The sequence below is a fragment of the Periplaneta americana genome, chromosome 4 (genome assembly GCF_040183065.1).
Source record: "Periplaneta americana isolate PAMFEO1 chromosome 4, P.americana_PAMFEO1_priV1, whole genome shotgun sequence".
Classification (NCBI taxonomy): Eukaryota; Metazoa; Arthropoda; class Insecta; order Blattodea; family Blattidae; genus Periplaneta; species Periplaneta americana.
In genome coordinates, this window is record NC_091120.1 from 20,677,676 (window position 1) to 20,749,764 (window position 72,089).

The window sequence follows — 72,089 nt, forward strand, 5'->3', positions numbered from 1 at the left end:
AATTGTTATTTTATTAAATCAAGATTTCTTCACGCATTAATGATTTAACACATATTTGTTTCTCAATTTTAAAAGGCAGCTACACAGAATTTTCCCTCTCTAATAAGAACTAGATTTGCGTAAGTTCTAATTACTAATACATTAGGTTTTTTTCACGCTCTAATAATCTAACATATTTCTTCCTCAATTTAAATGCTAACTGCACATAATTGCTGAATCATATTTAGGCTATCTATTTATAATTTTTTGGAAAAGGCCCCATCACAGAATTTCCGTCTCTATTAGGCTATGAACTTCATTTACGTAAGTTCTAATAAAATTGTTATTTTATTAATTGAAGATTTCTTCACGCATTAATGATTTCACAAGTATTTGTTTCTCAGTTTTAAAAGGAAGCTGCACAGAATTTTCCCTCTCTAATACGAACTAGATTTGCGTAACTTCTAATTACTAATACATTATCTTTCTTTTTTCACGCTCTAATAATCTAACATATTTGTTCCTCAATTTAAATACTAACTGCATATAATTGCTGAATCATATTTTTTGGGATATTTATTTATAATTTTTAAAAGGCCCCATCACAGAATTTCCGTCTCTATTAGGCTGTTAACTTCATTTACGTAAGTTCTAATAAAATTGTTATTTTATTAAATTCAAGATTTCTTCACGCATTAACGATTTAACACGTATTTGTTCTCAATTTTAAAAGGCAGCTGCACAGAATTTTCCCTCTCTATTACGAACTAGATTTATGTAAGTTCTAATTACTAATACATTAAGTTTTTTCACGCTCTAATAATCTAACATACTTGTTCCTCAATTTAAATGCTAACTGCACATAAGTTAATTGCTTAATCGTATTTAGGCTATTTATTTATAATTTTTTGGAAAAGGCCCCATCACAGAATTTCCGTCTCTATTAGACAATGAACTTCATTTACGTAAGTTCTAATAAAATTGTTATTTTATTAAATCAAGAATTATTCACGCATTAATGATTTAACACATATTTGTTTCTCAATTTTAAAAGGAAGTTGCACAGAATTTTCCCTCTCCAATACGAACTACATTTGCATAAGTTCTAATTATTAATACATTATCTTTCTTTTTTCGCGCTCTAATAATCTAACATACTTGTTCCTGAATTTAGTCTATTTATTTATAATTTTTAAAAGACCCCATCACAGAATTTCCGACTCTATTAGCCTATGAATTTGATTTACGTAAGTTCTGATAAAATTGTTATTTTATTAACTCAAGATTTCTTCACGCATTAATGATTTAACAAGAATTTGTTTCTCAGTTTTAAAAGGCAGCTGCACAGAATTTTTCCTCTCTAATATGGACTAGATTTGCGTAACTTCTAATTACTAATACATTATTTTTCCTTTTTTCACTCTCTAATAATCTAACATATTTGTTCCTCAATTTAAATGCTAACTGCACATAATTGCTGAATCATATTTAGGCTATTTATTTTTAATTTTTAAAAGGCCCCATCACAGAATTTCCATCTCTATTAGGCTATTAATTTTATTTACGTAAGTTCTATTAAAATTGTTATTTTACTAAATCAAGATTTCTTCACGCATTAATGATTTAACACACATTAATTTTGTTTCTCAATTTTAAAAGGCAACCACACAGAATTTTCTCTCTCTAATACGAACTACATTCGCATAATTTCTAATTAGATCTACTATTACATTTTTTTTCACGCACTAATAATTTAACGTAATTGTTTCTTAATTTAAATGCTAACTGCACATAATTTGCCTCTCTAATATGAAACTAATTTACGGTACACAAGTTCTATTGCTATTATATTTATCAATATTTTTTCACGCATTGATGATTTCACACATATCTGTTTCTCAATTTTCAATGGTAGCTGCACAGAATTTCCCTCCCTATCATGAACTTCATTAACGCAACTTCTAAACGCTATTCCATTTGTCAACATTTTTTCACTATTAATGCTTTAATACATAATTATTTGTTTTTCAATTTTAAAAGATCCCTCCACAGAAATTTCTTATCTGATATATGAACTTAATATAATTTAAGTTCTAATCGATACTTTCTTTCTCAAAAATATGTCATCCAGTAATTATTTAACACATTTGTTTCTCAATTTTAGAAGGTCCCTGAATACCTAATAGAATTTCTCTCTTTGATATGAAATTTACCCTATTTATGTAAGTTGTAGGCCATTCGCTATTGTAACTTAGCTTATTTATCAGATTTTTTCACGCATTAATGATTTAACACTTTTATTTCTCAATTTCAAAAAGCCCCTGCGCAGAATTTCTGTCTCTAACACGAACTTCATTCGTAGGCCTAAGTTCTAATCGTTAATTACTTTAGTCTATTTACCAAGTTTTTTTCAAACACATAATCGTTTCTCAATTTTAAAATGTCCCTGGACAGAATTTCCCACTCTTGCATGAAATTCATTTACACGAGTTCTAATAGCTATTTTAGCCTTAGACCCCTATTTATCAAGATTTTTCTACGCAATAATATAATGTACCTCACTTGTTTCTCAATTTAAAATGTCCCTACGCACAATCTCTCTCTAATAAGAGCTTTATTTATAGAAGTTATATTCGTCACTTTATTTATCAATAATTTTTCACGCATTAACGGTTTAACACATACCCGTGTTTGTTTCTCTATTTTAAAAGATCCTTGCAGAGAATTCCACTTTCTAATAGCCTAGGAACTTCATTTAAGTTCTAATGGATAGGCCTACTTTATCAGGATTTTTCACGCATTAATGATTTAACACATAATATTTGCTTCTCAATTTTAAAATGTCCTTTCAGAAAATTTCCCTCTCAAATATGAACATTTACTTAAGTTTTAATCGCTATTTTATCTATGAAAGATTTTTTAACGCATAAATGATTTAATACATATTTCTTCCTTAATTTTAAAAGGTCTCCACACAGATTTTCCCTCTCTAGTATGAACTACATTCAAGTTATAATCGATACTTTAGGCTATATATCAAGATTTTTCACGCATAAATTATTTAACACGTAGATAATTTCTTCCTTAATTTTGAAAGATGCCTGCACAGAATTTCTCTCTTCAATATGAATTTCATTTAAGTTCTAATCGAAACTGTATTTATTAAGATTTTTTCCAGCATAAATGATTTAACACATATTTCTTCTTCAATTTTAAAAGATTCCTGCACAGAATTTCTCTCTCTAATATGAACTACATTCAAATTCTAATCGATAAGCTTACTTTGTTTATCAAGATTTTTTGACGCATAAATGATTTAACGTATATTTCTTCCTTAATTTTAAATAGGTTCCTGCACAGAATTTCTCCCTCTAATATGAATTTCATTTAAATTCTAACAGATATTTTATTTATCAAGATTTTTTCACGCATAAGTGATTTAACACGTAGGCCTAAGCTATTTCTTCCTTAATTTTAAAATGTGTCTGCGCAGACATTTCCTCCAACATGAACTTCATTTAGCCTACGTAAGTTCTAACCGCTATAGTCTATTACTTATCACGGTTTTTTCAAGCATTAATGATTTAAGCTTAACACACATTTCTTTTTCAGTTGTAAAAGTCGGTGCGCAGAATTTCCTCTTCCTAATATGAACTTGACATGGGCCTGCTTAAGTTCAAATCGGTATTATCAAAATTCTGTTTGAAAGATATAGTTTTAGCTCCGTATTTTTCATAACTGAATTTATATCAACAATCGTTTTATGCAGGATGTATTACTACGTAGGCCTATGATCTAATTTAGTAGGGCCTAACATTAAGTAGTCCTTTTCTGATATTTGTACAATATGAACACTTAGGGCCTACCGGAAATATAACTTAGGTCTATGACTTATTTCACAGTTGGTATTTAGTTCTTATAAATTTTAAGTATTAACTTACTTAGTCATTTGTAATTGAATATTAATTTAATAATTATTTATTTTAAGCCTCCATTTCCTTATTGTATTTTTATAAACATTCCTCTTATGTATTTAATTTCCTTCACTTTTTTTTAATTAAATGATACGAAAGAAAATATTAGATAGTCCATTTGTGGACCTAATCCCTAGACCTATCACACGTTTCGTACAACGCAATACCAAGGCACACTCGGTTTTTATTGTTATTTCAACGCCTCTGGTTTGAATTTACCTGCACTCTGAATCTAATTAATACGGTGGCTTCAATTCACTATTTCATTTAAACCTCAGTAGTCATTTAGAGCCTATTGATGTTTTCTATGTTTTCCATAGTCAAATACGTTTCTCTATATTTACATTATTTTCTTTTCATAATTTCTTAATTTCTCATAGGCTACATTCCTTAATTTCTCTGATTACATAGTCTATAACCATGTAATGACTCCTCTTGATTTCCTCTTGTGATTTGCGCGTAGTAGGCCTAACTTACTTAGTCTAACAATATTATTTTCAACCAATCGTATGACACGCTTGTATCTTCCTTTATTTTCCGTAAAGTATCTTTCTTAAATGTCCACACCTGTGGAGCAACGGTCAGCGCGTCTGGCCGTGAAACCAAGTGGCCCGGGTTCGACTCCATGTAGGGGCGTTACCTGGTTGAGGTTTTTTTCCGGGGTTTTCCCTCAACCCAATACGAGCAAATGCTGGGTAACTTTCGGTGCTGGACCCCGGACTCATTTCACCGGCATTATCACCTTCATTTCATTCAAACGCTAAATAACCTAGATGTTGATGCAGGGTCGTAAAATAACCCAATAAAACAAATCTTTCTTAATCCTAATTTTTCTTCTACTTTTTTTTCTTCTTGTAAGTAATAATTTTATTTTACAAAAATTACGAACAAAATAAATAGGCTACTGGTACTAAAAACTTGCAAATAACTTCGCTAAACATAGGCTAAGTAGCCTACTGTAAGACCTATTATAAGAAAACTACCTTATAGACCTATGGAGATTCAAAATAGGTTGCATTTACTGCATATGAAAATAGGATGTAGTTAATTTAAGCGATAAAAACAACAACATTATTTCGAACATAAGTCTAGGCCTATCTACACCATATTAGGTGTACTTTTTATATCTACATTTTATCAGTAATTGTTTTATATAGAAGCTCTCTCAGAAATGGTTTGCAATGCTTATCATTCTTTTGCGTTACCTCAATCCTTTTTGTAATTACCACATAGTAGTCCTTCTTTGCTAACTTGGACTATATTGATTCCAGATAAGTTAGGCCCTAATATTTGTCTACTCGTAAGTACATTCGGTTCAATGTTAAATCTATTAGAGCAACCTCTGTGAATATAAATACGATTTCGATTTCGTAATATTTTACCCTTAGTTCTACTTCTTAATAAGATACACTCATATCCAAAATTCTTAATATGGCCTAGGCCTAGACCTACTGTACCTATAATTCTAATTATTTACACTTCGAAAATTTCAAGCGCAAGTCTCTAACAGTAGCAACAACCAAATTTCTTAGCTTCAAAATCGGTAATAGGCTTATTGGAAAAATTATATTCCAGAAAATACCCCCAAACTAAATCCAGCGTGTTTTGGTATTAGATCTATGCAAGAGATAGTAAATAACAACAGATAACTTAAAAACAATATAAGCTTAGGCCTACTTTGCATACTTAAGCTCGATAATGAGGTTTGGAATAATATTCTGGGGAAATTCTATAGATCTTAGTAACAGTAGCCTATAAGCTATTCCTACTACAAAAAAGTAGCATAATTAGAATAATAGTAGGTGCCAAATCTAGGGAATCGTGTAGGACCATTTTCAAAGAACCACAAATAATGAAGTCACTAAATGTTTTCATTAATAAACTTCCTCCTATGTAAGCGTAATCGTGAAAACTTTGTAACTAAGTCAACAGTTCGTAGTATAACCCTCTTCAAAAAATTACTTTCTTGCTCCATCGGCAAGTCTATCGTGCTATCAAAAAGCAGTGAGTTATATGGCAGTAAAAATTTTTAATAGCCTCCCTGTGGATATAAAAAATCAAACTCAAAACATAAGACTATTTAGGGCCAAATTAAAGAATTAATTTATCATGTCTTCTATTCTGTAGGTGAATTTATAACATTCAACAACGCTGCATAAATATTAGGTTTTTGTAATAACGCCTTCTGCTGTAGGCTACTAGTATAGGCCTACTATTGTAAAATCCTTTTGTATATAGCCTAGCCTATTTCAGCTAGACTCTGACTATGAATTAAAACTTAATAGCCTATTACTATTGAGATTTTTTTTATATGTTTCATATCCTAGCTGTGAAGCGATGTACGAATACCGTGGAAAGTAAATAAACACAATACATTACAATACAATACAATGTTTAAAAAGGCGAATAGATTATTATATATAGGCCTAGAATAATTACCTTCACTTCTCAAACTAGGTTCTTTTTTAATTTCCTGTCCATCCTTCAGATACTAGGCTATAATAGGCTATATTAAAATGTTAACATAATTTGATATTGTACATTTAATTTAGCCTATTCCAAAACAAAGTAACCTATAACCTATTTTTAAATAATTGTAGACATATTATTTATCACATACGCAAGGTTCTTAAGAAGTTGTATATGTGCAGACTATGTATTCACACTGCAGATGGATGCGGTAAATACCCGGTGGCAGTAGTAAGTACACTCAATGACAATTAATAAATTAATAATAATAATAATACTAAAAATAATAAATAAAAATAAAATAATATTATGATAATATTAACAAGGACCATCCTAAATTAAATGAAGCACGATCACTTAAAATAACATTTAAAGTACTCGTACATCTAATTTGTATCTTAACCCTAAGTTCTAACTAAAACCCACGACTATGATATGTTCGTTCATGCATAAGTATCTTTTAGCACTACACTCATTTCGCTGTCAACTCACTCACTGCACTGGAACTACGACACATTTCACTGATTCTATACTGATTTCACAAACACTTCAAAATATTTCACTGTTCAAATACTTTGCTCTACCACTATAAACTATAAGGGCCTTATTCATAGACATTTTTAGCGCGGGCTTTCGGTGGATTATCAGCGTTTTTCGTATTCATAAACCAGTGTTAGCGATAGGATATGATTTGAATTCTGTAGCTACTAGTAACCAGTGGATAGCCGGGACTAGCTTAGTACGCTCGTAGCGCGTGCTGCGAAATGTCTATGAATAGCACCCTTAAACTTCACTGACACAAACACACTTCACTGATACAACACACTTCTTCACTGACAGACTACAACACTTCAAATAAAAAAAACGTCAATTACATCCTTTAAATAGTGTGCATAATATACCCTACAACCGTAAATTAGTAAAGTCCTTAAGCCTATTTTTAAATACTTTTTGGTTATTGGTGAAGCCTTCAGTAAGTCTGCAGGTAAAGCATTCCAGTCCCTGATAGTACGATTCAGAAAAGAAAATTTCCAGTGTCCGTCCTCTGTCTTCTTTCCCTCAATTTATATGAGTGGTCGTTCCTTGAAGAGTAATTTGGCAATTACAACCTATTTTCTATTTCTCTCCAGGCAGGCTCACCTCTGTAAGTTTTGAACAGTGCGCATAATCGAATTCGCGTTCTCCTGTCCATGAGTGTGTCCCATTTTAATGTTGAATTATTACGACAACGTGAATTATTACAACTATAACAAGATTTCTCATCCTAATTTGTTCCTCAGGTTGCTCAATTGCAATTACCGGTGGTCGTTAAGAAATTAACTCTTAATTTAACTGACAATAAGTGAAGCATTATAGGGAATAACGCCATGTTAATGTTTGGGCATTTTTCAAGGAGAGGTCATGCTGTTTTGATCAGATATAAACTCACAATTCTAAAGTCAAACGTGTTTATCAAACGTACAAAGTAGTGATTTGTCAGAAATTCAAGAATAAAAGGAACTAGGCCTACACGTATAATAATGCCATGTAGGCCTACATAAATATAACAAAAAATAACACAAATCAACTTTAAAGGACAAGTTTTATTCAAACACAATATTTTCTCAATTCTAGTGTCTTTCTGAAAGCTTCAGAAGAATTTTCAATGGAAATTTAAATACTATTGGTCACAAATTAGGAACACTTCAGCATTGAAAGAAATCGAATATTTTTTAATAGAACAAGATTACTGACGTTCGGACGAACATTTACACATCGGATTTATAAATAAAAACATCCGCCCTTCAATAAGAGCGACCACAAGGATCCAGAAAACAAATACATATATCAAAGTTTACAATGAAAATACATAAAATAAATTTCAAAAGAAAATTAAAGTGAATCATATTCTTGAAATATAGATGAAATTGTAAAAATTTGAATTGAGTTCTTTAGAATTTCTCTAAGGATTTTCTCTCTTTGATTTTGAAAGGTTAGGTGGAAGTTCACGAAGAAGTTCGTTAACGATAACGAAACGGGTCCCTAAATCCATATAAAATGTTTTCTTCCTCTTTTCGTAGCCTGTTCTGGTTACGAGATTATATACAATTGGTCTTTGGAGTGTTTAGCACATCTTTTTTGTGGTAGTTTATTTTGTAGTTTGTAGTTTCACATTCGCTCTGAGAATCTTGTTATAGTATTCTCTGTAGACTCCTATAGGTGTATTTACCGATGGTACCACGAACTCCAAAAAGAAGTCCGTATACTGACCAACGATTAGCCATGATGTTATACTGTTTGCTAAAAGAAGGAATGCAAGGTTCATTGATTATTCTCTTTTCATCATCAGTAAGGTTTGGTTGTTGTGCATCTCTTTCAAACCTGATAGTCGCGTCTGGTATTGTTCCTGTGTTCCTTTTTCTATCAATGACAACAATATCTGCTCGTCTTGTTGAATCATCTTCCGAGATGCAATGTACTTCTTCATGGACTTCTAATCCTTGTTGTCTTAGGATGTCCTAACCCTGTAACGGCGATTGTTCCGCAGTAACTCAGTCTTTCGGCAGAAACCCAAAACATGACCTAGTGTTTCAGTCTCATCACAACCTTACTTCGGAACACTTTGGACACAAAAATTTTCCCTTTGATTGGAACTGCAAGCATTTCTTCGGGACACGCTATTGGCCTACGTAGATTCTTCTTCTCATGAACTTCTGACATCTATAGTAATCAGATAATATGATTTTTCTCAGCACTCGATAACATAAAGAAACAGAAAATTAGGTTACATAAATTTAAGAAACCAGCCCAGTCAAAACATGGCGTTAATACCCCTGATGATTTGTTCGAATCTTGGGTAAAATTACAATTTCCATCAAGAAGTTATCCAAATCTCATGAATATGTTAACGAAGTGCATAAAGTTTACTGTGAATCAATGTAAAGGTTCATTTACAATGAAAATTAAACATAACGTAAGCGTTAACTTAAGAATATACATAAACGTTAGGGTAAAATCAAGAAGTCACACCATCATTCACGATGGGAACATAAACATAACAGCAAACATACTTGGTAACCATGGAAACATAACAACGACGCCATTTCCTCATATTCTGTCGTATACTTAGGCGCTCCACGATTGTGTTCTGTTTGCAAATCACGTAAGCATAACCATAACAGTTTGGAGTTTGTAAACCTCCATGTTAACGTCTTACGGTAATGTTTATGTCAATGCTTAGGGCCTATGTGAATCATTGTGCATGATAGCATTTGGTAACCTGGACGCAAACTTCTGTGTTTATGTTACGGTTATGTTTAATTTTCATTGTGAATGGGCCTTTAGAAACATTGTTAATTATATAGTCACAATATAACTTTACTTATCTTTGAAAATTTGAAGAATCGTTCCAACAACGGTACTGCACACAACACATGCACGTGTTAACTGAAGAATGGTTGCTAAGGAACGAGATTTTGCTATTCTGACTACAAAAGTGTTCTTTAGGTATAGCACAGTCTACTATATACAGTCACGAAGCTTGTGTTTTGAGGGTGCTAGAAACAATAGACTGTGACGGTACTATTTTGCATTGCCTGTAATGAGGCGATATTAGCGATCCTAGTGATGAGCAACTATCTAATGTTTGTATATTTACTACGTATTGAGCTTCGGGACTGTATATACTAGACTGTGGGTATAGTGTGTACCATCGGTCGAGTTTCTTGAAAACTACATGAAATATCAGTAACTTAGTAGGCGATATTACCTCGACTGGCGATATTCCCCCTTTCCACCTTATTTGGATAAGTTAAGTGAACTCAAGAACAACACAGCGCCTTAGAATATTATGTAACATGTTATAACAAAATCTTACCATATAGATCTATAGATATTTTTTTATAATTTTGTAAAAGTCCGTGTCCGGAGTTTGTCTTTTCTATGGATTTAATTAAAACCCTTAATACTGTCTGATATTTCGTACGCCGTGTTCACTTTAGGGCAATATTTCCTATTTATTCTTATAACATTTAATTATACATCGTACAAGGAACTGTATAACTTCAGTTACTGTTCTCTATGCATCGGTACATCATCTTGGTCGCTGAAAGGCAAGTTGCCTACGGTGGACATCAAAACCTATACTCGCATTAACAAAACTAAAAAGATTTTGTAAGGTTTTTTTTTTTTTTTTTAATTAACGTGCAGCGTTGTAATGCTCTTATTTATAATCTGTCTATAGCAAAGATCTAATTTAATGGTAATATTAATATTTTAAGCAAAGCTAAACCTAAATTAAACTTATTTATGAAAAAACATACCGTACATTGTTATGTTAGAGAAAATATATCTATTTTAAACTGTGCCTTGCAGGCGTCCCAAACTCAGAAGTGGGTTACACTTAAGCCTCTGCCAGGAGAGAATACCAGAAATTAAATTAATTTCATCTAACTCATGATTAGGGGCACGAATAGGATTAGAAATTAATTTATTATCATTTATTCCTCTAATATCAACTAATAAAAATGTATACACAACGGAAGCATCAACAAAGTACTTTATTGTACAAGCTCTAGCATCATCAACTCTACTATTCCTAATTATTAGAAAATCAATAATTGAAGAATTATATACAATTTTTTATAATTATTTAACAGTGAAACACAAGCTGTTGGCATTTAAAAAAAGATAAATATTTATTTTCAAATTATTTTACACGCAGAATATGTTCGTTACGCATAACCCGAAAGTATCCCTACTCAAAATATTTAAAAAATAAATATGCAACTAGAGAGGTCATTGCAAATAATTTATTATTATTATTATTATTATTATTATTATTATTATTATTATTATTAGTCTATTATTATTATTAGGAGAAATCCACAAAAGATTAGGGAAAACACGAGAATTTTACTGGAGGCAAGTAAAGAGATAGGTTTGGAAGTAAATCCCGAAAAGACAAAGTATATGATTATGTCTCGTGACCAGAATATTGTACGAAATGGAAATATACAAATTGGACATTTACCTTTTGAAGAGGTGGAGAAGTTCAAAAATATATCTTGGAGCAACAGTAATAAATGTAAATGATACTCGGGAGGAAATTAAACACAGAATAAATATGGGAAATGCCTATTATTATTCGGTTGAGAAGCTTTTATCATCCAGTCTCTTCTCAAAAAAAATTAAAGTTAGAATTTATAAAACAGTTATATTACCGATTGTTCTTTATGGTTGTGAAACTTGGACTCTCACTTTGAGAGAGGAACATAGGTTAAGGGTGTTTGAGAATAAGGTGCTTAGGAAAATATTTGGGGCTAAGAGGGATGAAGTTACAGGAGAATGGAGAAAGTTACACACCACAGAACTGCACGCATTGTATTCTTCATCTGACATAATTAGGAACATTAAATCCAGACGTTTGAGACGGGTAGGACATGTAGCACGTATGGACGAATCCAGAAATGCATATAGTGTGTTAGCTGGGAGGCCGGAGGGAAAAAAAAACCTTTAGGGAGGCCGAGACGTAGATGGGAAGATAATATTAAAATGGGTTTGAGGGAGGTGGGATATGATGATAGAGAATGGATTAATCTTGCTCAGGATAGGGACCAATGGCGGGCTTATGTGAGGGCGGCAATGAACCTCCGGGTTCCTTAAAAGCCAGTAAGTATTATTATTATTATTATTATTATTATTATTATTATTATTACTACTATTGCATTGGGGACCTTGGAGTTCTACTTGATTCCAAATTAAAATTTCATAATCATGTTCAACAGAGGCTATATGTAATCATTCCATAAGAATCGTAGGACTTACAAGTCTATAACTTTTTCTTTTTCTACTCCTGCTACTCTACTAGATTTAGGCTATACAATACATTTGTCAGATCCAAACTTGAATATGCATCTGTTTGAATTCTATTACTCTTACTGATTCGGTTAAATTGAAAAATATTAAAAGAAAATCGGTTTCCTTATGTACTTTTAGATTTCTACCAAATTCCCCTGTTTTCAATTATGATCTAACCTGTAATTATTTTAACTGTTCTAGTCTTTATGCCAGACGTCTTGATCTCGATTACTTATTCTTTTCCAAGGCTATAAAGAGTGACATTCTTTGTGAATCCATCATAAGCAATATCTACCTTCGGATTCCTTCTAAAGGACTAAGATTTCAAAAAAAAATTATACGAGAGAGAATATCATCGAAATGATAGCCGTCCAGATCTTGGATTTAAAACATCGGCATCCTAATCAATTCAAATGAACAAAAAAGAAAATGTAAATTAATGTTTAAAAAATACATAATGAAATTTTAAAAAAGAATATTCTGCGACAAGATGTGGTAGTTATCAAAACGATAAAAATTTATTGAAAATAAATAATATACATTGAATATTAGAAAGATGAATAGAGATGGTGATTGATGATGTTCAATGAAGGTTTTTAAAATGGTTGATGCAATTGTCTGAAGAGTCTTATCAGGAACCTTTAATTTTCTGAGGATCTCCAATGTAAACTTGGGAATTGTTCCTCGCGCGCCAAACACAAGTCCAATGACATTCCAATCTTTCACCGGTTGCCAGGTGCATATAACTTGCCAATTTATATGGTATGAAATTGGATCCTTTTAATGTATAGTTTGGATATTTATATTGTTGTTGATTTAATACTGGATTCTAATTCAACTCTAACACATGTTTTGTTATTATTGTTTCAATTGAGTTATTCTTCATTTTTACATCTATCCATAAACGTCTATTCATGTACATTTATTGCAGTTATTGTCATTATAGCATTTACTGTCATTATTTGTAATTTCTGTCATTTGTGCTGAACTATTATAATAATTATTGACCGCTGGTTGTTGTGCAGCACACTAAAATATTAGTAAAAATAAAAAATTATCACTATTATTATTACTATTATTATCATCATCATTATTATTATTATTATTATTATTATTATTATTATTATTATTATTATTATTATTATTGTTATTATTATTATTATTATTATTACAAGGTGCGGAAAATTAAACTCATGATTTTGAAGTCTTTATCCTAATACTCATTCACCTGCCATTAACATTTATGCCTATTGAAAAGTGAACACCCTCCCCCAAAAAAAAACTTTACCTGTGCATCCCGATAATCCGAAGACTCTCCTATTTGTTACTGTTGTAAATTCTCGTAAATTCCCTCATTTTACGAAAACCTTTATTTCTAAGACGTTGGTTTTCTCCATTTGGTGTAACCCGCAGTAGCTATTCAAACAAAAATATTCTCATATATTATTATTATTATTATTATTATTATTATTATTATTATTATTCATAATATGTGCGTCCGTTTCGTCTGCAATATTCGCCGGGCTGATCACGTAACACTATCCCTCGAAATGTTGTCCTGGCTCCGTTTAGAAGATCGTAGGAAAATCCACTGTCTTTCCCTTCTCTTTCACATAATGCATTTCTCCACGCCTGTCTATCTTGCGTCTCGTTTTAAAAATTTATTCACCCATCATAACCTAGACAAAAGATCACAACACTCCTCAATATTACCCATTCCCTCCCACCGAACATCCTCATATTCATCTTCTTTCACTGTGGCTGTTCCTTGGCTTTGGAATTCCCTACCGAGTAATGTCAGGGACTGTCAGACATCAAACCAATTTAAGAATAGGCTAACGAAATATTTTTCTAACAATTCTTGTTAACAATAATAGCTCTTTCAGGTTTCTCAATGTTTAATGGTTATATATAGGCCTATCACAGAATAAATATCTAAATTATCTCATTATTATTATCATCATCATTATCATTATTATTATTATTATTATTATTATTATTAATAATTGCTCACTGGCTGTTGTACAGCATATTAAATATAAATAAATAAAATAAATAAAATAAAAATAAAATAAAATTATTATTATTATCACTATTTTTTACCGATGTTTATTATTGTCACACTAATTTAATTTAATTTAATTTAATTTAATTTAATTTAATTTCTTCCTGTAACCACTACAGGTTGCCGTCGACAAAGAGTACCATGATACAATAGAGTAAATGCCTTGAGGCTTAGTGATAAATTGTCGTTAGAGTGAAAAATAAACAATTGGAATTATATTGAAACACATGATGTTAAACGAAGTAACGTCAAGGAGATGCGAATTAGTCATGGTCCATATGTATGATGCCTGAAAATAGCTATTGAGCCTTTGAGTGCTGCAATTGTTAGATCTCTTATCTTACTTATCCAACTTTCATTATTTAAATTCATGTTTTTTTATGGTCTAGATATTAATGTAATAACTATGTAAGCAATTGTATTCAATTAGAATTAGAGTCTGGCTGGGCGGAAGAGAAGGCCTACTGCCCTATGCTCTGCCAGATTAAATAAATAAGTAATAATAATAATAATAATAATAATAATAATAATAATAATAATAATAATAATAATTATTATTATTATTATTACTATTATTATTATTATTATTATTATTATTATTATTATTATTATTATTATTATTATTATTATTATTACTGTAAGTTTTAAGAGAATGATCAATAACTGAAGATACAATAGTACTTTTGAGATATAGTCCATTCAAGGAATAAATGTCTCATTAAAACCGGAAATCGTTTATCCAGAGAATTAAATACAACAAAGGAATTGTTACAAGAATAATGTATATCACAATTAGGCCTACTTTTTAAAATAGCCTATATATCCATGTAGGCCTAGGCCTATGTCTTAGGAACTAATATGTCTTCACAAACCTATTGATTTCCCTCCGGCCTCCCAACTAACACTCTATATGCATTTCTGGATTCGCACATACGTGCTACATGCCCTGCCCATCTCAAACGTCTCGATTTAATGTTCCTAATTATGTCAGGTGAAGAATACAATGCGTGCAGTTCTGCGTTGTGTAAGTTTCTCCATTCTTCTGTAACTTCATCCCTCTTAGCCCCAAATATTTTCCTAAGCACCTTATTTTCAAACACCCTTAACCTATGTTCCTCTCTCAAAGTGAAAGTCCAAGTTCCACAACCATAAAGAACAACCGGTAATATAACTGTTTTATAAATTCTAACTTTCAGATTTTTTTACAGCACACTGGATGATAAAATCTTCTCAACCGAATAATAATAGGCATTTCCCATATTTATTCTGTGTTTAATTTTCTCCCGAGAAAAGTTATGTATGGATTTTATAAATAATAAAAAATTGTAAATTTAAATTTATATATTCTTATTGCGCAGTAGATATGAGAAAAATTGTTTTATATACTTCTTAATTTAAATTCAGGAATCCCCTCCTATGCGCGAGTTATAAGCACTCTTTCAGGGCTGAGCTAAAGTTTTATCTATTTATATTATATTTTATGTTACAATTATTAGAAAAATAAATACAAATACAGACAATATTTTTTTACGTGCCGATAAAACAACTTTTTTGCGGATGACCAAGTCATATTTATTCAGGTCATTGAATATGCATCGTACACGATGAGGGAAGTATTAGAAGATTAGAAAAAGTATGGGCTAGATATAAAATAAGTTACAAGAAAACCGAATGTCTAGCCTTGAAAATGAAAGATGCAAAGCAAGACATTGAAAAATAGGAAACTTAATAGTCAACCAATTTAAATATTTGGGGTCAATTTTAGAAGCTGATGGAAAGAGTGCAGCTGAATTTGAAAAGAAAAATAACAATAAGTTAAGGAAGGGGTATAATAAGGCATGTTGAACTCATTTCTTTGAAGTCATTGGTACAGTGTGCTATTTTATAGGCCTACGGTGCAGAATGTTTGACATTACACAGAATAGGCCTACATGAAAACAAAATTATTGGCTACTGAAATGGATTTTTAGCGGAGAGCAACAAGAACATGCTAAGGACAGAAATTTGTGGAAGAGCAAAATTTCTTTGGATGAAGGATAGCTACTATATTGTAGAAAAATCCTAATCAATACTGAGTTCCGATTTCGAACACATGTAATTTACGTTCTATAAATCTGAGGTGCATGAAAATAGCACCAATGGAAAGAGATTTTATAATACGCAATAATCTTATACAAAACACGGAACATGCTTGCTTAGGCGTGTGTCAAATTCGCTTCCGCTGCCTGTACTTGAAACACGTCGACTACATTCTGTCCGGCGTCGTATGTTCACCTCAGACTAATTACAAATATACCGATGTCACGGCCCTACTGATAATATAAGCATTTAATATTTCAAACTGCATACTGGGACAGATATGTCAGACTGTCAAGAATTGGATTTGACCATATATAGTATCAGTTGAGAAAAAGAGAACTGCTTAAGTTATTTGAATATAAAACCTGTGTGTGCAAGACATTCGACAGATAATGGCGAAAAAATGGGAGTATAAGGGTACAGTGCATCAGTTATTCATAGATTTCAAAAAGGCGTATGACTCGGTTAAGAGGGAAGTTTTATATGATATTCTTATTGAATTTGGTATTCCCAAGAAACTAGTTCGATTAATTAAAATGTGTCTCAGTGAAACGTACAGTAGAGTTCGTATAGGTCAGTTTCTGTCAGATGCGTTTCCAATTCACTGTGGGCTAAAGCAAGGAGATGCACTATCACCTTTACTTTTTAACTTTGCTCTAGAGTATGCCGTTAGGAAAGTCCAGAATAACAGAAAGGGTTTGGAATTGAACGGGTTACATCAGCTGCTTGTCTATGCGGATGATGTGAATATGTTAGGAGAAAATCCACAAACGATTAGGGAAAACACGGGAATTTTACTGGAAGCAAGTAAAGAAATAGGTTTGGAAGTAAATCCCGAAAAGACAAAGTACTTATATGATTATGTCTCGTGACGAGAATATTTTATGAAATGGATTTATAAAAATTGGAAATTTATCTTTTGAAGAGGTGGAGAACTTCAAATATCTTGGAGCAACAGTAACAAATATAAATGATATTCGGGAGGAAATTAACCACAGAATAAATATGGGAAATGCCTGTTATTATTCGGTTGAGAAGCTTTTATCATCCAGTCTGCTGTCAAAAAATCTGAAAGTTAGAATTTATAAAATAGTTATATTGCCGGTTGTTCTTTACGGTTGTGAAACTTGGACTCTCACTTTGACAGGGGAACATAGGTTAAGGGTGTTTGAGAATAAGGTTCTTAGGAAAATATTTGGGGCTAAGAGGGATGAAGTTACAGGAGAATGGAGAAAGTTACACAACGCAGAACTGCACGTATTATATTCTTCCCCTGACATAATTAGGAACATTAAATCCAGACGTTTGAGATGGGCAGGGCATGTAGCACGTATGGGCGAATCCAGAAATGCATATAGAGTGTTAGTTGGGAGGCCGGAGGGAAAAAGACCTTTGGGGAGGCCGAGACGTAGGTGGGAAGATAATATTAAAATGGATTTGAGGGAGGTGGGATGTGATGATAGAGACTGGATTAATCTTACTCAGGATAGGGACCAATGGCGGGCTTATGTGAGGGCAGCAATGAACCTCCGGGTTCCTTAAAAGCCAGTTAGTAAGTAAGTGTGTAAGACTGTCCCATGCGGTAAGGGGTTAAGTAGAGAATTATTTTTATTTTGTGCTACAATATTATACTAAATTTTATCCCCTTTGTTCAAAAATATCCAGGTAGGTTAGAGAGAGCCCCATATTGTTAGAGGATTAGGTCTACCGATAAGTTTCACACACATTTGTTGCTCGTGAGAGACCATTAAACTACTACTAGATACTGAAGGCTTCTAATAGAAATATAATAATTTTTAAAGCATCATTATAAACCGCTAATACGGTTCAATAAGTATAAATTCTTACCATTTTCTAAATATATGTTTCATTAAACATGAAATTAATGTTAGGCGTATAATTTTAATCAGGGGTTGACAAACATTCTCGCTTGCGGATCCCTTTCGACTTCGAAAACAATTCACGGATCGCCAAATGAATCATATTAGATGAAGAAATTGTAGACTGACAATCCGCGTCGCGTTCTATTTATTAGATACCACGATTTCTATATAATCAAGCAGCATTTCCGATATCTTTGTGTGATTTTATGAACTTTATATCCCGCATTTTAGCACCAGCAATGTACAGGGACATCATTTTATTTTTACTTGCATTTTTATTGTACCTGCATTTCTGAATGTACTTCACTCTCACCCCTTCACTAATGTCCTTGCTCCCGTCAGACACACAAACTTACGGCCGATGTTGCATTCGAAGTCTTCAAGCAGTGAAGTAAACACTGCAGTGTATAGTGTGTTTCAGAAATATGATTGCGTTTTCTATAGAAGAAAGAACCTATATGAATAATATCGTACTAAAAATTATATTCAAGAAACGATAAATTCAATTTCATAGAATATGCTTCAAAATGTTTTTAATAATATGCGTACTGAATTGAAGCCTGCATTGTAATGAACGGCAACCATTTTCAGCAACTTGTTTAAAAATTCAGATTAGCTTTTTTTTTAATTGAGGTGGCTAGAAGCAAAGGAATGCTAGTGACATTTGTAATAACATGAGTTAAGTGCATCCAGTGTAAGAAAAAGTATCTAAAATTTTAGTGGCAAAGGGATATTTTAATCGCATCACACATTAAAATTTAAATAAAAATTTCACCGATTTTACAAAAGCTTAAATATTTAAACCCCATTTTCTCAAAAGTAACTTAAGTGCACTTACAGCCCTTTACTTATGAACCCCTCAATTTAAATGCACTCTCTATATTGTATGTTAACACCAATAATTAATATGCTAAATAAAGTAGACATTACATAACGAACACAGCCGCCTGAAAAGTTGAGTTTTTGAAAAAAAAATGTTACTACTCTACTGTATTTTGATAAATTCCGTAAAAGTGATGATCAAACTGAAAATCGTAATACTTATCGTATTTCCCTACAACATAAATGGATACACTACTTTTCTCCCCTCCTATAGCTAGTAAAATGATTTGTTTACATATTGCACTAGTAACATCAAACTCCTGTAATGGAAGGGGGCAACAGTGTTTCCGAGTATAGCCAGGTTAATGTTAAAAATGTTGGTAAAAATAAAGTGATGTCCCTGTAGTAGCATGCATATTTACTGTAGGAGCTCATAAATAGACATCGGATCTACACATAATAAAAGAAAAACATGCTTGTATAGTTTTAATAATTACATTATAATTAGGCCTATAAAATACCTTCTAACAACTTGGAGCTGTGTTCTCTCTCACAAAATTTTATAAGCTAAGGACGATCAAAGGAAGCTGGATTATCATATCTGGTGTGAGATCCAGGCGACGGTGGTGATTTAAATTTGTTACTGCTCATCGCGAAAATCCTGCTTCGTACAGCTGTGTTGTAGGAAATGAGACGAGTTTTTTCCACTGCACATTTAGAAATTTAGAAATATTCCTGAAGAAGGCTATATCAGATTTCAGTAAGAGGAAGCTCACTGATTTTATATTTTGAAATACAATCTGAGTTAATTTTCCGGACTCCATTGGATTTTTCTGAAATTCTAAAATGACTTTTTTTTATCCAATTGTCTTGTTCGATGGAGGATAGAAAATATTTCTGAAAAGATTCTTGCGAACTTAAACGACAGCTTCCGAGAAGTAAATTTCTGTATTTACCAAGAAGCTTCGCCATAGTCTTTCTATCAAAAAACCTGGAGAAAATAATTTTCGGCGTAGATGAAAACGCCCTAATTCAATAAATTCTCTCTTCATAGGATAAACATGGGAATTATTTTTCGTTCGTTAGTCATTTGTTTCGCAGAAGTGCTTAAATTTATTGACGCAATCTAATGTAGACCAAATTAATATGAACAGAATATTAAGTATTTAGAAATAAATTTTAAAACCTTCTAAGCATATAATTGTTCAAAATAAAATTTTAAGACGAGATAATTTTTATTTAAAAATAACCTCCTAGATTTATAGGCTGCAATTAAGACAAGATAATAAATGGTTTAAATAAAACAAAAGAAAGGAGACCTAAGTATGAAAAGGAGATTCATGTTAAATAATTACTTGTACGTTTAGGTATAGGCCTAGTGCAAAAGATTTCAAGTCTAGAGGTGATATCTCAAAGTTCTAGTAGAACCCCGTACAACCATAAAACTTTCGGGAAATCAATGAAAACTGTTTAGTTTAATTATTTTTATTTTTATTGTCAAAATGTATTTAACAATTATATTAGTTGCAAAATGTTAGGTTTATTCATTATTAGCTGTTTTTTATAATATAGCCTATATAAAGTCCCTGAAGAAATTAGGATATTAAGGGGTTTTCCCAACAAAAAACTGAAAGTAAGCAAAACATTGCTATTTTTCTACGTATTAGTATTGAATGAAAGTAAGTATGAACATGTGTTATAATTTATGTAAAAACTACAGTATAAAATCACAAAAAAAATTATTTTTCTTCTGCTCCAACAAACATTTTTCTTATCAGGACTTAAAAGGAATGAAGTAGGGCCTATTTGGCGTTTAGATTATGAAAATCAATAAATGTTAATTTATTACTCCGTGTATAAAACAGTTTTCTACATTACGTATTTTACATGTAAATTACACGTAAAATGCGTAAGTTACAGGTAATTTACTCGCCCATTCCTGATTGAGAATCACGGTACAGTACGGTTACTTTCTTCATAGAAGTATGGGTCGATAATTCCAGAGGCAGAAACGCCACAACACACTGTTACCTTCTAACTATGTTGTCCGTGCATTTGCATGGGTTGATCTTCATTCCAGTACCGGAAATTCTGTCTATTAACGAACCCGGATAGGTGGAAGTGTACCTCGTCCGAGTTTGCTCAGAATATCAAGATCAGCATTTAACTTTTCACTGAACTCCCTACAAAACGCTAATCGAACAGGTTTATCAGCGTCACGAAGATGGACCATAACTTGGGATTTTGTATGGATGGAATCTGAGGTCTTCCTGTAGAGTACGGCACATACTTGTGAGCGATAAATTCAACGCAGCTGATTGACGCTTGGACTTCTAAGCACAGCTTCTCTAACTCTAGCGATGTTTTCCGGCGTAAGGACTGATCGCGGACCACTAGCAAATCTATCACAAACGTTCTCAGTGCTATTGAGTTGACTCACCCACTTCAGAAGGAATTCTTCCATGTCGTGGAACATTAAATGCATTCTCTGAACATCTGTGATGGATTTAGACTCAATATACAGGATCTATAGAAACAACGTCCCGCGCCGTGGCGTCGCGGTCTAAGGCATCCCGCCTAGGACTCGCGTTACGGAATGCGCGCTGGTTCGAGTCCTCATGGGGGAAGGAATTTTCTCATGAAATTTCGGCCAGTGTATGGGACCGGTGCCCACCCAGCATCGTGATGCACTTGGGGAGCTACGATAGGTAGCGAAATCCGGTTGCGAATACCAGCTAAAACGGCTGGGGGGATCATCGTGCTAACCACACGATACCTCCATTCTGGTTGGATGATCGTCCACTTCTGCTTCGGCATGTGGCCGTGAGGTCAGCAGCCGGCTGGTCGGTCTAGGCCCTTCAAGGGCTGTAATGCTACGGATTATTATTATAGAAACAACACCGGCAACGTTTAATACATTAGGCCGCATCATTTTTCAAGAAGAAGCACATGTCCGGTAATTTATGGTTTGGGCGCTGTGAAGTGTCGAAGTTTCATCGGATTGTTTTTTTTAGTAGGTTATTTTACGACGCTGTATCAACACCTCAGATTATTTAGCGTCTGAATGAAATGAAGGTGATAATGCTGGTGAAATGAGTCCGAAGTCCAGCACCGCTAGTTACCCAGCATTTGCTCATATTGGGTTGAGGTAAAACCCCGGAAAAAACCTCAACCAGGTAACTTTCCCCAACCGGGATTCGAATCTGGGCCACCTGGTTTCGCGGCCGGACGCGCTAGCCGTTACTCCACAGATGTGGACTCATCGGATTGTTTTTGGGGTCCTAATTACGTAGATATGCAACACATTAGCCATCAGCGTAAGGTGGATTGACGAACTGCTCCTTAACTTTCCTGCGCGTGCGCTACATTGGTAGAGGGGGAACTGTGCCACGCACGGCCACCACGGTCACCTGATCTTACACCTCTTGACTATGAAGACTGTGGTGTATGCTACTTCTGTAACATCAGAGGAGGACCCTATCGCACGAATCCACGCTGCGACTGAAATATTGAGCACAAAGCCCCACTTATTTGACCATGTGCGTCAGTCTCTGCACGCCGATGTGCGCTCTGCAATTAAGTACGAATACAATTTGAACACCTTTTGTAATTTACAGTACGGTGTGATGCTCTGGTTGAGTTTCTTAACGAAATGTAGAACGTATACCCGTCCCCATATCCCAACCGTTCTCAAACTACGACGCCCCACATCGCCCAAACCACAATTTTCGGACATGGGTTCCCTCTTGAAAAATGATCAGTTTACCGTCCTGCTCAACATACTAAGCGTTGTCGGTGTTGTTTCTATACAATAATTCGCTTGCAATTTTGAAACTCTTTTTCACTTTTTTTTTTTTAAATCAGGGTGAACCCTAAAACGTTTCTGCGCCCTTTCACGATCTTGCAAGTACGTACACAACAAGATATTCATCAGACGACATTCTCGCGACCGGCCTAAATTAGATTTCTTCTGTCAACGAAAAACGGGCAATTTATCGTAAGGGGTCACTCGCCCGTGGTTTCCCCCATGGAAAAAGCGCCTTAATCTGTGATGTTGATCCACTCGACTAAGCCAGCGACTGCATTCCAAGAGCAACTGATGAAGCCTGACGTCAGCTTCGTTTAAATATTTGTTGGGGCAACTGGATATAAAGCCTAACGTAACATTTTCTGAAAGCCTGCAACTTTGTACCTAGGGATCTTAATTTACTTCCTTATAGTTTGCGATCTCCTTTGTGACGGAGTCAGAGGATGACAGTGAGAGAGTGAATAGCAGAGTAAGACAGTAACTGACGGAGAGCGACAGAGTGACTAACAGAGTTATAGAGTGAGTGATTTAGTGGGTGAAAAGTGTGATAGAGTGGTTGACAAGAGTGATAGAGTGGCTAACAAGAGTGATAGATGACTGCAAAGAGTGGCTGAAAATAGTGATAGAGTGGCTGACAATGTGATAGTGTGGCTGAGAGAGATAGAGTGGCTGAAAGGAGTGATACAGTGGCTAAAAGAGTGACAAGGTGGCTGAAAAAGTGACAGAGTGGCTGAAAGAGTGACAGAGTGGCTGAAAGAGTGATAGAGTGGCTGAAAAGAGTGACAGAGTGGCTGAAGTGACAGAGCGGCTGAAAAGAGTGATAGAGTGGCTGACAAGAGTAATAGAGTGGCTGACAAGAGTGATAGAGTGACTGAAAATGTGATCAAAGTGGCTGACAATGTGATAGAGTGACTAAAAGAGTAACAGAGTGGTGTTGAAAGGAGTGATAGAGTGGCTGAAAAGAGTGATAAGGTAGGTGAAAAGTGACAGAATAGCTAAAAGAGTGAAAGAGTGGCTGAAAAGAGTTACAAATTGGCTGAAAGAGTGATAGATGGGCTGAAAGGAGTGTTAGAGTGGCTGAAAAGAGTGATAGAGTGGCTGAAAGAGTGATAGAGTGGCTGAAAAGGGTGATAGAGTGGCTGAAAATAGTGATAGATTGGCTGAAAAGGGTGATAGAGTGGCTGAAAGAGTGATAGAGTGGTTGAAAAGGGTGATAGAATGGCAGAAAAGGGTGATAGAGTGGCTGAATAGGGTGATAGAGTGGCTGAAAAGGGTGATAAAGTGGCAGAAAAGGGTGATAAAGTGGCAGAAAAGGGTGATAGAGTGGCTGAAAAGGGTGATAGAGTGGCTGAATAGGGTGATAGAGTGGCTGAATAGGGTGATAGAGTGGCTGAAAAGGGTGATCGAGTGGCTGATTAGGGTGATAGAGTGGCTGAATAGGGTGATAGAGTGGCTGAAAAGGGTGATAGAGTGGCAGAAAAGGGTGATAGAGTGGCTGAATAGGGTGATAGAGTTGCTGAAAATAGTGTTAGAGTGGCTGAAAATAGTGTTAGAGTGGCTGAAAATAGTGATAGAGTGGCTGAAAATAGTGATAGAGTGGCTGAAAATAGTGATAGAGTGGCTGAAAATAGTGATAGAGTGGCTGAAAAGTGATAGAGTGGCCGAAAAGAGTGATAGAGTGGCCGAAAAAAGTGATAGAGTGGCTGAAAAGGGTGATAGAGTAGCTGAAAATAGTGATAGAGTGGCTGAAAAGGGTGATAGAGTAGCTGAAAATAGTGATAGAGTGGCTGAAAAGGGTGATAGAGTAGCTGAAAATAGTGATAGAGTGGCTGAAAAGGGTGATAGAGTAGCTGAAAATAGTGATAGAGTGGCTGAAAAGGGTGATAGAATAGCAGAAAATAGTGATAGAGTGGTTGACAATGTGATAGAGTGATCGACAGAGTGCTAGAGGGCTGTCAGAGTGGTAGAGTGGTTGACAGTGACTGAGAGAGTGAGTGACTGAGCAAGTAAGAGAATGACTGACACAGAGCTCAGTTGAGCTGAGAGAGTGAAAAGAGTATAGTATATACCTGCAATTAATAACATTTTTGTAATTATGTTATACACTTCAAAGTTGGTCATTGTCCTATGTTAAATTTCTACAATTTAACGGAGTTAAACATCCGCAGAATTTATTATTCCTGGTTAATTTTCCTCCTAACCGTTAAAAATTGTAGTTCTATGAACAGCAAGTATACAGAATAGGCTACTTAAAAACTGATATATACACTCCGACAATTAAACTGCGCGCAATTTGTTGACAGTCGCTCGTATGAATTTATCAACATGCTCCACCCACTGCATTGTTGAAAGCGTTCAGGGATTTTAATGCCAAAATGACCAGAACTAGATTACGTATAACTGTGTTATGTACGTGAATTAGCTAACGTACTTACAAAACGATTTTATAATAAATAGCTAACTGCACTAATGATAATCATGTATGTAAGATCAATGTGATACAGTAAGCCTACACGGCTCCCTTTTGCATTTTACGTAATTCGGGGGTAATTGTACATTCATGCGAATTGAGCTTTGATATCGAAATGTACAGTAGGAAAGATATCGCTTCTATGGCAGTAAGTTTAATAATATATCTGTGGATATTATTAAATCCTTTATAGCCTAATATTTCGCCTTTACGATAAAAAGTTTATTATTTAAATATGAAGTAAATAACGAAAACTACTAAGCATACAAGAAAGACTTAAAGACAGTACCGGACTCCATTTCATTCTATTGCAGTTTACTAACAGTTACTAAAATATATTTCATGGTACTTATGCTACTGCGTACACATTGCAGGCAAACGCGAACTATAGGCAATTTTATAGTTATATTTCGCTATTACAGGATATCGATTTCAGTTAAACTAAGTGAATTAATATTAAAGGTTTTTTTATACATCTTGATTAAACAATTTTTAACACTGTATCACTTCGGAATATGTATGATAATAACTTTCTTGTGTTAAATATTATTAACGTACCTTGTTAACATGTTTCGACCTATTTTCGGTCATCTTCGGAACTGGTCGTTGTTGGTCTTGGCGCCTCTTGTTTCCTATGTGGGTGCGTTCGTAGTGTAGAGCCAAAGAGTGTATGTGTTTTGGAATTGAGTTGTGAGATGTGTGTTGAGAATATCGTTCGAGAACAATATGAAATATACAGACACACGAAAACACACCCCAACGATATTCTCAACACACAACTCAATTTCAAAACGCATACACTCTTTGACTCTACACTACGAACGCACCCACACAGGAAACAAGAGGCGCCAAGACCAACAACGACCAGTTCCGAAGATGATCGAAAATAGGTCGAAACATGTTAACAAGATACGTTAGTAATATTTAACACAAGAAAGTTATTATCATATATATTCCGAAGGTTTTTTATTAATTTATCCTACAGAATAATATCTGTAATATTGACAATTAATATTTGAGGAGAAAAATTCGCTCCGGCGCCGGGGGTCAAACCCGGGTGTCTTGGTTTCTACGCTCTGACCACTGAGCTACCCCGATCTCCGGCGTCGGAGCGAATTTTTCTCCTCAAATATTAATTGTCAATATTACAGATATTATTCTGTAGGACAAATTAATAAAAAACCTTTAATATTCTCATAGCTGCAGTGCATATTTCTGTACAGATTACTGTGCACTTAACTGCGGAATCCCGGCCAAACAGTCACTCAGTTGAGTGCGCCTGGTGTATAATGGCAGTTGACTTGGACATAAAAAAAACGTCAACGTAACTTATATGCCTAACTTGGGGTCCGGCCACAAAGGGAAACACTGAAGGAGGAAGGTTCGGTCCGGTGCTGTGGATTGAATTCGGTGTAGCTCAGTGGTAAGAGCGCTTGGTACGTAGAAACCAAGAGACCCGGGTTCGATCCCCGGCGCGGGAGCGAATTTTTCTCCTCAAATATTAAGTGAATTAACTTCATAATCATGTTCTCTTCAGGAATTTAGATGCTGAAATTGACCTCTTTCATTCTTATGATTAACAACGTCGTACGTAAATTTTTTCCGATTCAGCGATATTTATTTTGAAAATACAAAAAGCCTACATGCTGGCAATATCTTGGAATCCAATAGGGAAACTTGTCATATACTTGGATACATCTGTTTCACTGCTGGTAGTCATATCCCCGTTGTGAAAGGAGGAAGGGGTTCGTCTTCTCACTGACCGGATGTTTGAAGGAAATTTAGTTTTAAATCTGAATGTAAGGTTACGGTTTAGCGAAGTTGATGGCCTTAATCTGTGAAATTGTTGCAATGGGATGGGAAGCAGGCCCTATGTAACAATAAGTTACTTTCTTCAATGCCGTATTTGTCTGCTAAAAATTTTATGTTTAACTCCATTCTCTGACTCACCTCTCAAAAGTGTCCTCTTTGGACCCCTTCCATTCGATATATAAACATTTATTTTATTTGTATAACTATCTCAAAAACCGTTCACAAACGATCACAATGTTATTAGACCTCTATGTTTCACTCAACTCTCTGACTCACCTCTCAAAAGTGTCCTCTTTGGCCCCCTTCCACTCCATATATAGCTGCTCCAAATAAAATTCACATTTATTATATTTATGAATACAGACTCAAAAGATTTCGGCCGAACTTCCAACTAAACTGGAAGATAAGAAAAATACTGAATCAAGTTGAAGGAAAATAAGGTATATTTCCTTGGAAATGAGACATAGGCCTATAACACATACCTTATTGCTTTCCACCTTCAAGAGTACAGTGTGTGAAATATCTTTTGGAATCGGATTTTCATGTAGTTAGGTCACTAGTCAGGTATTCTTTAGGACTTACACGTCTTTTTAGGGCTTTCATAATTATATGTTAAATAATATAGGCCTATATGGAAACTACGATAGGCCTTTATGTGTTGGACACGACAGCAGTTCTATTCAGTCTTACCAACTCCTCAATACACGTATTCATTTTATCGAAAGTCTTCCAATAATTGTTATTTCTACTATATAACATATACCATTAAATTCTGTAATTTCTATAAACTCAAAATCAGGAAGGATTTAGTGACTAATTAACGAATGCATATGAAAATTGATTAGTTTGCCGACGTGTTAGTATTTATTATAATCCCATCAATTTATTTAAGTCAAGCAATACATTATTGTAATTACGTTTGCGTAGCATAAGAGATTTACAACTGGAAATTAATATTAAAGTCATTACGCTTATTTGTATGTGTGTGTGTGTACTAGCTGATTCCACTTTTCATCAGCTTATGAATTTCGATATATTAAACCGCAACCAAATATAAGATCTGTCAGAAGTCTGGACGCTAAGCCTTCAAGTTAATGATGTTTCTCGAGGATTTACACATCACTGTGTACAGGGTGGGGCATAGGAACCAAGTGTTTTTAAAATAATCATAAAACAGTTAGTTTTTGTTTTCAACACATTTTATTGGTAGAATAACGTTTGTGAGAACATACCATTTAAATTATGAGCGGAAAATTACATCTGGCATGTGATGTCCGTCTGTGTTGACGCATTGTTTAAGGCGCTGACGAAAATTCACCTCTATTCTTTCCAGGGGATCTCTGTTGATTTGGGTGATGTGTTGACGTACTGTGTCCTTTAATTCATCTAATATTCAGGCCTTATCTTCGTAAAACGTGCCTTTAGGTACCCACATAGAAAAAATCACGTGGACAGGTCAGGGGACCGAGGGAGCCATGGAACGTCACCAAATCTCCAAATGAGACGATTGGAAAGCAGGAGGCAAAGAACTGCCATTCACGCTCTGGAGATATGCGCCGTGGCCCCATCTTGCTGAAACCACCCATCTTGTATGGGTGTAAATGTAAATCGCCATGCAGAATCCGTCTTACCGTACGATTGCTGATTCCAAGAGCAGCTGAATGTCTTCGAGCAGAGCGGCCTGGGCTGCGCAGTATCGCTTATCTGACTGAAAATTTTCTGGGGTACGCACTCTGTGTTGGGGGCCGGGCGATTTATTCTTTAGTATTGCGCCTTTTTTTTTTTAGATTTTTTAACCCAACATAAGATTGTGTCACGCACGGGAGCAGAATCATTGCGATTAATATTGAATCTGTAGCAAAACTCACGCCGTATCGAGCTCACTGAATCGCCATTTCTAACAAAACAATCATACGCAAACATGCGTCCACTGCTCCATGATGCCGACTGCAGGTGAAATGCTATGAGCCACGGAATGGAATGTCACATGCCGCACGTCTCTCCCTTTTATAATGACTGAGTACAAGCCATTCCAAAAACATTTGGTTCCCATGCCCCACTCTGTATTATAACCTTCCTTCTTAAGCGTGGAAAGAAATATTCAAATAGAAGTGAATAAGAATATGTTCAGGGTCTCATTATGAACAAAAAATTACACTTTAATATTTAGACTATAGCTATCGCTTTGAGGAATAAGAATGTGAGAAGGGAAGAGGGATAAGAATATGAAACGAGAATAAGAAAAGGAGAAGTTGACGCGAATAAGAAGACGAAAAGGACAGGTAAATAAGTTGCAATATCGCTAATATACCGGATGAACCACGAGGATTTACCGTCCCTAACGGATTTTACTTCCGAAGACATTTTGAACAAAAGACATCATATAAACATGTGTTCTAATCTCATTATTTTCAGAGTTACACTGATTTGAAATTATTTGTAAAATACCCTTATTCTTTAGTTTTAAGGGTAAAAAATATTACAGATAGAGAATGAACTATTCAGGAGTATCATTTCTTTAATTATCTAGTATTCTGAAGCTAAAAATGTGTTGTGAATTCCATAGTTGCTTCGTACAGAATTTTTTTTTTTTCGATTTTTAACTACAAAATTACATTTTTCTCATGCATTTATCACAACTGTTACAAATCACGCCATTCTTGCAAATTCTTTAAGACTGTACATTAGGATGCATATTTAAACTGTAAATAATCAAGTTCCTAAAGTCGTATGATTTTCAACAATTTTTGTGATAACTTAAGTGCGTAAGAATGATGTAAATTTTAGTTAAAAATTGAAAAATAAAATCTGTACAAAGCAATAAACATCACATGTTTAGCTTCAGAATAATAACCAATTAATGAAATGACACTTCTGAATAATTAATTCTCTATTTTTAATATTCTCTTACCCTTAAAACTAAAGAAAAAAGGTATTTTAGTAACAATTTAAAACTAAGAGGAAGACCGAGAAAAAGATGGTGGAACTGTGTACGAGTGGATGTGAATAGATTAGGAATAAGGAATTGGAGGGATAGAGAAGGATAGAAGAGAGCCATAGGGGAGATTAAGGCCCACTTGGGCTGTAATACCAAAGAAGAAGAAGAAGCAACAATTTAAAATTAGTAACTCTGAAAATATTGAGATTAGGGCCCATGTTTATATGACTTTTTTGCTCAGAATGTCTTCGGAAATAAGCTCTGTAAGTGACGGTAAATCCTTGTGAATCGTGTATAAAAGAATAAGGATGTAAACTGTAAGTATACATCTTGATTACACAACTTTTAAGACTGTATCACTTCGGAATATATATGATAAGAACTTTCTTGTGTTAAATTTTAACGTACCTTGTTAACATGTTTCGACCTATTTTGGGTCATCTTCAGAACTGGTCGTTGTTGGTCTTGGCGCCTGCACATCCAACCAAAAAGCCAGAAACTCAACACTAGAACAATATGAAATATACAGACACACGAAAACACACCCCAACGATATTCTCAACACACAACTCAATTTCAAAACACATACACTCTTTGATTCTACACTACGAACGCACCCTCACAGGAAACAAGAGGCGCCAAGACCAACAACGACCAGTTCCGAAGATGACCCAAAATAGGTCGAAACTTGTTAACAAGGTACGTTAAAATTTAACACAAGAAAGTTCTTATCATACATATTCCTAAACTGTAAGGTTAAAAGAAGGATAAAAGGGTATAAAAAAAGAGACGAAAGTAGAAAGAAGATGCGTAGAAGGCAGTGGCGTAGCATGAAATTTTGAGCAGAGGAAGCTAATTCAAGTTGTCTTTCATGCAATATGAGAAAACGTATTACAAAAATATAGTCTTAAAATAAATAGTAGTCAATGTTAAGTCAGCAGTCGAAGATTGGTTGGAACATCGTAAATAACACCAATAAGGCATGACCTCAAATGATACGTAGTAAAATATGATTTCACGGTTTAAACATCAAATAGACACGTATAGTATAACACTAGCTCACTCCCTGTCATAGTTAGAGGAATCACAATATTAACGGTCAATAGATACAGTACGTAAGTAGGCGTCTGTCTTTGGTTGTGTCCTTCATTGACAGCAAGGGAGTCGATCATTTGTTTTTTAGATCACACTTTTGTTCGTAAGTCAATCTTTATAATAGAATTGTCCTAAAAATTCAAGTAAATTGGTGTTAGGAACTGTTATTTCACTCATTATTTATTATATCAGCCACAATGCACACTAACACTTCAACTGAACACAACTGACGAAAAGGGATAACTCTGAAACTACTTATTTTAAATGTCAAAGCTAGCTTCCTTCGAGCCTTGCGACCAGGGTAGTATAGTTAGAAAGGGATGGAAAATCTGCGGGGTGGGTTATACAGAAGAATGAGTGTAAGAAACCAGTCTGCTTGGAAGCTGGTGTGTGCAGGCTTCTTGTTTACTGCTGCATCACAAATCATCCTGAGCTGCCACATCACAATATTTAACGCGTAAATATAAATTCTATTAAAATTAATAAATAATTTTGTCCATAGATTGCAGGTTTATTATGAAATTATTATTAACTGGGGAAGCTGAGCTTTTTAGCTTACATTGACGCTACGCCACTGGTAGAAGGCAAGGGCTGGAGAATGTAAACCGGGAAGAACACGACGGAAAGGTCAGAGAAAATGAACACAAAAAAGTTAGGAGGCGAGAAAGAATAGGCGTATGAAGAAGAGAAGATAGCAACAAGAGGAAGGAAAATAGATGTAGGCGAAGAAGAGAAAATAGCGCAAATTGTTTCTGTAGCCATTAGATTAATTCATAATTTGTTCAGCACTCTCATGGCAGGCATTCAAGACAGTTTGGTTGCCGACACGGAAGCGAGCAGCTTGCAGCGCTCCTTCATCTGATTCCCCGCACGCGCCAGACAGGACCTGCTATTTATTTTCCTTCCCTCGCGGAGGACGCAGAGATACGATCTCGAAAGCCTCCGACTACAATAGCAGCATTTCCGGAGGGTTAATTGGAGAACGTGTGGGACACGACTACACTAATCCAACCATAAAATTTGTCCGAGCCATTCTCCGCTTATCACAGAATCAAGCACCTTCAACTTAACAATCTGTAGAGATAAATTTGGTAATAGAAAAATATGCAGATTTTTGTATTCGACAGATGTTGGAGAAAAAATGGGAGTAAGTTATTCATAGATTTCAAAGAGGCATATATCAAGAGAGAAGTTTTATACGATATTCTTATTGAATTTGGTATTCACAAAGAACTAATTCGATTAATTGTATTGTATTGCATTTATTAACATTCCATGGTATTCATACATGCTTACAGCTAGAATATGGAACAAGTCAAAAAACTTAATACTACAGTATTATAAAATCTTAATTTATAGTCACAGTCTAAATGAAATATATACAGACGAGATTTACAATATAGTCTACTAGTACAACACATAGTTTTAGTATCAATTTCATGAAGTGTTATTGAATGTCATGAATTCACCTAGAGAATAGAAGGCGTGAGAAATTAGGTACTTCTTTAATTTGGCCCTAAATAATCTTATGTTTTGAGTTTCATTTTTTATATCGATAGGGAGGCTATTAAAAATTTTTACTGCCATATAACGCACTCCTTTTTGATAGCATGATAGACTTGCCGATGGAGTATGAAAGTCATTTTTTTGACGTGTATTTATGCTATGAACTGTTGAATTAGTTACAAAGTTTTCACGATTACATACGAGGAAGACTATTAATGAAAAGATATACTGACAGGCCATGGGCATTATTTGTAGTTTTTTGAAAATAGTTCTACACGACTCCCTAGATTTCGCACCTACTATTATTCTAATTACTCTTTTTTGTAATAGAAATATATGTGTGTCTCAGTGAAACGTACAGCAGAGTCCGTATAGGCCAGTTTCTGTCCGATTATTTTCCAATTCAATGCGGGCTAAAGCAAGGAGATGCACTATCACCTTTACTTTTTAACTTTGCTTCAGAATGTGCCACTAGGAAAGTCCAGGATAACAGAGAGGGTTTGGAATTGAACGGGTTACATCAGGTGCTTGTCTGTGCGGATGATGTGAATATGTTAGGAAAAAAATCCATAAACTATTAGGTAAAACACAGGAATTTTACTTGAAAGAAGTAAAGGGATAGGTTTGGAAGTAAATCCCGAAAAGACAAAGTATATGATTATGTCTCGTGACCAAAATATTATACGAAATGGAAACACAAAAATTGGAAATTTATCCTTTGAAGAGGTGGAAAAATCCAAATATCTTGGTGCAATAGTAACAAATATAAATGACACTCGAAAGAAAATTAAACGCAGAATAAATATGGGACATACCTGTTATTATTCGGTTGAGAAGCTTTTATCATCCAGTCTGCTCTTAAAGAAGCTAAAAGAATTGACAAACCAATTATACTACCAGTTCTTTTGTATGGTTCTGAAACTGTGACTAACTTTGAGAGAGGAGCAGAGGTTAAGGATATTTGAGAATAAGGTGCTTAGGAAAATATTTGGGACTAAGAGGGATAAAGTTACAGGAGAAGAGAGAAAGTTACACAACGCAGAACTGCACGCACTGTATTCTTCACCTGCATAATTAGGAATATTAAATCCATACGCTTGAGATGGGCAGGGCATGTAGCACGTATGTACGAATCCAAAAATGCATATACTCGTAGAGTGTTAGTTGGGAGTCCGGAGGGAAAAAGACCTTTGGGGAGGCAGAGGCGTAGATTGGAGGATAATATTAAAATGGATTTGAAAGAGGTGGGATATGATGGTAGAGACTGGATTACTCTTGCTCAGGATAGGGACCGATGGCAGCTTATGTGAGGGGGGCAATGAACCTCCGCGTTCATTGTAAGTAAGTAAGTAAGTTACTTAATGCAGTAGAATGAATCAAATTTATTTTTGTCAAGTGATGTCAACCAGAAATCAAGTTTCTTTATATATACAGTACCTAACAGACGTTTTACCTTTTAACTGACATTTTATTTTATTACAAACAAAATTATGGGTATACTCGTACTTTCATGACAAAAACTATTTTATTACATAGACCTATATATTAGTAGGCCTATAGTCTCCTACTGGTGAGTGTTTTTTTCCATGCCTCGATGGTCAAAGGGCATATATGAAGACATTTACGTAAACCTTGGAACTGGGGTTAAAATTTAAAAATCATGTTCGAAATAAAATATAAAAAAATTAGTTTGCACTTAAAAATTCACTGAATATAAGTTTTATAGTAATCAGTGGGGCCTCTTTTATATACGAAACACAACCGGATACACCTTTGCATGATTTTTTTTAATCCTTAATTTTTTCAACATGAATATAAAAAAAAATATTATTTTAATTCACAAAATTATTTTTTCACTTCTGTACTCACTAAAATTGTATACAGTTGGACCTCCATTGTTCTTCAGACACATTATAATGTGTTTACGCATACTAAGAACCAAACATTCACAGCACTCTCCTCGCGAAATTTCTTTATTTTATAAAGTCACACAGGTTTTACTTACAGACAATTATTGTGCTACAATTTCTCTGTGAGACCTGCAGCACCTATTCATCCAAAATATTTGCCACTTCAACGCCTCAGACATACTTTTTATTTCCCATATCCACAGTTTGCAATAACACCACTCTTTGTGTACGAAACACTTCGTAAAACGGTAGTCCCTCACTTCAGCAGAACTTAATTGGAAAAAGTACCTTCATGCCATTGTATGGAGCGAGAAACGAACTTCTGATTGGCGCAAGCCCGATCACGATAGCTCAATCGGCTGTGGAGATATAAGGTCGAGCCTGCTACTTAAAATGATGAATATTTTCATTGTTTTGGAAAATTATAAAAAGAAAAAAAAGAAGTCAGACGATAGAAATTTTTTTTTGCATTTTTTCTGGTGTCAATACGTTCTTACATCTCTCACAGTGCTTGAAAAAATTCATTACCAAATTAAACACATTGGTGTAGCATTTACAGATTAATCCGTCATCAGAAATGTAGGCCTGCAATTTTTCACAACATTAATAATTCTATAAAAATTCACAATTCGAAAATTAAATGTATTTTCACGTTCTTTGCATCGATAAATGTCTCAAACTCCAAACTCCTGGTAGAGGGGCAGAGAAGGCCTGACGGCCTTATCTCTACCAGGTTAAATAAATAAATCTAATCTAAATCTAAATCTAATAATTAAAAAATTATTTGTGAGGAAGATAGATTTCCATTTCGTACAATATTCTGGTCACGAGACATAATCATATACTTAGTCTTTTCGGAATTTACTTCCAACCCTATCGTTTTACTTGCTTCAAGTAGAACTTCCGCGTTTTCCCTAATCGTTTGTGGATTTTCTCCTAACGTATTCAAGTCATCCGCATAGACAAGAAGCTGATGTAACCCGTTCAATTCCAAACCCTCTGTGTTATCCTGAACTTTCGTAATGGCATATTCTAGAGCGAAGTTAAAAAGTGAAGGTGATAGTGCATCTCCCCAAAACAAGAAATAGTAAATAAATTAATAAATATAAGCATACAGAAAGGAAATCTAGGTAACTTAAATACGACTAAACAGAAGAAGCTCCACATAGAAGCATAGCTATGCATTCTTGAGTGACAATACTGAATAGCAGAAGACAATTTAATCATAATTATGGAGGCGAAAATGCTCTTAAAATATAATTACCCAATTAGATTAAAACAAAGGGAAAGTAAACTTAAAGTTTTAAAGCGGTTTTCTCATTTCTACCTGAGGACAAAATTTCTGCTACGAAGCGAACGGAGGACTTAATCCCTTATGCGACGGTGCTTTTATCTCAACTTCTCATTTCGTAGACTAATACTATAACAGACGGCTTCAGCGGCTAATGATCAAGATGACAAATGTCAATTGTTCAACGTTTATCAAAGAGATGGATGATCGTCGAGAAGGTAGGCCTATTTCGGCCTGTGAACTGAGTTCCCTACGTACAATGAAATCGTTGAACAACATGAGTGTATTAAATGGAAGTACAAAATACTATTATATATATATTTAAAGGCAGAAATAAAATCATCCGTAAAAGCAACTGAAGTTAATATTCTTGGCCAAATCCAAATAAAACTATAATTTCGTACAAGCTAATTCAAGCATATGCTATTGACTTCTTAAGATTTTACACAACAGATTCGAATCATAGTCTATATTTTTCTATGAAATTACTGTACGTTTCAATGTGTAAGGATTTTATATTAATTGCTTCTCTGTCAGTCCTTTTTTTTAGTTATTTCTACGTCAATGGCTTCTTGTTGAGCTTGAAAATTATCCCTTCTCATTTTTCTAACAGTCTTCGTTATTTTCTATCATGGTAATTCTCACAGTTTTAATCTTACCGAAAATCAAACACTTACTTTCATCCAATGTGTTGTAAATGTCATAATCTTTGTTTCTGTAAAAAAAAGTATGGTTTTCTTACTTCATTACTCACAAATTCAATACATTACAAGGTAATTTGTGCGTTTTTTTGGTCCAACATACAAATCACATATTAAAAATAATTACTTACCTAAATATCCAACATTTTGTAAATATGTATTTATAAATAGGTCTACAGTTATGTGAGACGGTAATGATTCATAAGTGTATGTACATAGACAACATTTCAGTTTTATGAAGGAAAGTATATTTACAACATTTTTCCTATTAAACGTATACCATTTCAATTCTAAAAAGTGGCATATAATAATAATAATAATAATAATAATAATAATAATAATAATAATAATAATAATAATAATAATAATAATAATACTTACTTACAAATGGCTTTTAAGGAACCCGAAGGTTCATTGCCGCCTGCACGCATTGTATTCTTCACCTGACATAATTAGGAACTTAAAATCCAGACGTTTGAGATGGGCAGGGCATGTAGCACGTATGGGCGAATCCAGAAATGCATATAGAGTATTAGTTGGGAGACCGGAGGGAAAAAGACCTTTAGGGAGGCCGAGACGTAGATGGGAGGATAATATTAAAATGGATTTGAGGGAGGTGGGGTATGAAGATAGAGACTGGATTAATCTTGCACAGGATAGGGACCGATGGTGGGCTTATGTAAGGGCGGCAATAATAATAATAATAATAATAATAATAATAATATATATAATTTATTTCAAGAAATAGTCTGCCCAGGCATCCTGGGTTGCCAAAAACACAGAATAACACACATATAAGAATAGTAATGATTACAGTAAGATAGATGAGCCAAATTTAAATGTGAACTAGGAGCTTAAGTTTAAGAAATAATAAATTTGTACATATATTTGTAACAATCACACACTAACGAATAGAAAAGGGGGGGGGGTATTATGATATTCCGTATAAATGATTTTTCAGAATTGCCACAGACCCTTTAATGGTTGAAGTAATTATTTTTGGAATGATGTCATGGATTCCAAATGTTTTGATAGTGTTTACAGTTGATCGTGGGATGGTGCCCCTCGCTCCGATCATTAAACCATGTACTTCCCAGGTGCCTTCCATCTGATATTTTTCTCGAAAATACGGAACAGTAGGCTCATAAATTTGTTGTTTTTCTTTGTTGACCTCGGATGGTTGGGTCTGGCTCATCTCAAATCTAACAGTTGGGTCCAGTATAAAGCCTTTACTATTAGTCTTGTCTAGAGCCACGATGTCCGCTCTTCTAATTCTGCCGCCTTCAGACGCAACGCAGTGCACCTCTTCATGGACCTCGAAGGATTTGTTTCTAAGGGCTTGTGCTATTAGTTTTCGGATGTTATGATGGCGTGAATTTCTCAGGAGTTCTCCATGCTGACAGGATCCTAGGACGTGTGCTAAGGTTTCAATCTCGTTGCAGTATCTGCAACGGAAACCGTCCAAGGATCTCCCATGAAGACTTCTCACTGGTGCTACGTTAGCATTCATCTTAATTGCGTCCCGCCATTCAGAGGAAGATAGACCCTCCTTAGAAAAAATCCATTTATTTCCGGGAGTATATTCTTGAAATAAAATAACACCTTTTCCTTTATGTGGAAGCGCATACCATTTGTCGTACTCTTGTTTCCTAAGATTTTGTCGTAGTTTATGGACATTGATGTTACTTATATCCAGATCTTCAGATGGAATTTTTAGCTTCCTGGAACATACTTTCTTTTCTGCTGCTATGTTCCTTGTAGAAACGACAAGAGGATTCGCGGTTCTCAATAATGTGTTGCAAATATTGAGATGCTGTAAATATGCTTCCCATTGAGCTTTGAAAAGGCTGAGACCCTTATATTTACGTTCGGTGTACAACATCGCGTCGGGCGTGTCTCCTGGCAAACATAAAATTTCCTTCACCGAACTTTTAATTAACTTATCCACATCTTCGAGAAACCGGTCAGAAAGCTGGTGAAGGGGAGCATTTTGAAGAGGATAAACAAGTATAGGCCAGATATACATATTTAAAACATTGAGTTTTTGTTCTGGTTTCAGAAGATAAGTAGATGTTAAAGCTTGGATCTTATTATTTAAATTATTGATTACTTTGGCAATGTCAAACTTAATTTCATCAGAAAAATTAATCCCAAGGTATTTGATTCGTTCATCTCCATCAATACTATTAACAATTGATCCTCCAAGATTCAATGTCGTACTACTTAATTTTCCTTTCTCGATAACGATGGTTTGAGTTTTAGATTCATTTAGACTTAATCCGATCTGCTGTAATGACCGTTTTGTCATGGTAAATATTTCAGATGCAGCAATTGTACTTTTAGCAACAAGTGCAATATCATCCGCAAATCCTAATGTTACTACATTATTTAGATCCGATACAAGGTCATATCCAAATTCTTCAGCCACACTAGGCTCGGATAATTCATCAAAAATGTGGTCTATGCTGAGATTAAAAAGCATTGGGGAAAGAGGAGCGCCTTGCATAACCCCTTGTTTAAACGGTATGGGTTTTGTTTTATGGATTCCAACAATAATAATAACAATAATAATAATAATAATAATAATAATAATAATAATCGGTATATTAAGTGACAGAAACTGTATTCTTCTTCAAATAAAATAACTAAGTTATTACGGTTCACTCCAGTATCTCGACAAAACCGCATGTATTGTATTTACCGCCTCCAAAGAAACAAAATGAAATATTATAGGCTACTATGAAACAGGAAGTTGTTAAAATAGACCGACGCATAGATAATGGCAATAATAACATTAACATTACACCGTAATATACATAGGCCTACGGTTAAAATTACAATTAAATTATTATTACTACAGTACGAGATGATTTTTTTTCACTGCATTTGGACACTGAGAAAGGATATTTTCTTTTAATGTGAAACGTTTTTCTACATGCCAATCGGAACGAGTTGTATAAAGGATTGCAGCACTCTCTTGCAGGGGTTACATCGATGCCGCCCGCAATTAATTAATTAATTAATTCATTCATTCATTCATTCATTCATTCATTCATTTCATTCATTCCATTTCATTTATAGTGTTCTGCCCAAGAAAGGTCTTTCACTCCAAACCCAGCATCTCAAATCTTTCGTATTTTCTGCCTTCCTCTTAATCTCTGCATATGATCCATATAACTCTATCATCTGATATCTTCCTCTACTGCGAACTTTTCTCCCGTCCATCATTCCTTCCGGTGCATCCTCCAGTAGACAGTTTATTCTCAGCCAGTAATCCAGCCAATTTCCTTTCCTCTTCCTGATCAGTTTCAGCATCATTCTTTCTTCATTCACTCTTTCTAGCACAGCTTCATTTCTATATTTTATCTATTCATTTCACACGCTCCATTTTTATCCATATCCACATTTCAAATACTTCCAGTCATTTTTCTTCATTTCCTTGTCATGTCTATGCTTCATACAATGTCACACTCCACACAAAGCAGCTTCATTTGTTCATTCATGGCCCATGTTATGCTTTTACCACAACATTGATCAATTAGAATGCGCGACCCATGTTTTTTTTATGTTAGCGGGTAGGCTTACATTCTCATTTTTTAAGAGGTTATGTGCAACGTAACATTTTCTAAAAGAAACCAGCTAGCCATCCGGGATGCCTTCTCTTTATAGGCTATTATCTATGGCTCTTCAGCCCGTTTTCGGGCCATGGCCTCCCCAGTTCCTCCTCTCCATTCTTCTCTATCCCTTGCTGCCACCTTCCAGTTCCGCAATTGCAGCAAACTGGTAGTATCTTCTTGAATCATATACTCCCATCTATTCCGTGGTCTTCCAACAGGTCTTTTTCCTCTTGCCCCTCTAAAGCTCTCCTTGGTACCTTCCCTTCTCCATCCTGACTATATGTCCTGCCCATTGCAGTCTCTTGATCCATACGAAAGTTCACAAAGCTACATCGTTGTATAATTCATTATTACAACGGATTTTCCATTTTCCTTCCCTTACCACTGGTCCAAATATCCTCCTTAACGCCTTTCTTTCGAAGTTGTCAACTGCATTCTGTGTTTTTTTTATGAAAGTCCAATTTTCACTTCCATATATAATTATACTACGGATAATGTCTTCTCTTTATATGGTATAAAGTTCCAACAGTAACGATGGTATATCTGTACTAATAATAAATCTGTAGCCAAAATTTTTCTGGTAATTTTCGATTTTCCAAAAATAATTGGTGTTTTCTTTGTTTTTTCTTTCTTTCTTTCTTTCTTTCTTTCTTTCTTTCTTTCTTTCTTTCTTCCTCTCAGTTTAACCTCTCCCTTCTAGGTGTATTTACACGACCCACGCCACCCGGGCCTTACAGGGCCGCGACCTGTCGGGAGAGGAATTAATCTATGGATCACATACATACTTTTTTGACCACACAAGGACATGGAGGGCCTCCCCGGATGAGGGATCAGCTCTATGCCAGGACCACCTCCGATACAACACAAACATTTAAGACATTATACAGCATTCACTCACACATACGAAAGGATTAAGGGAAGGATCGCCGTCCATGGCCGGACTTTCAAGAGGTACAATCCCGGCATTTGCCTGGAAATAACTGAGGAAACCATGAAAACCCTCAGTTAGGATTGCCGGTCCCTGGGATAATAATTGGTGTTAACATGTATAATTAACCACCCTGAAACCGAAAATCGCTTTTTTGAAATTTTTGTTTGTCTGTCTGTCTGTCTGTCTGTCTGTCTGTCTGTCTGTCTGTCTGTCTGTCTGTCTGTCTGTCTGTCTGTCTGTCTGTCTGTCTGTCTGTCTGTCTGTCTGTCTGTCTGTCTGTCTGTCTGTTACCTTTTCACGAGATAATGGCTGAACAGATTTCGATGAAAATTGGAATATAAATTAAGTTCGTTGTAACTTAGATTTTAGGCTATATGGCATTCAAAATACATAATTTAAAAGGGGGGTTATAAGGAGGCCTGAATTAAATAAATCGAAATATATTTATTATTGATTTTTGAGGAAAATATTACATAACAAAAGCTTCTTTAAAAATTATTTCCAATAAGTTTGATTCTTTGAAAAATTTTGATAGGACTGATATTTAATGAGATAAATGAGTTTTAAAATTAAAATAACTGCCATCTAAGGCGGTGTAATGAAATAAAAAACAAATGACTTCGTCTATAAGGAGCCTTGGACAATAACAATCGAAAGCTATTGAACATAGCCTAAGAGAATGTTTCTGTGTTTGTATGAAGTAATATCGGAAGCTAATTAGTTGTTTAATTATTATTCCACCACTGGAAAGTGTAGTTTCTCTAGATGGACATAATTCTACAATTTATTGCAGTAACTTCTGAAATATATAGCAAGTAATATAAAGTATACACATTAAAACTAAATGATATGTCAATCTTCATTAAACTATGGTTGCGTGTAATAACAATTAAGAGAGATGTTCAAGGAATTGTCATTGCACCAAATGATTGCTCTCTGGACCAAAATGACAGCATTTTAATTATTTAAATACAATTTAAATAAAGTAACATATTAAACGATTTATCCTTCTATCAAACACGAATGTTCCCTGGATCAAACGTCCTATTTTAATTATGTAATTACTTTATATTTATTTCTAACGGGTGCAGCAGAGCGCACGGGTACGGCTAGTTATTTATAAATAAATAATGTAGCCTTTTTGTGATCCTTATTTCAGTGATTTATTTATTAATACATGTAATATTACAATCTTGTAATGGGACATGCTGAATGAACCAAAAAGAAAGAATATTAGTAACATTATTTTAATAATAAAAATAATAATAAAGGTAAAAAGGTAAAGGTATCCCCGTAACATGCCATGAAGGCAGTTGGGGGGCATGGAGGTAGAGCCCCATGCTTTCCATGACCTCGGCACTGGAATGAGGTGGTGTGGTCGGCACCACGCTCTGACCGCCTTTTACCCCCGGGAAGGACCCGGTACTCAATTTTATAGGAGGCTGAGTGAACCTCGGGGCCGTTCTGAAAGTTTGGCAACGAGAAAAAATCCTGTCACCACCTGGGATCGAACCCCGGACCTTCCAGTCCGTAGCTAGCTGCTCTACCAACTGAGCTACCCGGCCGCCAATAAAAATAATAATAATAATAATAATAATAATAATAATAATAATAATAATAATAACAATAATAATACTTACTTTCTGGCTTTAAGGAACCCGGAGGTTCATTGCCGCCCTCACATAAGCCCGCCATTGATCCCTATCCTGAGCAAGATTAATCCAGTCTCTACCATCATATCCCACCTCCCTCATATCCATTTTAATATTATCTTCCCATCTACGTCTCGGCCTCCCCAAAGGTCTTTTTCCCTCCGGCTTCCCAACTAACACTCTAGATGCATTTCGGGATTCTCCCATATGTGCTACATGTCCTGCCCATCTCAAACGTCTGGATTTTATATTCCTAATTATGTCAGGTGAAGTATACAATGCGTGCAGCTCTGCGTTGTATAATTTTCTCCATTCTCCTGTAACTTCATCCCTCTTAGCCCCAAATAATTTGCTAAGAACCTTATTCTCAAACATCCTTAATCTCTGTAAGTCTCTCAAAGTGAGAGTCCAAGTTTCACAACCATACAGAACGACCGGTAATATAACTGTTTTATGAATTCTAACTTTCAGATTTTTTTGACAGAAGATTAGATGACAAAAGCTTCTCAACCGAATAATAACAGACATTTCCCATATTTATTCTGTGTTTAATTTCCTCCCGAGTATCATTTATATTTGTTACAGTTACTCCAAGATATTTGAATTTTTCCACCTCTTCGAAGGATAAATCTCCAATTTTTATAGTTCCATTTCGTACAATATTCTGGTCACGAGACATAATCATATACTTAGTCTTTACGGAATTTACTTCCAACTCTATCGTTTTACTTGCTTCAACAAGAAGTTCCGCGTTTTCCCTAATCGTTTGTAGATTTTCTCCTAACATATTCACGTCATCCGCATAGACAAGAAGCTGATGTAACCCATTCAATTCCAAACCCTCTGTGTTATCCTGAACTTTCCTAATAGCATATTCTAGAGCGAAGTTAAAAAGTAAAGGTGATAGTGCATCTCCCTGCTTTAGCCCAGAGTGAATTGGAAAAGCATCAGATAGAAAGTGGCCTATACGGACTCTGCTGTAAGTTTCACGAAGACACATTTTAATTAATCGAACTAGTTTCTTGGGAATACCAAATTCAATAAGGGTATTATATATAACTTCTCGCTTAACCGAGTCATACGCCTTTTTGAAATCTATCAATAACTGATGTACTGTACCCTTATACTCCCATTTTTTCTCCAATATCTGTCGAATACAAAAAATCTTATCAATAGTCGATCTATTATGCCTAAAACCACACTGATGATCCCCAATAATTTCATCTACATATGGAGTTAATCTTCTCAAAAGGATATTAGACAAAATTTTGTATGACGTCAAGAAAAGTAATATCAATAATAATAATAATAATAATAATAATAATAATAATAATAATAATAATAACAGTAATAATTTCAAACACCCTTAATATGTAGACCTAAATCGAGTTGAAGTAATTAGTCACTATTCCGAAAGGCTTCAAAGATTTATGACGAACTCCTTGCTCTGCACATAACGTCTAGGCCTGATTGATAATCAAGTATTCACACAGAACGTAGAGACGTATTATTATCAGAGGCTGTGAAAAGCTTATTCATATTTGTGGCAGGATTTCCTCACAATGACCCACCGCCTAACAAGCTGCCTCTAATTGGACAACAGTGTGATCCTCCATTAATAACTCCTTCTCTACGTACTGCACTAAGCTTTCAACGAGGTTCAGCTATCTTCGTTTGCAATCAGAGGGGCAAGAGACAGACTGACGAGTGGCGATCCGCAATTATTTATAATCCTTTTAGCCGATAACTTATGTCACCAGATGGCACTGTGCAGTTCGACTGGAATTCATTACTTCTGACTTAACAGTGAACGAATGCCCACGGGTTTCTATGTTAATTACAGCAGTTAACCCTACTTTGCAAATTTCAGCAACGTCATTTTACCCTTAAAAAATGTAATTGCATTCGGAAGTGATGGGAAAGGTACGATGCAAACTATCTCTAATTTCATCCATATGTCCTGCCCGGTTTCTCCTCATCAAACATCTGCTACCAGGATCGAATCCTATCTCACATACATGTCACTGTCTCATTAAACTTATCGATTTATTTTGCCAACTGTTTCATTTTACAACGGGTTCAGCTCCAAGCATTCTTAAGATATATTCTTAGAGAACAATGAAGATAAATGAAGATATGAAAATGTTACTGACAACTGAAACGAAAATTGAGAAAATATGACTAGTAGCTAGACCCCTACATTTTCCGCCAAAAAACAAATGAAAATTGAGAAAATCTGACTAGTAGCTAGGCCTCTACATTTTCCCCAAAAAACAAACGAAAATTGAGAAAATCTGACTAGTAGCTAGGCCCCTACATTTTCCGCCAAAAAACAAAGAAAACTGAGAAAATCTGACTAGTAGCTAGGCCCCTACATTTTCCGCCAAAAAACAAACGAAAATAGAGAAAATCTAACTATTAGCTAAGCCTCTACATTTTCCGCCAAAAAACAAACGAAAATTGAGAAAATCTGACTAGTAGCTAGGCCTCTACATTTTCCGCCAAAAAACGAACGAAAATTGAGAAAATCTGACTAGTAGCTAGGCCTCTACATTTTCTGCCAAAAAACAAACGAAAATTGAGAAAATCTGACTAGTAGCTAGGCCCCTACATTTTCCGCCAAAAAACAAACGAAAATTGAGAAGATCTTACTAGTAGCTAGCCTCTACATTTTCCGCCAAAAACAAAGGAAAATTGAGAAAATCTGACTAGTAGCTAGACTTCTACATTTTCCGCCAAAAAGAAACGAAAATTGAGAAAATCTGACTAGTAGCTAGGCCCCTACATTTTCTGCCAAAAAACAAACGAAAATTGAGAAAATCTGACTAGTGGCTAGGCCCCTACATTTTCAGCCAAAAAACAAACTAGATATGCTTGAAATAGAATCTTTCGCTTGAAATGGAGCGGTATATGCTAGCTTCGATAACAGTAGAAATGTTGTACAATATACGTTTATGAAGTGCATTACAAAATCTCAGAAATTGAAAAACTCGCTCTGCTTGTTTTTCAAACTTTTCCTCGATTTTGTAAAAAGCACTTCCTAACCTTGTATTGTAATATACTCATACTATTAGGCTACCATATCAGACTATGAGATCAGAAACGTAGATACATTTCTAACGTACAACATTTTTTAACTAATCACATCAAACGCTGCATGCTCTGTTAATATCATACCGCAACTCAACATATGAATTAAGATTCGTTGTTAAATGCGGTTATTTTCTCAACTTAAAAGAGATATTTTCAGGAATCAGACTTTTTGAACAACTTGGGGCGCAAAAAACAGTGTCTGTCTGTTTGACCATCTCTCTATACAGAGGTAAATCCTAAACTATAAATAGGCTTATTGTTCAAATCCGGAATCCATAACACAGAGAATAAATCAAATATATAATTATATTTATCAAAGATTAAATAATAATTTTATTTGAAGAATTGTCACAAAATAGTGATTTACGCAAAATCCATCTCAACAATAATTATCATTATTTTGTTTGTCGCGTAAAATATTGTATTCAGTTAAATAGGATACATAGCATGTTTACAAAAATGCATGTCAAAGGAAGTAATATTGTTTATATAGGTCTCGTTAAGCATTCAGTCCAAAATTTGAGATAAAAATTTGAAAGTTAAAAAAGCGACTTATTCTTAGTAGGCATAACCAACCGAAGATGTTCTTTCAAGACGAAATAAAAGAAATCTCGCTTGCCGCAAACAGGAGTCAAAACGTCACAATTACACGGCAAACTGGCAACGGGTAATATTTATATTGTATAATGTAGGCCTATAGCGAGAAGGCCTACATTACAGAAGACATTTTAACTACATGAGAACTTGATGTTGTATTCCTAACAATTATTCAAACTTTATATTTTGATGGACATCCTTTTCATTTATGCAACGCTTATGTTACAATCCAGGTGATTAAAATTTCATACTTATTCCGAGAATTTGTTACTTACTATAGTTTTCCTTTTACTTTTATTCTTCACATTCAGTAATAATCCATCTTAGTATTGTACAAATTCAGTCCAGTAACACTGAACAACAAAATGTACTTTTTGTCTTGTTCCGAAATAAAAATAGATAAATATTACTAATGTGTGTGCCCTAAATCTGAATTTGAAATCCAAATTGCCCAGGTGAATTGAATTTTTTAATGAAAAAACTTTATTTTTATTTTTCACTGCTAGGGCTACAGTTAAAATTACAACAGACTGGGGATTCAAAATGCAAATACTTGAAAAATATGTACGGGATACAAAAATGATGTTACATAGTTTAAAACACGAAAAACACAACAATAAAAATATTTCATGTGTATAATGAGAAAAATCTCGGAATTTTAACTTACAATTTAAGAAGATTTTCTGGATGACTTCCGTTTATAACTAGACCCAGGACTGTCTTTCACAAGTAACCAACTATTGTCTGCAAGCATGCTGGATGATGATCTTCCTTTATATCGCCTTTCCATTTCAGATATTACTTAATGAAATCTTTCCCCATGCTCGTCGCTTACCGCTCCAAAGTTAGGAGGAAAGAAATCCAAATGAGAATATAAAAAGTGTAGTTCGAGAGAGATATTACATCCCATTTTTTCATACGCACTTAACATGGTTTCCACAAGTTCGATGTAGTTGTCTGCACTAGAATTTCCAAGGAAATTTGAGCAAACATCTTTGTAAGCGCGCTATGACATTTAGGCATATTCTGTAACGGAAAGTTTTTCCTCAAACAAAGAATCAGCCATAACTTTACGAATTTGTGGACCGATGAAAATGTCCTCTTTTAATTTATCTTCACTCAAACTGGTAAACGTCTCTTTTAAATACTGAAAACCACACCCTTGTTTGTTCATTGCGTAAACCTCACTTTGAGTTGTCATACAATTTACTGAATAGAAGGGATTAATATTTGTTTATTTATTACAAGTACAAAAGAACATGCCAAAAACCATAAGAAATCGGATATAAGTCAAACTCATAACATGAATTTTTTTTTGTTTTGGTTTACAACTCCCCAACCCGCACCATCCCCCTATTATTTATTCGCTCGTTTTCATACTCTCTCTCGCTATCATAATATTAATACTCGATCACAACGCGATAACACGCTAGAAATTCCACTTCACACATCATCTCTGTATTCCTCATCTTTCACTGCTGCTACTTCTCGTCACTAGAACTCTCTGCCACCTGAAGTCAAGGGCTGCCGAACATTGAAATCTTCCAAATCCAAGTTAGAAAATTATCTTATGACGAGTTGCCAAACTAACTTACTATTATGACAAGTGTTGTATTGCATGTTTCCACGTATTCACATTTTTTTATGTTCTAGTGATATTTAACTTATTTTATATTTTTGTTTTCATATTTTCCGATAATGGTATATCTATAATGTGATAAGTTGAGCTATATATAATCATAATTTTCCTTACTGTGTGTACTTAAAAATAATGTATTCATTGTATGCTTTGTACTGCACTATTTTATTACTATTATTGGTATTATTATTACTATTATTACTATTATCATTTATTATTATTAGTATTATTATTATTATTATTATTATTATTATTATTATTATTATTATCAATAATTGTCTTATTTTTTATACTTTGTATGTCTCATTTATTTTGACCTGCTGTTCGTATTTTATTATGCTTTTTTCTTACTTTCTCTATGTTATATATTATGTCTGATTTCTACTTACTCGTTGTTTACATTTTATTATTATTATTATTATCTTATTCAGTTTTGTGTGTAAAATTGTAGTGTACTTTGTAAATTTGTAGTGTTTTTTGTAACGCAGTTTTACTCCTGGTTGAGGGAAGTCCGTATGGCCTTAACCTTGCCAGGTTAAATAAATTATTATTAGGCCTATTATTATTATTATTATTATTATTATTATTATTATTATCTTTCCTGGGAGAGCGCTTATCGAAAAGTGAAATCATAGCGTATCTTAAAAAACCTTAAGTGATACGAAGAAAAGAGATGCATTTACGGATTCAGAGCACACCAAACTATAAGGGACACACTTTTTTAAGTTGAAGCAAAATGATTGTTGTTCAGTGTAATTTAAGATAGATCTCGGTAGCTATACAGACAGCATTTTCAAAAACCACTTTCGTTGCCAGGGATGTTGAAGCATGTAGCCTATTTCCGTAAAAAAATCTCGAAATAGCCCAATTTTTTGCAGCAATACAGTAGACTTTCTCTTTATACTCGACACAATAACAAAATAAAATCTCTAACGAATTAAGACATGAACTCACGTAGCAGATGGCTGCAATGGAGCGCATGACTACAGCGCCAAGGATCAGTGAAAATATTCAGAATTAATCTTGTTCAGGGCGAGATGAATCCGTTCAGTTTATTGCTGACAAAAGAGCAACGTGTAGTTGTTACGACAGCACCTCTCTTTGTACGACTCAGCCCGAGACCCACCCACGGTCTATTCATGCCCATCTCCATTATCTAGTCGATCTCCGTTCCAGGTCGCTTTCTGCGGGTGGAGCAACCCGTGCGTGAGGTTCATCATTCGCTTCCATCCAGAACAAGGACTGCACTATACGGAACTATGTCCACGGTTTCCCTATGCTCATTTTGATATTGTGTAAATTCCGCTTATCGCGTGAATATAAAATCTGTAGGCCTATATACGTGGGAGGTTCATATTTCATACTGACTTTATATTTATGTATTTGTGAAGATTATTTAAGACTATTACACTTTTACTACGTCATACTACTTTTATAATAATAATAATAATAATAATAATAATAATAATAATAATAATAATAATAATGATTTATTTAACCTGGCAGAGTTAAGGTCATACGGCCTTCTCTAACACTCAACCAGGAGTAAAGACTGCGTTACAAAAACACTACAAATTTACGAAGTACACTACAATTTTACACACAAAACTGAATAAGATAATAATAATAATAAAATATAAACAACAAATAAGAAGAAATCAGACATAATATATAACATACAGAAAGAAAGAAAAAAGCATAATAATATGTGAACAGCAGGTCAAAATAAATGAGGCATACAAAAAAAGACAATTATTCATAATAATAATAATAATAATAATAATAATAATAATAATAATGATTTATTTAACCTGGCAGAGTTAAGGTCATACGGCCTTCTCTAACACTCAACCAGGAGTAAAGACTGCGTTACAAAAACACTACAAATTTACAAAGTACACTACAATTTTACACACAAAACTGAATAAGATAATAATAATAATAAAATATAAACAACAAATAAGAAGAAATCAGACATAATATATAACATACAGAAAGAAAGAAAAAAGCATAATAATATGTGAACAGCAGGTCAAAATAAATGAGGCATACAAAAAAAGACAATTATTCATAATAATAATAATAATAATAATAATAATAATAATAATAATAATAATAATAATAAACAAGAATAGTAATGATAATAATAATGATAATAATAATAATAATAATAATAATAATAATAATAATAATAATACTAATAGTAGTAATACAATCGTGCAGTACAAAGCATACAATGAATACAATATTTTTAAGTATACACAGTAAGGAAAATTATGTTTATATATAGCTCAACTTATCACATTAGAGATATAACATTATCGGAAAATATGAAAACAAAAATATAAAATAAGTTGAATATCATTAGAACATAAAAAAAAAATGTGAATACGTGGAAGCATGCAATACAACACTTGTCATAATAGTAAGTTAGTTTGGCAACTCGTCATAAGATAATTTTCTAACTTGGATTTGAAAGAATTCAATGTTCGGCAGCCCTTGACTTCAGGCGACAGAGAGTTCCAGTGACGAGAGGTAGCAACAGTGAAGGATGGGGAATACAGAGATGATGCGTGAAGTGGAATTTCTAGCGTGTTATCGCGTTGTGATCGAGTATTAATATTATGATAGCGAGAGAGAGTATGAAAACGAGCGAATAAATAATAGGGGGATGAAGAGTGCATAATTCGATATAGGTTAAGAGAGAAAGTGAGTGCAGATTTCTCCTCTCATGTAACCTAAGCCATGATAACTTCTCGAAAGAAGGTGAGATATGATCATAGTATCGAACATTACAAATGAAGCGGACGCACGCGTTATGAACACGCTGTAGTGTCTGAGCGGAATCAATCCTGAGATCACTGAACAAATGTCGCACTTTTGACCAATAGAACGGTACGAAAGGACGTATTTCAACCAATCATGGCTGCTTATCGCACAATTTTATCGCGTCCGTAGCATTTGTTTAATTTTATCGCGTCCCTAGCATTTGTTTAATTTTATCGCGTCCCTAGCATTTCTTTCTTTTTTTGCCAATATTTCAAACTGCGCTGATCTGGACGTCAAAAAAAAAGGACAAAAAAAATTACAAACCACTCCAGTCGATGCACAGCAGTTTCAAATATGTTAATAAAGATCACTGGTCATAGCTATGCATCTTTCCCGAAATCCTATTTACAAATAAATGAAGAGCACCATTCGGAAATCCTGAAATCAACGAGTTCACTTCTTTTACGCACACGTCCAATATAACATCAACTGAACCACCAAGCACTAAAACATTCAAATTTGAAAATTGTACATTCAATAATTATTCCTTTTAAAATTATTCACGTTTATTTTTTATGTAATCGTCGTTAATTAAAACTTTTCTAACACTTGTATATATTATTTAGGTTATGTTATAGCTTCTGCTATATGATATTATGGATAGTCACGTATCAGAGATCGTTTAATATCAAGATTTATTGAAAATCATCTGTCAGGTGACGTTGATTACTGGGATTCGGATAATTGAAGTGGAATGCAACTGTTTTAATAACAATGAAGCTGGATGAACAAAGCCTTCTTGACTAGTAACATTGCCATCGTGATCTAGATCGAGAAGGCATTGCTAGTAATCGTCTACAGAGTTCAATGAAAATTCCATAGTTGGCACAACTGATAGCAACTTCGAGCTAACTTCGAGCATTAAAGTATATTTTATGTTCGAAGACAGCCAATCAGAACACACTACTGCCATCTAGCATGCATCTAGCGTACTATTTGTAATGTTGAGATGGTACAATAATACATTTGAAGACAGTTGTATTTTCGTAAGTTAAGTCAATTAATATTTTATTGTATTGGAGTACTTCGTTACTTCTAATCTTTATATACTTTCTTCTAATCGTGTAATAGTCAATTAAATCCCACTCGAGTTTTGATTTTCTCTAGATAAATCAAAACATCTAGTAAGATTACTGTTGATAAAAATAATTCTGTACCGTTATCAGAGATTCACCGGCACCTATGTTCGTGAATGAAACTAAATTTGTGTTGGTTCGAATGTTTTCTCTTATTTCGGTTCACAATTGCACAATATTGTTCTATGATAAGAGAAGTAATTAATGAAGTGCATGCAATATATTTTCTCTTTATGTGAAATAGCAAACAAAACTTAGTCCCAGCTCCAAACAAATTTTCCACTATGGTTCTCTCAAAGGGTATCGTACGTGTCTACTGTCTACAGTAATGTCACAAGAGGTCTGACATTTGCCGATAAATCCACGAACGATGCGAGTGGATTTATTTGGGAAATCTCAGTCCTCGAGTAACATTTATTAGGACTATTTCCTGAATAAAATAAAAATGTAAATAATATATCCCTAAAATTCGCTCACATATTTGTATATTTACTAATACTTAACCTATTTAGACATATTGAAGTCGAAATAGATGAATAACGATTATTGCAATAAAGAAACTGAATGTTATTCAGAAATGCCAATTGAGAAAAGCTAAGCGCAGGTTTAAAAAGTTAATTACATGTACTGCGCTTTTCTCTTGTTATTATAACAGAAATACGTTTTCATTATCTGCTGAAATCATGATTTAACAAACATTTTATAGTAAAATTACGAATAATGTGATTAATACATTTATTAAATGAACAATTGTTATGAAGGAGTGTCATTTTCTTTAGATACAATGGACGTGGAATTAAAACATGAAGATGTAGATGTGGAAGTAGGATTTCGCACTTTATTTAGTACAATGGATTCATGCTCATCGATTTACGCGGAAACAGTTGGGGACACTGACTAAACAAAAGAACGACCATGCGATGAATTGATAGTGATAAATCGAGCTGCAGAAATTATCGCGATGTATGACTGTGATTAGTTGGAGTTCAAAATTTCATTACACTTCATTGGCCGAAAATGGAATGACGTCATATAAACGAAATAGTCAGCACTAACTGTATTAACTTATAGGAAAGAGGCTGCTCGGAAGGGCTAATTTTATTTGCAACTTCGACAGCTAAACTTTTCAAAAAAATTGTACACCGGAGAATGCTTCAAACCTGGCAGCTATACAGGAGATTCAGATATTTAAGTAATATTATGTTGAAGGTTGGCTCATCGACAGTGCAAAAAAATGTAGGAAGCTGCCGCTTTGGAAGAGCTTGAATTGCAAATAAATAGAATATGCTCAATTGGCTGTGGAGAGAATTAGGGATATTAAACCCTAATATATTGCAAGCCTGCTATTATTCGGCTGAGAAGCTTTTGTCATCCAGACTTCCTAAAAAAACTAAAAGTTAGGGAATTTGTAAAACAGTGATATTACCGGTTGTTCTGTAGCCTATGGTTGTGAAACTGTACTCTCACTTAGAAATAGAGGTTAAGGGTGTTTGAGTGTAAGAAGCTTAGGAAAATATCTGGGGCTAAGAGGGATGAAGTTAAAGGAAAATGGAGAGAGTTACACAACACAGAAATGCACGCGTTGTATTCTTCATCTAACATAATTAGGAACGATGAAAGAGTAATGGAACAGAGAAAAATTCTCTCCGGCACCGGGATTTGAACCCGAGTTTTCAGCTCTACGTGCTGACGCTTTATCCACTAAGCCACACCGGATACCCATCCCGGTGTCGGACAGAATCGTCTCAGTTTAAGTTCCAACTCTTGGGTTCCCTCTAATGGCCGCCCTCTGCACTACGTCATAGATGTCTATGAACGAAGGACTGGAGTCCGCACATGTGCTGAGGTGCACTCTTTATGAGTGACTAGTTGGCCGGGATCCGACGGAATAAGCGCCGTCAATCCGACATCGGGAATCTGGTGTGGCTTAGTCGGATCCCGGCCAACTAGTCACTCATAACGAGTGCACCTCAGCACATGTGTGGACTTCAGTCCTACGTTCATAGACATCTATGACGTAGTGCAGAGGGCGGCCACTAGAGGGAACCCAAGAGTTGGAACTTAAACTGAGACGATTCTGTCCGACAGCGGGATGGGTATCCGGTGTGCCTTAGTGGATAAAGCATCAGCACGTAGAGCTGAAAACTCGGGTTCAAATCCCGGTGCCGGAGAGAATTTTTCTCTGTTCCATTACTCTTTCATCGTATGATGACGCAGAATATCTGCATGGAAATATCATATGTACTTCGGTACATGAAAATAATATATATAATTAGGAACATTAAATCCAGACGTTTGAGATGGGCAGGTCATGTAGCACGTAAGGGCGAATCCAGAAATGCATATAGAATGTTAGTTGGGAGACCTGAGGGAAGAAAATCTTTGGGGAGGCCGAGATGTAGATGATAATATTAAAATGGATTTGAGGTAGACGAGATATAATGGTAGGGACTGGATTAATCTTGCTCAGTATAGGGGCCGATGCGCGATGGTGTGCTTATGTGAGAGCGGCAATGAATCTCTGGGTTCCTTAAAAGCCATTTGTAAATAAATACTATTGGAAGAAGTAAAAAGGGCAAACGAAATAACAAAACAGGATATCTTTCGTAATACAGTGGGCCTAAGATCACTAAAGTATTTTAGAGAGATTAAAACGATTTGGGAATAGGAAGAGTAGGGTCTATATTAGAATAAATTCAAGAGAAAAGTGAACAGCAATGACGTGGTGGGGATTAAGTATTTGGAGGCTCACGAATAAGAGCAGTAACAGACAAAGATAAATGTCCCTTATGGGGACAAGTTGAAGACGCAATCCATATTCCTCTAAACTGTTCGGAAGCAAATGATTCGATAAATTGTTGGCTGGATAGGAATATTTTTTTTATCATCAACGCTATAGTTGTAAATAAAAAATGAACGATTCCCTAAACGCTATCAATCAAATTAAATTGTGGAAATTCCTCTTCAGATTTGAAATAAGGTAGGAAGAAAAGGTGAGAGCTTCGACTGAAGTGTGATTATAATAGATATTAAATTATTCTGTGCCTTACCCATATAAAGCTATGAAGAGCAGGTAACAAAATATCTGAAGGAATCATCTTGACTAACAATAGTAATATGCGTTACAAGAGCGGTATGTTGAAGTTTTCATGTTCGAGGAAAAGTTTGAAAAAGCGAAACGTAGTTCAGCTTTTTTAATTTCCGAGAATTAAAAGAAAACATACCGCTCGTGTATCGTACATTATTTTGTGCGAAGATCGTTCATTACATACCTGAAAGAGGAATTTCTAATTAGTTGCAATGAAATCTCCATCTTGGTTTCTGTTCAATGACGGAAAATTTGCAAAACAAAAATATCTATCTTAAACATTGTTGCTTTAAAATGTTTTCTGTGTTTACTATAATCCAGCAGGCCGTGATATACGTCTGTCTTTTTTTCCCCCAGTCTATGATGAGTCTGGAATCTTGTTCATTTTTTCACGGCTTCCTTAATGTTACTTGCATCACGAATGAAGTAACTTTAGTGGAGTTGTAGAGTTTACTTAATTTTTGCAAATATTTAAAAACAATGATTAACAGTGCAATTTAGGTGAAATTGCAGTGGTAAGTTTCCAATTTATAATTATTACTATATTGAACGTCTCTAAAAATAATATGTTAAAAGCCTAAAGCAGTAAAATCAATATGTCACTTAAGCGGTAAGAAGAGGGAAATTATGTGTGTTAGGTTGGGAATACTGAATGTGGAATTTTAGACTTTCCGCGGATTCGTTTTGTGCGGAAACCAAGCAAATACACAAGATCTCGCACAAAATAAATTGTTGTATCTTAAGTTATTATGAGCGCTGCGTGTTTACCAAAGAAATAGATTAGCAGAGAGGAGCAGATTATAAGCAATTAGATGAATGTAACAAAAATGTTAACTTAATAATTCTTTAAATTATTGAGTTCACTATTTTATTGTGTGATGTTGGAGAGTGGTTATATAAAATTCGCCATGATAGTAGCAGATAAATTAGATAGGAAAATAATACAAGGTAAGACAAAATGAACTCATGATTTTGAAATCTTCACTACTCAGTTACCTGCACATTAACATTTATTGACAAACACATCAATTAGGAGACACGAATTAGCCATTTCTACAGAGCACAAATTCACAGTTAATTAGTAAAAATAACGCCTGCCAGGTGACGTCCATTGACATTGATGCACTCTCTCATCAGAGTCATGATATTTTCCATGACGCGCAGTAGCATGTCTGGAGGAATTTCATCAGTTTTTTCCCTAATTCTCTGCTTCAAGATGTTTAAATCTACTGGACGAATTTCGTACACTTTGCTCTTCAAATAACCCCACAAAAAAAGTCACAAGCTGTGTCGCACGTTGTGTTTATTTACACTACCAGACTATTCGCTCGTTTTCATACTCTCTGTCGCTATCATAATATTAATACTCGATCACAACGCGATAACACGCTAGAAATTCCACTTCACACATCATCTCTGTATTCTTCATCTTTCACTGTTGCTATCTCTCGTCACTGGAACTCTCTGCCGCCTGAAGTCAAGGGCTGCCGAACATTGAAATCTTTCAAATCCAAGTTAGAAAATTATCTTATGACGAGTTGCCAAACTAACTTCTTACTATTATGACAAGTGTTGCATTGCATATTTCCACGTATTCACATTTTTTTATGTTCTAGTGATATTTAACTTATTTTATATTTTTGTGTTCATATTTTCCGATAATGGTATATCTATAATGTGATAAGTTGAGCTATATATAATCATAATTTTCCTTACTGTGTGTACTTAAAAATGCTGTATTCATTATATGCTTTGTACTGCACTATTTTATTACTTACTTACAAATGGCTTTTAAGGAACCCGAAGGTTCATTGCCGCCCTCACATAAGCCCGCCATCGGTCCCTATCCTGTGCAAGATCAATCCAGTCTCCATCATCATATCCCACCTCCCTCAAATCCATTTTAATATTATCCTCCCATCTACGTCTCGGCCTCCCCAAAGGTCTTTTTCCCTCCGGTCTCCCAACTAACACTCTATATGCATTTCTGGATTCGCCCATACATTTTATTACTACTATTAGTATTATTATTAGTATTATTGTTATTATTATTATCGCTATTCTTATTTTTTATGATTATTATTATTATTATTATTATTATTATTATTATTATTATCATCAATAATTGTCTTTTTTATACTTTGTATGTCTCATTTTTTGACCTGCTGTTCACATTTCATTACGCTTTTTTCTTTCTTTCTGTATGTTATATATTATGTCTGATTTCTACTTACTTGTTGTTTACATTTTATTATTATTATCTTATTCAGTTTTGTGTGTAAAATTGTAGTGTACTTTGTAAATTTGTAGTGGTTTTTAACGCAGTTTTACTCCTGGTTGAGTGTTAGAGAAGGCCGCATGGCCTTAACTCTGCCAGGTTAAATAAATCATCATCATCATTATTATTATTATTATTATTATTATTATTATTATTCAAAGTGGACTTCGTCTGGCATTATTAAGTGACGAATAATTCCTGTATCTCCGTTCATTAGATGAATAAATTCATTGCAAAATTCCATTTTTGATGAACTCTTGTACTATTTGAATTTTGTACGGACGGTAATTCAACTCTATGTGCAATATCCGACGAAGAGACCTGTTGGTTGTGTTAAGGGCAACAGCTTGTCGACGTGCAGTTCGTTTTGGACTGTGAATAACAGCAGCACGCACTCTTTCGATATTCTCTGGTGTACGCACAGTTGGAACTTTGTCTGCAGGTTTGTCATCTCTTGCAGAAGCTGTCGTTCGTAATTTCTCAATCCAGCTATTGATTGTGTTGCGATCCGGAACTCTTCCATGTCTTGCAACGTTGAAATGCCGTCTGAATAATCTCTCATTCATTCATTCATTCATTTATTTTATTCCATAGATCTTACATGAGCAATGAAGCTTTAAGATGTGGAACATGTCAACATTTTACAATATTACAATTACAATTTTTACAAATTTTTATAGTTTTACAATTTAGTAATTTTCTCCAATTTTTACAATTTTGTACAATTTTTTTAAATTTTTTTACATTTTGGCGAGATGTAGTGAGATGAGATGAGGTCCGAGGATTCGCCAAAATATTACCCGGCATTTGCCTTTTCGGTGGGGGAAACCTCGGAAAAACCCAACCAGGTAATCAAATCAAAGGGGGTAATCAAATCAAAGGGGTTGATGCCGAGGACTCTCCATAGACCATCCGGCTTCAGTCCCACGGCTGGGGAAAACCTCCGAAGAAACCAAAGTCCAAAGGGGGATCCAACCCAAGCCCGAACGCAGCTCCGGATCAGCAGCCCAGCGAGTCTGTCGACTGACCAACATCGATGGCTCTACTAAAAGTATACAATACATAGCCAATCAGATTATTAAATTTACAAACGCAAACGATCATTCATAAGTTGAGCTATATTATAATACAAAACAATTTAATTAAATTTAAGGCATAAACAATTCAACCAGTTGTGATATACAGAAATTGATAATACATATCATGCAAACTACTTCAAATTACAAACACAAACAATTTATCAGTAGAGCTATATAGATTACTATTCAATTTAAGGCATATACAATTCATCGGCCAAATCTATACAAATATATACAATACAAAGTAGCATACTTTCATTAAGCTATACAAATTTGTGCAATTAATATCAAGTAGATTAATTCAATTTATAATCATAAACAATTCATCAGTTGAGCTATACATATTACCATTCAATTTACAGTAAGTCTATATACAATTCATCAGTAGAGCTACACTTACTAGTAATCATTTTAAGAACATATACAATTCATCAGCCAAACTATACAAACATATACAATCAAATTAGTTCAATTTACAAACTTATTTTCGTTAAGCTATACAATTCATATGAAGTAGATTAATTCAATTTATAAGCTTAAACAATTCATCAGTTGACCTATACAGTATACTATTCAATTTACAGTACATACAATTCATCAGTTATGCTAAACAAAAAATACAATACATAGTAAACAGATTAAGTCAATATAAAAACATATTTTAGTAGAGCTATATAAAATTGTACATGTCATTTAAGTAGAATAATTCAATTCACAAGCATAAACAATTCATCAATTGTGTAGAAGGTATGAGTATGTAGAAATTTGGTTAATTCTTTTCTGAACCTTTTCTCGTTGTTCTTCAAATCTTTAAGATAATTAGGCAGTGCATTGAAGACTGTTATACATGAATAGCGAACTCCTTTTTTAAAACAGCTTAGACTAACAGAGGGTAGATGAAGATCTGATTTATGTCTTGTATTAAAATGATGAATGTCTTGATTAGTACTGAATTTATCTTGGTTCTTAATATACAGCATCATTAGGGAAAGAATGTATTCACAAGGTAAAGTCAAGATTTCTAAGTTTCGGAAAATATTTTTACATGAGGTCCTTTTATGCACACCGGCCATTATTCTTATAGCTTTCTTTTGTAAAACAAAAACGTGTTTAGCTTCACACGAGTTACCCCAGAGTATTAATCCATATTTCATTACAGAGTGAAAATATGCAAAGTATGACATTTTAAGTAAGTTTATATCACCAATAGTAGATAAGGATCTTAATGCATAACAGGCAGAGCTCAATTTACGAGTAATACATTCTATATGCGTTTTCCAGTTCAAGTGATTATCCAATTCTCTGTGTTGTTATCACTGAGACTCGATTTTTTAATGTTTCAATAGTGAATGCCGGATGTTCTGCTGACCAACGAGACATGTTTATTCAGTACATTTACAGAAATAATTAAGATTAGTGGCTTGTGCAACAAATGTTGCAAACTAAGTTCATTAGACGTTCAAATAAAATTTTTTCAGATTTATTTTCAATGAAGAATACCAGATATTTTGAAAGTTATTTGCTTCCATAATAATGCAACATACTCCCTCTGGATGTTTTTTTATGCCAAATACTTTTTCTTGAACCTATCCACCTTCAGTTTTTGAGTATCAACGCGAAAACGCAAGAAACAATATCAGGACGATCAGTGGGTTATCATGTAGGAGTAAAGCAATACCGTTATCATTATGGATTGCAGGTGAACATTTCGAGTCAATACTGAAGAGAATGACCCATATAAATATCTACACCACACCGCCATTAAAAATATGAAAAAGACCCAACCCCACTTCATTAATAACTATAAAAATATTTGATTTTTAATAACAATATTATTAGCTTACGTAAGTTTTGTATATAGCAGCCACTCAGTAAATTATAGAAATGAAGATCTAATTTAAGATATTTCCTACATCTAGTTATATAGCCCCAAAACGTTCCACTTTCATATCATCAATATAGCATTAATATGTATAATTAACGAAAAATAGGCACATCACGGCATTAACTATAATAATATTTCACTTCTAATGGTAATAATGTCATCAAACCACCTCAAGTTTAGTAGATTTTAATATCCAATACACAGCTGTACTAAGAAAATTAGACGTACACAACGCAGAATCAGACCTATAAATTATTTTATTAAGTCTTGAAGTTTTTAATAACTAATTGAATTTGAGTTCTAAATATGTCAGCAATCCTGCACGTCATGGCCTTCATGTAATACCCTATTGTTTATTGTGGTGTGTGAATTGAATTTACGCATAATTCAGTAGTTTTTTTAGTTGGTCATTTAACGACGTTGCATCAACTACGAGGTTATTTAGCGTCGGTGAGATTGGTAATAGCGAGATGGTATTTGGCGAGATGAGGCCGAGGATTCGCCATAGATTACCTGTCATTTACCTTACGGTTGGGGAAAACCTAGGAAAAAACCCAACCAGGTAATCAGCCCAAGAGGGGATCGAACCTGCGCTCGAGCGAAACTTCAGACCGGCAGGCAAGCGCCTTAACCGACTGAGCCACGTCGGTGGCCTAATTCAGTAGTCTATAATTTTAAAAAGTAATAATTAATATCTATGGAACTAATTGATAACATTCGATGGAATTTGATATTATCTAACGGTCTTACTAATAAAAACTCTATATACAGACGTTTAACTGTCTTATACTTATACAATGAATAGCTCGTTTATAAGTCGTGTGTAAATTCCTTACTAATAATCACTACATACGTCGTGTATAACAGTACAACTGTTACACAGCTACGTCATAGTTTCGTCATTACTTCGTTACGAAAGGTAATAGAATATCTTAGGTTCTCTATTGCATCCGGTAGAGCGCTCTAGTATGCCGTGTTAATTATCGATAGTACAACTGGCTCTGATCGATTACCACACTATATTTTGGTCAAAGAGTACAAGCTACAGCAATATTATTCTAATTATTCTGTGCTCTTTGGTTTGTTCTTCTGTGGTTACAAGGTAACCATCATCATAAAATGACAGTCGATACGAACAGCTGTCAGAGGGTCGGCCATTTTTTCTCTATATACAACGCTTAAACAAGGGATTTCGTGTATGTAACTACTATAAAGCAATTCCCATTGTATAGTTACAGGTTATTTATACATCTATAGCTTATGCACGGTTTATTAGTAACGTTTTCTGTCTCAACTCTGCGTAACCCTGGTATAAAAACTATACTCGGTTTATTAGTAAGACCGTAAATGTTGTTGTTTTCTAATGCCAGGCGTTTGACAATAAAGTCATTTGACCTCTTGCACTCCAATATTTTTCAAAGATATTATCATGGTCAGCCACTGAAGCACAGATTTTGAGGTATTCCAAATCCATTTCTTGGTTTGAGTTGCACAATGGGCAGTTAGGGGACTGATATATTCCAATTCTGTGCAGGTGTTTGGCCAAACAATCATGGCCTGTTGCCAATCTAAATGCAGCTACAGACGATTTTCGTGGTAAATCGGGAATTAAGTGTGGATTATGATGCAGAGAGTTCCATTTTTTCCCTTGAGATTGTGCTATCAAATTTTGTTTCTTGAAGTCTAAGTATGTAGATTTAATAAATCTTTTCACAGAGTAATACGTAGATTTAGTAACAGGTCTGTAAGTAGCAGTGCTGCCCTTCTTTGCTAAAGCATCCGCATTCTCGTTTCCCAGGATTCCACAATGGGATGGTATCCATTGGAATACAATTCTTTTATTGACCGTAAATGTACAGACACAACAAATCCACCGAATTTCAAAGTAATTGATCGGACACTTCAGAAGTTTCAAAGTTCACCCCCAGTGTCCTTTAAGCCAATAGGAAGCAGAAGGGACCAAGGAAGGCCACTCTTAAGATTGATGGACAAGTAAAATTCGAAACGGGTTACTGCAATCTAACTCCGAAAGCCAGCAGAAGAAGAAGAAATATATATTATATACATACATATGCTTATGCAACAGAGTTATTTCTCTAGATTGTTCAAACGGGTTTTCCTTATTCAGAAACGCCCAGCTTTCCACGGTGGCTGTATTAACACCAGCAACATGTTAGTTTAATTCGCTCTGGCTCGAATTGCCATCGATTTACACGAAGACTGTGGCAGGCGCCCACTCCATCAGCATGCACCACTCTCCGATATCAGCCGAGTGCTTCCGGCCTGCACAGGAGTTGCCTCCTCGATTGTGTGAAAAAGGAACTGCAGTAGAGCAAAACAGCGGATATACTGGTGCCAGAATGAAACACCTGAAACTTCACTCATCAAAGGGATAAGAATATAAATACAGCAGAACCCCGATTAACCGTCACCCTATTAACCGATTAGTGGATTAACCGTCTGCCTTTCTCTCTTTTTTTTTTTAGTGCAGAAATATATTAAGTGGTGCACATTGTATTAGCAAGTTATTTTTTTTTCTAGAGAGTGTATTACAAACGTTTTCTTTTACACAGTATGGTCCGCTGTTCGAATTATCGTAGGGGAGGCTGTTGTACCTTTAAACACTTTTCATACTTTATTTTTTTTTTTTAACTTTGGGAGATGAAATTTTTTAAATGAAAAAATGCTTGAAATAATTATTGAAGATTCCTTTACAACTTCCTGTATGTATTTTCCTGTTTTACAGATCTATTAAGGATGGAAAAAATAAAATGAAGGGATATGTAATGTGTTCAAAGGTACAACAGGATCATGTACCTTGGAACATACACTCTTGTAAGTTGGAACACATGGAATATAGCAGGGAATATAGCTGTAAAAATGACAATCATATTTAAAATGTATTTGTAATCATAAACCAGAGCAGGCTTCTCTGATTTAGATTTTATTTCCTGGAGGACCCATAACTGCTTCAACAGCTTTCTTCAAGACATCCGAATCAATTGGGGACCTCTTAACTCCAGACTTACTTCGTGACATGACCTTAAAATAGAAGAAAAACAAAAACCGATAGTATCGTGTAATTTGGAACATGTTCCATGGTACAAGATGTTTTGTGTTCAAAGGTACAAGAGGGTGCACGTTTAAACAAATATGGCTCCGAAAAATAAGAGAGTCAAATAAATCATGGAAATTAGCGGAGAGTCGGGTAGTATCGGATATCTGGTAGTATCGGACAGTGCGTTTCTTTCATCTACCACCATATGGTAGTACCTGAATGACATGGTTACGTTTCTCTATGCGACATCACAGAAACGTAACCATGTCAATCAGGTACTATCATCGTGTGGTAGATGAAAGAAACTCACTGTCCGATATTACCCGATGTCCGATACTACCCGACTCTCCCCTAAAATATGTTATTACTCATCAGATGATAGGGAACACACCGTACTTGAAAGATATTAACAAATGCAATCTGGTTTTGTGTTAGAAAACATACATCAATGAACGAAATGATTACTTTTGGTACTAAAAAAACTTCTTTTGTCCACGGAACTCACACTTTGCAATAAATCAAACTGAAACTACGACCAGAGCTACTTAGCGGCTTTCTCTACAATCTACTTCATTTTGAGTCCTCTAGGTAGCAGCAAAAATTAAAAAACAAAAAATGTTCAAAGGTACACTGTGCTAAAGGTACAACAGTCTCCCCTACTGTATAAACTTTTATATGAAAATTTAATTTAATTTAATGTTTTGTGCGGGTGTCAAAATAAATCTCATTGTGCTAAGAATGGAAAAAAAGAACGTGTAAATAATTGAGTGGTTTGGGGATAGAGAAACCGTAGCTCATCTCGCATCAGAATAGGAGATTAGAGTGTATAAAGTATGTAAATCTACAACACGAGACCTCCATTACTCATATCTTTCCACAGACAGCCATTGAAAGGACTTTACTTGCCCCTTAAAAACCCGTCGTTGATAACCAGGCTTAAATTAGTGAACTTCTGATCCAGCATGTTAAACGCAACACCACGAAGGTAATTACGAAAATGTAAAAATATTATTCACTCAATTTAAGAACATATTTAAGGTACGGATTATCCGATTTTTTTCGATTAACCATTCATCTCACGGATAATAGAGGTTCTACTGTCAGCTAGTCATAATGACTTCAATCTGAAAAAATGTAACTTTTCGTTCTGCAAAGGAATTTCACAATGTTAATTACATTTTCGTTTGGATCAAATTTCTACAAATTTAAGGACAAAACTAAAATTCTTTCAATCGTTTATTATCATAATACACTGCTCTCTTAAATTGACTGAGCATATTGGGAATTAAATCACTGGCTTTCCGAAAACACGCTATGAAATGTTTAATATAAAATATCGTATTTTTTTTCTCGAAAAAGAAGCAAAAACGAATAAAATTGCATTAAAACTTTTTGTTTGAAATATCGTCAAGAATAATCTCTTGAATTTATTTACATTACTTGGGGGTCAGCCCGTATATTTCACTCTTCAATTGATAACTGGTTAGGGAATACGATTTTGTTTCTCCATGCATATTGTATATTGCGATACATGAATGAATGAATGAATGAAGCCACTGTGTTCCATGAAGGGCTAGGGCCTCCTACAGGAGGGGAAGCTCGGTTGGTGTGGTTCACATGATGAGCTATTTCACGTGAACAATATTTACATTCACATTCACTATGTGGGATACACTAGAGTTTGTCAAATTTTAGTTCTATATGAGTTTGTTCACTATCTGTCTCCACTCGCTCCTGTTGCGGGCGATGGTTGACCAGTTCCCTCCCAGCTGCTGCTTGAATGTATCTACCCATCTTCTGCCTTGTGTTCTCCTTCCTATGTACGGGTCCCACATTGTGGTTTCTCGTGCCCATCTGCCTTGTTGCTGCCTTGCTACATGACCACCCCACTTCCACTTCGTTAGGAGGGCTTTTTCTGTGATGTTCTCAGAAGCTGTAATTTTCTGCAGTGCCGTGTTGGAGACCTTGTCTTTCAGTGAAACGCCAACTATCTTCCTTTCCATTTTCCTTTGGCATATTTCGATGTTCGTCTTTTGCCTCTGTGAGGGCCCAGGTTTGGCAACCGTATGTTAGCACCGGGAATGCACAGGAGTTAAGAGCCTCTAGTCTGAGTCTGCGGTATATGGTTGAAATAAAAGATCCTTCACGATGTTGAACAATACAAAAATGATTTTTTTTTTCGTTGTTGGTAACTTTATGGCATCTTTCATTGCTTTATGGTCGTGCTAATAGATGGAGTTACTTGTCAACAATGTGACGCTAAAACGTGTGTTCATGTTACTGCCCAGCGACAGTCCTGATTGGCTAATTAATATTAACCCGGCACACTCACAATCACACTCACATTCATACAAATTTCTTCAAGAAAAATTCACCGAGAACAGAATCCGGGAACCGAACCCGGGACCTCCAGACCTGGAAGCCAGCAAAATGGACCCATGCCTTTTACAAGATGTATGTAACATAGTACATGATTCAGTATAAAAAATACAATTTACATTCAAACACTTTCACCAAGAGTGAAGTGTTTTACAAGAAATCACTCATTCATTAAACACGAGAAATTACTAAACTATTGAGTAATGGATTTGGATGTGTTCCTACAGATTTTATAAATTTGGTTCTGGCATTTTGAATATAATCACTAAATAACATTATATTTAGCGACTCATATAGTTGAGAGTTACTGATATCATTGTTGGTAACTCTATGGCATCTTTTATTGCTTTATGGTTGTGCTGACAGTTGGAGCTACTTGTCAAAAATGTGACGCTGAAGTGTGTGTCCAGGTTACTGCCCAGCGACAGTCCTGATATATTGTATTTTATATTTTTGATGACTGGCTAATTAATAATCACCCGGCACACTCATAATCACACTCACATTCATACAAATTTCTTATTCAAGAAAAATTCACCGAGAACCGAGTCCGGGAACCGAACCCGGGACCTCCAGATCTGGAAGCCAGCATGTTGACCAACAGACCACGAAGGCAGTTACAGATGATGGTGAAATGAAATTTGTCAGCAGTTTTGTAACGTGTCAGAAATTGTCTCAACACGCTATTAAAAAATCTAAAATTCCTTCAGGCCAAGGATCATAGTATACTTTATGATTAGATCTGCTTTGCACGGTGCTTCATACCGAATAGATTATGTATCTTTCTGTAGCTTAAAAACGCATACTCCTTACATCTCTTGCACAATATATCTCTGAAGATGATAAATAGGTAGGCCTACTTGTCCGTAGATATCAAACATTATACGTTAAAGATTGAGACAAAAAAAATCATTTCCGATCATTTTTCCGAAACAATTAATCCTAACGTCTATTCATCCAACTAGTATGTTTTTCTGAATCCATTTTTTTTTTTCCGAAATCAACTTTCCGAAACAGTTATTCCTAATGTAAATTTTTCCTAAAATAAAATTTAAGTCTATTCGTTAACCATTATTTTATTTTACCTCTGACTGAGGTTCTGGCAGATATGTACATCTATTATCAGGCAGTACATCTCACTTGACGGTATGTTTCAGAGGAAGAACAATTGTTAGTATGCATCTGAAGTCTGATTAGTGGAATATGTAGCTAATCGGCGATGTATGCAATGGAGGGGGAAAGGAACTGGCCGTTCTACCCCATTATCTCCTGGCCTAGTTGCCTCATAAGTGGTGCCTTGTTCGTATCACTTGTGAGGTTCAGACCTGTCTTCGGACAGTTAATTAAACAATAACCATTATTTCTGTATTAATATTTATAAATATGTAGGCTATTAATATTTGGCGTTAATAAATGTTTACATTACAATATATTTCGAGGTAAAATGTTTGTGTTTTTTATATTGTTAAGTTTATTTATATAAGCTTTAATGTTTAAGGCTGGTTCACAATAAACCGGAAACGAGAATCGGAACGAAAACGAAAACGATAAAATTGTTAAAATCTGTACATTTAAATATGAGCATTCACAATTAACAAAAAGCTTCCCGGAGCCCGGGATCGGGAACGGAGAGTTGGCCAAGTTTCAACTTCGGCGTTCACGTTTCCGATTCATTCTATTGCCATCTAAAAGTTATTTTGTCGACGTATATTTTGTAGCAAGAAGACCGTGACATAACCTATGCATTATTTTGTTCTGTGCTGTGCATCATGGAGCAAGTTTTATTTGATGAGATTCTAATATTGAGTGTTGAGGAAAATCATCACGTTTACGATAAGCGGCGCGCCTCGTATAAAGATGAGAAAATGAAGGAGAATACGTGGCTTTCAATAGCTGCATCTTTGAACACCGATCGTACTGTAAGTGAAACATATTTTATTACTATATTGGTTGTATTACACCCTACATATTCATGCTTCAATTCAATAACTACTGTTGTGTTCATCTTTGTTCTAATACAAATGTTTCTTCTCTAATTATTTTACGTCATGGTAGACTTAAAATACGTTGTGATAATAAAGATGCATGGGCATATTTATAGTACCGTACCTAATGAAATGTTTCATTTGAAATTTCGAAGTTGGTTAACCTGTGTTTATGTTGGCTGCCTTGTACTCATGAAAGAACGCCATTGGTCAATTATACACAAATAACATCAGAATGCGTAATATCGACTTTACATATCGTTATTGACATGCATATCGATATGCATAGTCGTCTACGTTCTCGGTTTATTGTGAATAAAAAAATGTCATATTCACGTCCTCTGCTTCTCGTTTTCATTCTGGTTCTCGTTCCCAAGTCATACCGAGCGAATAGTAAAATCAAATAGCCTATGAAGCGTGCAGCCCCAAAGTATCCGTAACTCCTATGTGACATATTTATTGATTTCCAGATTTTTGTTCTATTAAATAACTTAAATAGTGATACAGAAAATAATAAAATCTCCTATATGTAATTACATTTCTTTGTTTCGAAAATGTAAGAATTCACAGTCTCCCTTGTACGGCTGCCATAGGATGAATAAATGTGTTTTTCATTCGTACTGAAGAAATTTTATATTCTGCACATAGGAGTTATTGCAGGAACAACGATGATTTGCTCTTATTGGGTTGAGGAAAAACCCTGGAATAAACATTAATCATGTAACTTATCTCAATCAGGATTTGAACCCAGTTCCGCTCGTTTCACGGTTAGGCATGTTAACCGTTACTCCACAACGATGGACTCAAAGCTCTGTTGGATTACTCCAGTGATGTCAAAGCAAGCGCATTTTTCTGACCTTGACGTCGTGCTCGGGCATTAAGCGCTAGATATGCTAGGAGGAATAAGCAGCCTGTTGGATTAAGAAAACAGTGGTGCACAAACTTCAAACGGAACGTGAAATTTTATGTCATTATTTTTATATGGCTTCTTTCTGTTTTTTATTTTCTATATTGTCTGTAAAACAAAACTCCTAACACCTATTTCTTAGCCTAATATTGCAGTTGTGTTTTAAACGTTAATAACATATTAAAGAGTAAAGAAGGAATATTCACACAAATTCCATAATAACTACAACTATACTGTACTAAGTGAATTAAACACATCATTCATAAAGAAAGTGTCATCCCAAAGAAAGACACTGAATATGACATGATAAGTTTAAATTGATATTGATGATATCTTTAGCCTTATAAAAGTAATCAAAACAATATTATAGTACAAAGCAAAGTTGTCTAGTATATGTTTTAACTGTAACTAATATTACATAATAAAACTCTTATCGCATTATGCTTTTAGGTGATATTGGTGCACAACTTTCTGTTATCAGAAATATTAAATTATCTCGAAATCTGCTGAAGCTATAGAGCTGACGTTTTACCAACACATAGGTACATATATTTTGTTTGTGATGTAACAGTATTTGCTTTGTTAATTCAGTTCCTTACAAACATTTTCCATGCGAATATTTTCAAACATTTTAATACACTATCTTCAGTAATACGTATTCACGATATAATAGATTTACATTGTTTTAGTACCTGTAAGGCTATTAAACAAATATCTGAAAATTTCACTTTTCCGTAAAAAAAAAAGTTGAGAAAATATCCCTTTTGAATAAAAAAGCAAACGTGTGAAAAATGAACATTAAAATTAAAACTTACATTCTTATAATGCACTTATACTTCTCAGACAAATCTAAAAATTAACATGGATACAGTTTCAATAAGTTCTCTTCCCTTTATCCATTGAATCAGTGTTGGCCATCTCTGTATATAGCTCGACCAAGCGGCATATACCACCTCTTTCGTCTGTCTCTTTCCTTTCCGCTGTAAAGAGCTCAGGCTCTCCTGGGCTCTAAAGCGCGCGCTTGGTCCTATGGGCATCAGTTGACATCACTGGATTACTAGATAATAGACTACCCATTTCTGTGGTTTGCGAAAACTTATTACTGACGTAACATTTAAAGAATGATCTATCGTAGCCACCTTGCAGACAAAATGCTAGTACTTACTGGCTTTTAAGGAATCCGGAGGTTCATTGCTGCCCTCACATAAGCCCGCCATTGGTCCCTATCCTGAGCAAGATTAATCCAGTCTCTACCATCATATCCTACCTCCCTCAAATCCATTTTAATATTATCTTCCCATCTACGTCTCGGCCTCTCCAAAGGTCTTTTGCCCTCCGGCCTCCCAACTAACACTCTATATGCACTTCTGGATTCGCCCATACGTGCTACATGTCCTGCCCATCTCAAACGTCTGGATTTAATGTTCCTAATTATGTCAGGTGAAGTATACAATGCGTGCAGCTCTGTATTGTGTAACTTTCTCCATTCTGCTGTAACTTCATCCCTCTTAGCCCCAAATATTTTCCTAAGAACCTTATTCTCAAACACCCTTAATCTCTGTTCCTCTCTCAAAGTGAGAGTCCAAGTTTCACAACCATACAGAACAGAACAACCGGTAATATAACTGTTTTATAAGACAAAATGCTAGAGTCTGTGTGATATATCTTGTCTCACTGTGAAAAGAGAGAGAAAGGAGATATGTCTTACTTCGTCTGTATTGTTATGGCGATGGGGGGATGGAGCGATGCCGTCCATCCATCCAGTGGCGGAAGGGCCCAGTTGATACATTCTGTAGCGCAAAATAAAATTACAAAATATCTCTCTTTGTACTGTGTAGTTCCGTCAGTGAGCTTGTCTTTCAAGAAACTGAGTTCCGGCAGCCTGTACAATAACAAGGTTTTGAAAGGAATCCTGAAAATTTACAACCCTCCTATAATCTCCACCCTCATTTGAAGGGACTTGGTTTTATTGCTGCTGAGACAAGATAAACCTTACCAGGTATAGTACATTGACAAAAGTTGATTTTCGGTGTTACAACTCGGGAATCTTTTAGCGTTGTACACTGACTCTGCTATGCCTCGTCTTACATCGTTACTCCTCTATAGCAACATCAAAACCGTTCTTCCCGAAAAGCGAGTCCCCGCCTCGAGTACCTTGAAGATTATATTACCCAGTTTACTGTTCTTAATCGACGTGCTCATATTTACCTCAGACGACGTTCAACGACTAGGTCTAATACTCGGAAGCTTTGAAACGAGAAGTATCTTAGCTCTCAAGATAAAATGCATCTTTTGCTAACAGTATAGGATTACAGAATCGTGAATATGAAAATTGGCCTACATAATGGTTTGGACTATATTTTCTTAGAATCCGGCAACGACAAACTGTTTCCTGGCGGCTCACAACGGCTTAGACTGAAGCGGAGCTTGGAGAGACAAGGGAAGACAGCACTTATCCTCTCCGACCTCTTGGCTCCGTTTCGACACACGTTAAGCGATGTCCGATTGAGTGCATGACTGACATTAATACCGAGTGAGTAGAACACTTGACTGCTCTTCGAGTTTTTTAAATTCTACAGAGTGATTTATATAGAACAGACACATTTCTTTCTTTAATTATTCCGTTGGAAATTCATTCAATGACCCAATTTTAGCACCAAATTAAGCACAATGTTCTGGAGTTTCGATTTCTTGTCACTAGATGCGCAGATGTTTATGTTTTATTCCTATTGTTGGCAGCTGTTTTCGACATTTTGTGTCAACGTGAAAATGCAGTACACATTAAATCAACGACTCTTCCTTGTGAAGCAATACTGGATTACGAATTCAATTACAGCTACTCAAAGGGCATACCAGAGAGAATTTGGTGTTCGCAATCCTCCCAAAAGAAACACAATACTGGGACTGGTAAACAAATTGGAAATAACTGGATCTCTGGTGAGTGAAAAGGGCAAGCATCGTTCATCTAGGCTTCCCACGGTTGTTGTTGACGTAAGAGCACGACTGGAGCAGTCACCCAAAAAATCATTAAGACGTTTGTCGCAGGAGACAGGGTACACCTACTCAATGTGTCAGAGAGTCTAAAGCCATATAGGGTTACGGTTGTTCATCAGCTACAGGAACCAGATAAGGATAAAAGATTGAATTATTGTCGTTGGTTTCAGACGTTCATTGTGCAAAATCCTGCCATATTGTCCATCACATGGTTCACAGATGAAGCATGGTTCCATTTATCCGTTACGTGACGACCGAATAATTTCCAGGAACCTGTGGCCACCGAGATCTCCGGATTTGACAACGCCGGACTTCTTTCTATGAGGTTACTTAAAAGACAGGGTTTACGCCACACGTCCCTA

General features: G+C 34.9%; 1 non-coding gene across 1 annotated transcript; it reads left to right on the plus strand.

Moving 5' to 3' along the window:
• Positions 1 to 26,793: 26,793 nt before the first annotated feature.
• On the plus strand, positions 26,794 to 26,868 carry TRNAT-CGU (transfer RNA threonine (anticodon CGU)). Its single transcript is given in 2 exon segments — positions 26,794 to 26,830; positions 26,834 to 26,868. It is a non-coding gene; the product is annotated as a tRNA-Thr (tRNA).
• The last annotated feature ends 45,221 nt before the right edge of the window (positions 26,869 to 72,089 follow it).